This window comes from Mobula birostris, chromosome X, assembly GCF_030028105.1.
Source record: "Mobula birostris isolate sMobBir1 chromosome X, sMobBir1.hap1, whole genome shotgun sequence".
Lineage (NCBI taxonomy): Eukaryota > Metazoa > Chordata > Chondrichthyes > Myliobatiformes > Myliobatidae > Mobula > Mobula birostris.
In genome coordinates this window covers 27,927,385-27,999,473 of record NC_092402.1, presented here as the reverse complement: position 1 = coordinate 27,999,473, position 72,089 = coordinate 27,927,385, and the positions used below count along the sequence as shown (strand labels likewise).

The 72,089-nt window shown below is 42.4% G+C and overlaps 1 protein-coding gene across 1 annotated transcript; it reads left to right on the top strand.

Moving 5' to 3' along the window:
- Nucleotides 1-28,791: 28,791 nt before the first annotated feature.
- On the top strand, nt 28,792-69,064 carry hrob (homologous recombination factor with OB-fold). The gene is made up of 10 exons (XM_072249353.1): nt 28,792-28,894; nt 42,271-42,330; nt 43,563-44,828; nt 46,912-46,995; nt 49,759-49,899; nt 51,781-51,889; nt 60,099-60,184; nt 60,527-60,649; nt 65,247-65,427; nt 68,612-69,064. Exons 1-10 carry the CDS (start codon nt 28,892-28,894, stop codon nt 68,665-68,667), a joined length of 2,109 nt encoding a protein of 702 aa, XP_072105454.1. The 5' UTR covers nt 28,792-28,891; the 3' UTR covers nt 68,668-69,064.
- The last annotated feature ends 3,025 nt before the right edge of the window (nt 69,065-72,089 follow it).

The following is a 72,089-nucleotide window of genomic DNA, read 5'->3' as shown; positions in this document are numbered from 1 at the left end:
AAGGTGGAGGGTTCAGGGTGACCCAGGAGGTTAGGCTGGTTCCCCCATTTGAGGAGGCCGATGTTGATCGGTACCTTCTACATTTTGGAAAAGTTGCTGCAAGTCAGAACTGGCTGAGGGATAAGTGGGCTGTTTTGCTTCAGAGTGCACTTAAAGGAAAAGCCCAGCAAGCTTACTCGGCGTTGTCAGCAGAAGATGCCCAGAGGTATGATGTGGTGAAAGAGGTGATACTCAGGATTTATGAGTTGGTCCCGGAGGCATACCGGCAGAGGTTTCGGAATGTGAGGAAGCAGCGGGGCCGCACATATTTAGAGTTTGCCCGTGAGATGCAGATGATCTGTGAGCATTGGTGCGCCTCGAAAGGGGTCAATGGGGATTATGACAGACTGCTACAGCTAATACTGATTGAGCAGTTTAAAAGTTGTGTCCCTGAAGGTATGAGGCCCTATCTAGATGAGAAAGAGGCAGAAACCTTAGCCGCAACTGCTAAGTTAGCGGATGAATATGCGTTAACACACAAAGCGAAGTTTACCCCGAGTAAAAGCTACCAGAAGGGTAGTCAAGAGGGCGGAGAGAGTCCGCCAGAAAAGTCAGAAAGTAAGCCGGGGACTAGTGAGAAGGATAAGGAAGACCGGGAGCAGTTTGGTAGGAAGTCTCCTGGGGTCATATGCTATAATTGTGGGAAAGCTGGTCACTTTGCGTCCAGGTGCTTTGCCCCAAAGAAGGAGATGGGGAAAGGAAAAACGACGGTTCCGCCTGGCTGTATTGAGCTGGCAAACAAACTGCTAGGGGAGAAGAGGTCTGATAAAGTTCAGGAAGGGCGCAAGAAGTTTATCTCGGCCAGATTAGTGTCGGTGAAGGAGGGGTTAAACCCGGTTCCAGTACGGATCTGGAGAGACACTGGGGCTTGTCAGTCATTGATCTTAAAGAGTGTGTTAGACTTTAGTTCAGAGACCCAGACTGGGGAGGCCAGTGTGATAAAAGGCATTGGGAAAGGGACTGAAGCAGTACCTTTGCACCAGATACACCTAAAAAGCGACTTGGTCTCCGGACCGGTCACGATCGGGGTGAGGCCCGAATTACCAATGGAAGACATGGAGGTCTTACTCAGTAACGACCTTGCAGGTGGAGATGTGTACCCAGCAGTAAAGCTGATGAGCAAGCCTGCCAGGACTGAGGACCCGCCCATGGACTCACAGGTTTATCCCGTTTGCGCAGTGACTCAGCGCATGTCCAGAAAGGCTGCCAAAGCGAATGTAGATTTAGCTGAGATGTTTTTACCAGCCTTGTACCAGGAGGGGTTAGAAAGTGAGAAGAAGGAGCATAGTGGAGTGGAAGGAAGTGAGGGAGTTGAGGTAGATTTATCATTAGCGAGGAAGGAATTTATACAGGCACAGGAACGAGACAAGGAGCTGATGGTTTTGACTGAGACAGCTCTCTCCAAAGCAGAAATAAAAAGGGAACCCGTGGGCTATTATGTGAAGGAGGGAGTACTAAGGAGGAAATGGAGACCAAGTACCGTGCCTGCAGATGAGGAGTGGGGGGTGGTACACCAGGTGGTAGTGCCGAAAATTTATGGGGATGAGATTTTTAACCTGGTCCACAAGATACCCCTCGGTGGACATTTTGGGGTGAGGAAGACAGTCGATAGAATTATGAAAGAGTTTTACTGGCCGCACAGGAGGAAGGATATTATTGAATATTGTAGACGTGAGCTAACACAGTTACAGGCTATTGATATGTTAACAGCTTGCCACGATAAGCGAGCAGACCTAGTCGGTGTTATCACGAAAATTAATGATTGTCATCTTCAGAAGTTATGACTCTGCCATAGTTGGATGTGTCAGCAAGGGAGATGAGGCTGAGTACAGGGCTACGGTAGGAAACTTTGTCACATGGTGTGAGCAGAATTATCTGCAGCTTAATGTGAAAAAGACCAAGGAGCTGGTGGTAGACCTGAGGAGAGCTAAGGTACCGGTGACCCCTCTTTCCATCCAGGGGGTCAGTGTGGACATGGTGGAGGATTACGAATATCTGAGGCTGTCTACAAGAAGGGTCAGAGCCGTCTCTATTTCCTGAGCAGACTGGGGTCTTTTATCATCTGCTGGACGATGCTGAGGATGATCTACGAGTCTGTGGTGGCCAGTGCTATCATGTTTGCTGTTGTGTGCTGGGGCAGCAGGCTGAGGGTAGCAGACACCAACAGAATCAACAAACTCATTCGTAAGGCCAGTGATGTTGTGGAGATGGAACTGGACTCTCTCACGGTGGTGTCTGAAAAGAGGATGCTGTCTAAGTTGCATGCCATCTTGGTCAATGTCTCCCATCCACTACATAATGTACTGGGTGGGCACAGGAGTACATTCAGCCAGAGACTCATTCCACCGAGATGCAACACAGAGCGTCATAGGAAGTCATTCCTGCCTGTGGCCATCAAACTTTACAACTCCTCCCTTGGAGGGTCAGACACCCTGAGCCAATAGGCTGGTCCTGGATTTATTTCATAATTTACTGGCATAATTTACATATTACTATTTAACTATTTATGGTTCTATTACTATTTATTATTTATGGAGCAACTGTAATGAAAACCAATTTCCCCCGAGATCAATAAAGTATACACGTCTATCAGGTCACCTCTCATCCTCCGTCGCTCCAAGAAGAAAAGGCTGAGTTTGCTCAATATATTCTCATAAGGCATGCTCCCCAATCCAGGCAACATCCTTGTAAATCTCCACTACACACTTTCTATGCTTTCCACATCCTTCCTGTTGTGAGGCGACCAGAACTGAGCACAGTACTCCAAGTGGGGTCTGACCAGGGTCCTATATAGCTGCAACATTAGATAAATAGATAGATAGATAGTTATACTTTATTGATCCCGAGGGAAATTAGGTTTCGTTACAGCTGCACCAACCAAGAATAGAGCATAAATATAGCAATACAAAAACCACAAACAATCAAACAACAAAATGCAAACTGTGCCAGATGGAAATAAGTCCAGGACCAGCCTATTGGCTCAGGGTGTCTGACCCTCAACGGCAGGAGCTGCAAAGTTCGATGACCACAGGCAGGAACAACCTCCCATGACGCCCAGTGTTGTATCTCGGTGGAATATGGCCGGAGTCCAACAGCAAAAAGTTCAATATCCGGTCTACAAACACGTTCCTCGATTGTAATATGACCAGGATTGCACCATCCGTTGTTAACCAGAACAGCAAGCCCCCAACTCCTTTACGCTTACCGCTCTCAGTGCACTCAGAGCATCTTGATCTTGACCTCTCAGAGTCAACCTGCACAGCAGCTTTGAATGTCCTATGGACTCGGACCCCAAGATCAGAAACTGAAGCGGGAGGTCACGGTGTCAAAAGTGGTTTCGCGTTGGACGGAGGAAACGGATGAGGTCTTCCATGACTGCTTTGAATCGATGGACTGGTTAGTATTCAAGGACTCGGCAGCTACCCTCGATGAGTATGCCTCAGCTGTCATGGACTTTATTTGGAAATGCATGGAGGACTGTGTGTCTCACAAGACGATCCGGGTATTCCCTAACCGGAAACCTTGGATGAATTATGAGGTCAAGTCCCTTTTGAAGGCTAGAGCTGCGGCTTTAGGTCCGGGGATACCAGTCGCTACACGGAATCCAGGCGTGAACTCCGGAAAGCCATTAAGGGCGCCAAGAGGCAATACCGAGCCAAGTTGGAAGCCCAGGCTAACCAAAGGGATGCCAGTAGACTATGGCAGCATCTAAATGAGATCACTGGGCGCAAAGAAAAGGCTGGGAATATCAATAACTGTGGCGCTTCTCTTCCTGATGAACTTAATGTATTCTACGCAAGATTCGAACAGAAGGGGAGCGTCCCGCTCCCTCCGGATGAACCAGACCTGGTGGCATCGAGATTCATCGTCACCGAGGAGGACGTTAGAAGGGCCTTCCTGAAGATAAATCCAAGGAAAGCGACGGGCCCAGATGGCGTCCCAGGACGGGTTCTCCAGGCCTGTGCAAGCGAGCTAGCTGGAGTGTTTGCTGACATCTTCAACTGCTCCTTACTTCAGTCTAAGACCCCCTTGTGTTTTAAGAAGGCAACGATAATTCCAGTGCCGAAGAAGATCAAGGTGGCATGCTTGAATCACTATCGACCTGTGGCTCTGACATCAATTGCTATGAAGTGCTTCGAGCGATTGGTTATGGCACACATCAACCACAGCCTTCCGGTCAACCTCTATGCTTTGCAATTCGCCTACCGGAGCAACAGGTCAACGGCAGATGCCATCTCTCTGGCCCTACATTCCTCCTTAGAACACCTGGAGAATAAAGACGCATACGTAAGGCTCCTTTTCATTAACTACAGCTCTGCCTTTAATACCATCGTTCCAAATAAACTGATTCCTAAGCTCCGGAACCTGGGCCTTAGCACTCAGATCTGCAGCTGGATCTTCAACTTCCTCACAGACAGGACCCAGGCTGTAAAAATAGGGGACAAGCTCTCCTCTACAATCACTCTGAGCGCGGGTGCCCCACAAGGCTGTGTACTCAGCCCCCTGCGGTACTCACTGTACACCCATGATTGTGTAGCCAAGTTTCCATCAAACTCAATATATAAGTTTGCTGATGACACAACAATTGTAGGCCATATCTCGGGCAATGATGAGTTTGAGTACAGAGAGGAAATTAAGAACCTGGTGGTATGGTGCGAAGACAATAACCTATCCCTCAATGTCAGCAAGACGGAGGAATTGGTTGTTGACTTCAGAAGGAGTAGCGGACTGCACGACCCAATTTACATCGGTGGTGCGCAAGTGGAACAGGTCAAAAGCTTTAAGTTCCTCGGCGTCAATATCACAAATGACCTGACTTGGTCCAACCAAGCAGAGTCCACTGCCAAGAAAGCCCACCAGCACCTTTACTTCCTGGGAAAGCTAAAGAAATTTGGCCTGTCCCCTAAAACTCTCACTAATTTTTATAGATGCACCGTAGAAAGCATTCTTCTCGGGTGCATCACAACCTGGTATGGAAGTTGTCCTGTCCAAGACCGAAAGAAGCTGCAGAAGCTCGAGAACACAGCCCAGCACATCACACAAACCAATCTTCCATCCTTGGACTCACTTTACACCGCACGCTGTTGGAGCAGTGCTGCCAGGGTAATCAAGGACATGACCCACCCAGCCAACACACTTTTCGTCCCTCTTCCCTCCGGGAGAAGGCTCAGGAGCTTGAAGACTCGTATGGCCAAATTTGGGAACAGCTTCTTTCCAACTGTGATAAGACCGCTGAACGGATCCTGACCCGGATCTGGGCCGTACCCTCCAAATATCCGGACCTGCCTCTCGGTTTTTTTTTTGCACTAACTTACTTTCCGTTTTCTATTTTCTGTCTATGACTTATAATTTAAATTTTTGATATTTACTATTGATTTGTAATCCAGGGAGCGTGAAGCGCAGAATCAAATATCGCAGTGATAATTCTACGCTCTAGTATCAATTGTTTGGCGACAATAAAGTAAAGATCCCTTATATTCTGCCATCTCGTATTTGACCTACCAAAATGAACCATGTCACACTTCTCTAGGTTGAACTCCATCTGCCACTCCTCAGCCCAGTTTTGCATCCTATCAATGTCCCACTGTAACCTCTGACAGCCCTCCACACTATCCACAACACCCCCAAACTTTGAGTCATCAGCAAATTTACTAACCCATCCCTCCACTTCCTCATCCAGTTCATTTATAAAAATCAAGAAGAGTAGGAGTCCCAGAACAGATCCCTGAGGCACACCACTGGTCACCGACCTCCATGCAGAATATGACCCATCTACAACCACCCTTTACTTTCTGTGGGCAAGCCAGTTCTGGATCCACAGAGCAATGTCCTCTTGAATCCCATACCTCCTTACTTTCTCAATAAGCCTTGCGTGGGGTACCTTATCAAATGCCTTGCTGAAATCCATATACACTACATCTACTGCTCTACCTTCATCAGTGTGTTTAGTCACATTCTCAAAAAATTTAATCAGGCTCGTAAGACACGACCTGCTTTTGACAAAGCCATGCTGACTATTCCTACTCATATTGTGCCTTTCCAAATGTTCATAAATCCTGCCTCTCAGTATCTTCTCCATCAACATAACAACCACTGAAGCAAGAATCACTGGTCTATAATTTCCTGGGCTATCCCTACTCTCTTTCTTGAATAAGGGAACAACATCCACAACCCTCCAATCCTCCGGAACCTCTCTTGTCCCCATTGATGATGCAAAGATCGTTGCCAGAGGCTCAGCGATCTCCTCCCTCACCTCCCACAGTAGCCTGGGGTACATCTCGTCCGGTCCTGGAGACTTATCCAACTTGATGCTTTCCAAAAGCTCCAGCACATCCTCTTTCTTAATACCTACATGTACATGCTCAAACTTTTCAGTCCGATGTAAGTCATCCCTACAATCACCAAGATCCTTTTCCGTAGTGAACACTGAAGCAAAGTATTCATTAAGTACCTCTGCTATCTCCTCCGGTTCCATGCACAATTTTCCACTGTCACACTTGATTGGTCCTATTCTCTCATGTCTTATGCTCTTGCTCTTCACATACTTGTAGGGTTTTCCTTAATCCTGTCCACCAAGGCCTTCTCATGCCCCCTTCTGGCTCTCCTAATTTCATTCTTAAACTCCTTCCTGCTAGCCTTATAATCTTCTAAATTTCTATCATTACCTAGTTTTTTGAACCTTTTGTAAGCTTTTCTTTTCTTCTTCAATCGATTTACAACATCTTTTGTACACCATGGTTCTTGTACCATACCATCCTTTCCCTGTCTCATTGGAATGAACCTATGCAGAACTCCACGCAAATATCCCCTGAACATTTGCCACATTTCTGCTGTACATTTCTCTGAGAACATCTGTTTCCAATTTATGCTTCCAAGTTCCTGCCTGATGGCCTCATATTTCCCCTTACTCCAATTAAATGCTTTCCTAACTTGTCTGTTCCTTTCCCTCTCCAATGCTATGGTAAAGGAGATAGAATTGTGATCACTATCTCCAAAATGCTCTTCCACTGAGAGACCTGACACCTGACCAGGTTCATTTCCCAATACCAGATCAAGTACAGCCTCTCCTCTTGTAGGCTTATCTACATATTGTGTCAAGAAACCTTCTCGAACACACCTAAAAAACTCCACCCCATCTAAACCCCTCGCTCTAGGGACATGCCAATCGATATTTGGGAAATTAACATCTCCCACAACGACAACCCTGTTATTATTACACCTTTCCAGAATCTGTCTCCCTATCTGCTCCTTGATGTCCCTGTTACTATTGTGTGGTCTATAAAAAACATCCAGTAGAGTTATTGAGCCCTTCCTGTTCCTAACTTTCACCCACAGGGACTCCATAGACAATCCCTCCATGTCTTCCTCCTTTTCTGCAGCCATGACACTATCTCTGATCAACAGTGCCACACCCCACCTCTTTTGCCTCCCTCCTGTAATTCTGAAACACCTAAAGCCTGGCACTCAAAATAACCATTCCTGCCCATGAGCCATCCAAGTCTCTGTAATGACCACAACATCATAGCACCAAGTACTGATCCACACTCTAAGCTAATCCATTTTGTTCATAATACTCCTTGCATTAAAGTAGACACATATCAAACCATCAGTCTGAGTGTATCCCTTGTCTTTCACCTGCCTATCCTCCCTCTCGCACTGTCTCCAAGCTTTCTCTATTTGTGAGCCAACCGCCTCTTCCTCTGTCTCTTCATTTCAGTTCCCACCCCTCAGCAATTCTAGTTTAAACTCCCCCCAATAGCCTTTGTAAACCTCCCCGCCAGGATATTGGTCCCCCTCGGATTCAAGTGCAACCCGTCCCTTTTGTACAGGTCACTCTTGCCCCAAAAGAGGTCCCAATGATCCAGAAATCTGAATCCCTGCCCTCTGCTCCAATCTCTCAGCCACACATTCATCCTCCCCCTCATTCTATTCCTATACTCACTGTCGCGTGGCACAGGCAGTAATCCTGAGATTACTACCTTTGAAGTCCTGCTTCTCAACTTCCTTCCTAATTCCCTGTAGTCTGATTTCAGGACCTTCTCCCTTTTCCTACCTATGTCGTTGGTACCAATATGTACCATGACCTCTGGCTGTTCTCCTTCCCACTTCAAGATATCATGGATGTGATCGGAAACATCCAGGACCCTGGCACCTGGGAGGCAAACTACCATTTGTGTTTCTTTCCTGCATCCACAGAATCGCCTGTCTGACCCCCTAACTATCACTGCTGCCTTCCTCTTTCTTTCACTACCCTTCTGAGCTACAGGGCCGGACTCTGTGCCAGAGCCATGACCACTGTTTCTTCCCCCAGGTAGGTCGTTCCCCCAACAGTACTCAAACAGGAGTACTTATTGTTAAGGGGGACAGCCACAGGGGTACTCTCTAGCATCTGACACTTGCCCTTCCCCTCCTGACTGTTACGCACTTATCTGTCTCCTGAGGCCCTGGTGTGACTACCTGCCTATAGCTCCTCTCTATCACCTCCTCACTCTCCCTGACCAGATGAAGGTCAGGGAGCTGCATCTCCAGTTCCCTAACCCAGTCCCTCAGGAGCTGCAGCTCAATGCACCTGGTGCAGATGTGGGCATCCGGGAGGTTTGGAGTCTCCAGGACTTCTCACATCTGACCCTGAGCACAGAACACCAGCCTCACACACGTACTTCCTGTCTGTATTCTACACAGATAACCTACCTGGCCTCGACCCATTAACACAGATGCCCCATTGAGCCAAAGCCTTCCTATTCTGTCTCCATCTACTCCGTCACCTGCTCCCCTAACACCCACCCTATAAAGCTGTCTTCTTTTAAACTCTCCTCACTGCTCTAACTGGCTGACATCCACATGCTTGTGCAGTCGTGCCCCAATCAAACCGCTGAAGAAATAACTGTCTCCCTTTAAACTCTTCTCACCTTTAAACGTTTCTCGCTGTTCTAACTGGCTGACGTCCACACGCTTGCGCAGTCGTGCCCCGATCAAACCGCAGAAGAAGTAGTGTCATAGGTAAAATTAAATATGACGTTGGAGCTGTACTTATCTTAACAGTGATAAGTATAAAGCAAGTAGAGCAGGGGTCTGAGCGCACAGCCTTATGGTGCACCTGTGCTGCTGGTGTTTGTGGAGATGTTCTTGCCAATCTAAAATGATTAGGGTCTACAAGTGAGGAAATCGAGGATTTGTTTGCATGAGGAGATATTGTGTCCAAGGTCTTGGAACTTATTGATAAGTTTTGAGGGGATGATAGAATTGAATGTGGAGTTGTAATCAATGAAGAGCATCCTGATATGTACATCTTCAATGAAGACATTCGGATGCTTATTCTGTCCTGTATCCAGCATATAAAAGAAGGGATGGCAATGCCTCTAATTTCTTAGAAATTAGAGCCAGGTGCATCAAAATGGAAATATGCAAACAATGTTTCTATCTGTTTCATAATTACCAAATCTGATTTCAATTAATTTTTTCCATTTCCATGATTTTAACAAATGTTCTATGGAAATATTTTGATAAGGTACCCCATGCAGGGCTTACTGAGAAAGTAAGGAGGCATGGGATCCAATGGGACCTTGCTTTGTGGATCCAGGATTGACTTGCTCACAGAAGGCAAAGAGTGGTTGTAGATGGGTCATATTCTGCATGGGGGGGGGGGTGACGAGTGGTGTGCCTCAGGGATCTGTTCTAGGATCCCTTCTCTTTGTGATTTTTATAAATGACCTGGATGAGGAAATGGTGGAATGGGTTTGTAAATTGCTGATGACACAAATGTTGGGGGTGTTGTGGATAGTGTGGAGGGCTGTCAGAGGTTACAGCGGGACATCAGTAAGATGCAAAACTGGGCGGAGAAGTGGCAGGTGAGGTTCAACCCAGATAAGTGTGAGGTGGTTCATTTTGGTAGGTCAAATATGATGGCAGAATATAGTATTAATGGTAAGACTCTTGGCAGTGTGGAGGATCAGAGGGATCTTGGGGTCTGAGTCCATAGGACACTCAAAGCTGCTATGCAGGTTGACTCTGGTTAAGAAGGCATATGGTGTATTAGCCTTCATCAACCATGAGATTGAGTTTAAGAGCCGAGAGGTAATGTTACAGCTATATAGGACCCTGGTCAGACCCCACTTGGAGTACTGTGCTCAGTTCTGGCCATATCACTACAGGAAGGATGTGGAAACTATAGAAAGGGTGCAGAAGAGATTTACAAGGATGTTGCCTGGATTGGGGAGCATGCCTTATGAGAATAGGTTGAGTGAACTTGGCCTTTTCTCCTTGGAGCGACAGAGGATGAGAGGTGACCTGACAGAGGTGTATAAGATGATGAGAGGCATTGATCATGTGGATAGTCAGAGGCTTTTTTCCCAGGGCTGAAATGGCTAACGTGAGAGGGCATAGTTTTAAGGTGCTTGGAAGTAGGTACAGAGGAGATGTCAGGGGTAAGTTTTTTTACACAGAGAGTGGTGAGTGCGTGGAATGGGCTGCCAGCAACGGTGGTGGAGACAGATACAATAGGGTCTTTTAAGAGACTCCTGGATAGGTACATGGAGTTTAGAAAAATAGAGGGCTATGGGTAACCCTAGGTAGTTTCTAAAGTAAGTACATGTTCGGCACAGCATTAGGGCCAAAAGGCCTGTATTGTGCTGTAGGTTTTCTATGTTTCTTGGAACACTCAACATTACTAGTAATTTTAAGTCTTAAAATGGAAATCATATCAGTACGTAGGTGGTAATTAATTGGAATAACTCAGATTTTGCCTTAGTAGCTTTCATTCATGTCCAGTTAATCTTTAGCAGCAACACACATCAAAGTTGCTAGTGAACGCAGCAGGCCAGGCAGCATCTTTAGGAAGAGGTACAGTCGACGTTTCGGGCTGAGACCCTTCATCAGGACTAACTAAAAGAAGAGCTAGTAAGAGATTTGAAAGTGGGAGGGGGAGGCGGAGATCCAAAATGATAGGAGAAGACAGGAGGGGGAGGGATGGAGCCAAGAGCTGGACAGGTGATTGGCAAAAGGGATATGAGAGGATCATGGGACAGGAGGCCTAGGGAGAAAGAAAAGGGGGAGGGGGGAAGCCCAGAGGATGGGCAAGGGGTATAGTGAGAGGGACAGAGGGAGAAAAAGGAGAGAGTGAACAAGAATGTGTGTATATAAATAAATAAATAAATAACGGATGGGGTACGAGGGGGAGGTGGGGCATTAGCAGAAGTTTGAGAAGTCAATGTTCATGCCATCAGGTTGGAATATAAGGTGTTGTTCCTCCAACCTGAGTGTGGCTTCATCTTTACAGTAGAGGAGGCCATGGATAGACATATCAGAATGGGAATGGGATGTGGAATTAAAATGTGTGGCCACTGGGAGATCCTGCTTTCTCTGGCGGACAGAGCTAAACTTTAGCAGGTTTTAATTACTAGAGTATATCCAATACTGGTTCAAAACAGGTAAACACTTTGAAACAATAGAGAGCAGTTATTTATAGCTGGGTGCTTCTAAGTGGCTGTGAGAACCTATGAGTCATTTGAAGTGAGCAGAAGCAATTTGCGATCACCATTCAAATGACCCTACAGTGTTTAATACAGCGAAAGGCATGAGGGGGGAGTGGGAGTGCTATTCAATTAGATAGTATACCAAGCTTTCAATAATGAATGAACTACATTATTTTATGAATCTGCGAGGTTAAATATGCACAATAGAATCGGGGGAGGGGGCGGGGGATGGAATTTATGTCACAGTGATAACCACATCCTAAGTGTTATTGAAAGGAAAGTTAGTACTTTTTGACACGAGTAAGATGAATAGATGAATGAGCAGAATAAGCAGTAGGACTGCAGCCCAAGTTTTAATAATTGATTAGTTCATTATGAAAAATAAAAGGAAACCTTAGTGAGATTAATAATTAATATAATCAAAAGGTTAAGTTTGATGTTCTTGGCCAGAGGAAAGGGAAAAAACAGACAGTTGAGCCATGGGTAAGGGAGGTCCAAATAAGAAATGTGTGTCTACACAATGTATTTTGCAAATTAGAAGAGATTGTGAGATTAGGGGAAATGGGATGTAAAAATAATGGATTAAGTATAATCACATCATTATCTTTGGTGATTTCTGCACTATAGCACACATGGAAGCTGTTTAGTCTCTTCTCTTGATTGGTAAACAAAGTTAATCAGACACAGACATGATTCCCAATAGACCAAAAGCAACTCTGCAACAGAGTTGAAAGAGGAAATATTTCTATTCAGAATCACTCTTGGTAAAGTGATTGTCACTGGCAGGACAACAGCATGATCAAAAGAGCTGAAATAAAGAATGCTGTTTAAAAATATGAAGACTTCTTATTCAGAACCAGATACATCGAAATGGAAATCAAAAGACTGAAGTGTTGGAAATCTGAAATAAGAACAGAAACTGCTGAAAGCACTTGGCAATCAGGCAGCATCTGTGGAAAGGAAAGTAGAGTTGACAATTTACATAAATGGTTAACATCAAAATAGATTTTAAAAAGTGTCATCTGATATGCAAATCCAGTGTCTTGAAAAAGTATTCACCCCCACAACAATTTTTACATTTTACTCTCACTTTCTAAATTTGAAGTACATGGAAGTAGGATTTTGAGTTAATCTACAAAACATTGTGTACCATGTCAAATGAAAAGAAAAATTCCAAAACTTGTCAACAATTTACCAAAAATTGAAAACCAAACTTGTGAGGCTGAAAAAGTATTCATCCCTTAGTAATTACTACACTAACTTTCCTTGGGTTCGATGCTGTATATTACCTTACCAACTCACCCAATTTGTTAATGTAGAAAATTGGAGGATCACCTGTTGTTAATGAATTCATAAGGATAAATAACCCCCCCACCCCCTGCTCTCAGTAAGTTCCAAAGATATGGTAGATTTTCAACAGACCAAACTGAAATAAATACAAAAGAACATTCAACGCAAATCAGGGAAATGATAATAGAGAAGCACAAATGTGGGGAAAGATACAAGACCACCTCCAAGGTGCCGAACATACCTCACAGTTTAGTGTCACACTGCCAAGGTCAGGCCACCCTTCTAAACTTAGTCACCAGAGAAGAATGGCACTTGTAAGAGAGGCTACTGAGATCCCAACAGTCACTCTGAGTGAGCTGCAGAAGTCAGTAGCTCCACAGTCTCTAAGGCCTTGCAGAAAAAGGGTATTTATAGAAAAGTGGCAAGAAAGAAGCCCTGGCTACAAAAAAGCATATCCTTGCCTGTAAAGACTTTGCAAAGCATCACTTAAAGGATACTATAAAGATGTAGAAGAAGGTCTTGTGGTCAGATGAAACCTAAAGTGGAACATTTTGGCCTCAACACTAAGTGGTTTGTGTGACGTAAATCTAATACTGCACATCACTCCCCAGATAACATCAGATGAACTGGACCTGGTGGCACCGAGATTCATCGTCACCGAGGAGGACGTTAGAAGGGCCTTCCTGAAGATAAATCCAAGGAAGGCGACGGGCTCAGATGGCGTCCCAGGACGGGTTCTCCAGGCCTGTGCAAGCGAGCTAGCTGGAGTGTTTGCTAACATCTTCAACTGCTCCTTGCTTCAGTCAAAGATTCTCTCGTGCTTTAAGAAGGCAACGATAAACCCAGTGCCGAAGATGAGCAAAGTGGCATGCCTGAATGACTATCGACCTGTGGCTCTGACATCAATTGCTATGAAGTGCTTCGAGAGATTGGTTATGGTACACATCAACCATAGCCTACCGGTCAACCTCGACGCTTTGCAATTCGCCTACCAGAGCAACAGGTCAACGGCAGATGCCATCTCTCTGGCCCTACATTCCTCCTTAGAACACCAAGAGAACAAAGACGCATACGTAAGGCTCCTTTTCATTGACTACAGCTCTGCCTTTAATACCATCATTCCAAATAAACTGATTCCTAAACTCCGGAACCTGGGCCTTAGCACTCAGATCTGCAGCTGGATCTTCAACTTCCTCACAGACAGGACCCAGGCTGTAAAAATAGAGGACAAGCTCTCCTCTACAATGACTCTGAGCACCGGTGCCCCACAAGGCTGTGTACTCAGCCCCCTGCTGTACTCACTGTACACCCATGATTGTGTAGCCAAGTTTCCATCAAACTCAATATATAAGTTTGCTGATGACACAACAATTGTAGGCCGTATCTCGGGTAATGATGAGTTTGAGTACAGAGAGGAAATTAAGAACCTGGTGCATGGTGCGAAGACAATAACCTATTGTCACAGGTCAATAGTCATTCAGGCATGCCACCTTGCTCTTCTTCGGCACTGGGATTATCGTTGCCTTCTTAAAACACGAGGGGATCTTAGACTGAAGCAAGGAGCGGTTGAAGATGTCAGCAAACACTCCAGCTAGCTCGCTTGCACAGGCCTGGAGAACCCGTCCTGGGACGCCATCTGGGCCCGTCGCCTTCCTTGGATTTATCTTCAGGAAGGCCCTTCTAACGTCCTCCTCGATGACAATGAATCTCGATGCTACCAGGTCCAGTTCATCCAGAAGGAGCGGGACACTCCTCTTCTGTTCGAATCTTGCGTAGAATGCGTTAAGTTCATCAGGAAGAGAAGCGCCACAGTTATTGATATTCCCAGCCTTTTCTTTGTGCTCAATGATCTCATTTAGACCCTGCCATAGTCTACTGGCATCCCTCTAGTTAGCCTGGGCTTCCAACTTGGCTCAATATTGCCTCTTGGCACCCTTAATGGCTTTCCGGAGTTCACGCCTGGATTCCGTGTAGCGACTGGTATCCCCGGACCTAAAAGCCGCAGCTCTAGCCTTTAAAAGGACTTGACCTCATAATTCATCCAAGGTTTCCGGTTAGGGAATACCCGGATTGTCTTGCAAGACACACAGTCCTCTGTGCATTTCCAAATAAAGTCCGTGACAGCTGAGGCATACTCATCGAGGACAGCTGAGGCATACTCATCGAGGTTAGCTGCCGAATCCTTGAATACTAACCAGTCCACCGATTCAAAGCAGTCACGGAGGACCTCATCCGTTTCCTCCTTCCAACGCGACACCACTTTTGACACCGTGACCTCCCGCTTCAGTTTCTGTTTGTAAGCCGGGAGGAGGAGTATGGCCTGATGGTCCGATTTTCCGAAGTGAGGTCGTGGGACGGAACAGTAGGCATCCTTGACTGTTTTGTAGCAGTGGTCAAGTATATTCGTGCCTCTAGTAGGGCAGGAGACACGTTGGTATAACTTTGGCAGCGCCTTTCTGAGGTTGGCCTGGTTAAAGTCCCTGGCTGTAATGAGCAAAGCCTCCGGATACCTGGTCTCAAGTTCACTGATGTTGGCATACAGTATGTTCAGAGCACACTCCACGTCCGCCTGAGGGGGAATGTAGACCACTGTCAGTATGACCGAGGTGAATTCCCATGGCAGATAGTAGGGACGACATTTCACCAACAGGTGTTCCAGGTCCGGGCTGCAGGAGCTTGTCAGTGCCACTGTGTCCGAGCACCACGCAGTGTTGATCAGTAGGCAGACACCACCTCCCCTCGTCTTGCCCGAAGACGCCATACAGTCCATCCGATGGATCAAAAATCCCTCCGGTCAGATGGCACAGTCAGGGGTGGCAGGAGAGAGCCAGGTCTCGGTGAAACAGATTACACAGCAGTTCTGCATCTCCCTGCAGTAGTGAGTCTCCCTTTAAGATCATCCACCTTGTTCTCAATGGCTTGCACATTAGCTAGTAGGATGGTGGGCATAGGGACTCTGAAGCCCCTCAGCTTCAATTTGACCAGCAGCCCAGCTCTTTTCCCACACTTCCTCGGTAAATAGTTCATCTTTCCAGGTTTCCATTGATGCAGTCTGTTGTTGTCAGCTCTTTGAGGTTGGTGGACGCATCCCGCGGGGATCAATTGGTGGTTCGCGTCGTCGGATGCTCCAGGTTGGGCCGAGTAACGGGGCAGGAGCCGCTGCCACTTCCAGTTGCCGGGGGCCCAGGCTGTCGATTGAGTCGGGCCCCAAAGCTGACACTTAATCCCGAATTGCCGGGCTCCTGGCTGAAACAAGTCCTTAAGCCGAGTCATGGTTGCGGAGGCCTCCGCTCCAGTCGAGCCTCGGGCTCAATTTCCAAGGTCGGCGGTGGAGGCCTCACTTCCGGCAGCTGTGGATGGCCACCAACGGGGCTTTACAGTGGTCGCTCCAGGGGAGCGTCTGGGGCACCTTGAAGTCTCCGCCATCACTTCTGTGTGGTTGTCTGCTCCGGAGAGGTGCTGGTCGGAATGGGCCGTGTCTCCAAGCGCTCCGGCACGGTAGCAGACCGCGGGTCTCCGGGAATGTCGTGCACCTCGTTGGTTGGGTCCAGATGTGGTCCGGAGTTTAAGAAGCAATTCTGGCGTGGTGGTCTCCAGCTGGGTCAGTAGCTTCGCCAGGGTGTTGTTGCTCTTGATCTTGCTAGATTGGAGGTTTAGAAGGGTTTCTCGGGTATAGGATAGTGGAGAGGGCAGTTTGCTCGGGAGAGCACGCGCAAAGTTGCCAGTTACTGGTGCCATCTTTCTTCCTTTCTTTTTTTTTTATTATCACTGACATGCAGTATGTTATGAAATTTGTTGTTTTGCAGCAGCAGTACAGTGCAAAAAGGGTAGTATGATAGTCATGGGAGATTTCAACATGCAGCTCGACTGGGAAAATCAGGTTGGAAAGGAATCTCAAGAGAGTGCATTTGTTGAATGCCTACGAGATGGCTTTTTAGAGCAGTTTGTCGTTGAGCCTGCTAGGGGATCAGCTATACTGGATTGGGTGTTATGAATTGGAGGTGATTAGGGATATTAAGGTAAAAGACCCCTTAGGAGGCAGTAATCACAATATGACTGAGTTCAACTTGAAATTTGATAGGGAGAAAGTAACGTCTGACATAGCAGTATTTCAGTGGAGTAAAGGAAATTACAGTGCTATGAGAGGGGAGTTGACCAAAGTATTTTGGAAGGAGATGCTGGCAGGGATGACAGCAGAGCAGCAATGGCGTGAGTTTCTGGGAAAAATGAGGAAGGTACAGGATAGATGTATTCCAAAAGCGAAGAAATACTCAAATGGCAAAATAGTACAATCGTAGCTGACAAAGCTAACGTAAAAGCAAAAGAGAGGGCATACAACAAAGCAAATTTAGTGGGAAGATAGAGGATTGGGAAGCTTTAAGAAACCGACAGAGGGCAACTAATAGAGTCATTAAAAGTGAAAAGATGAAATATGAAAGCAAGCTAACAAACAATACCAAAGATTATAATAAAAGCTTTTTCAAGTATGTCAAAAAATAGAGAGATAGTAGTGGATATAGGACCACTAGAAAATGAGGCCAGAGAAATAATAATGAGGGATAAGGAGATGGCAGATGAACTAAATGAGTACTTTGCATTATTCTTCACTGTGGAAGACACTAGCAGTGCGTCAGATGTTGAAGGGTGAGGGAAGAGAAGTGACTGTAGTTATTATTACAAGGGAGAAGGTGCTCAAAAAGCGAACAGACCTAAGGGTACATAAGTCACCAAATCAGATGAACTGCACCTGAGGGTTGTGAAAGAGGTAGTGGTAGAGACTGTGGAGGCATTATTGATGATCTTTCAAAAACTCATTCGACTCTGGCATGGTACCAGAGGACTGGAAAATTGCAAAGGTCACTCCACTCGTTAAGAAAGGAGGAAGGCAGCAGAAAGGAAATTATAGACCAGTTAGCTTGACCTCAGTGGTTGGGAAGATGTTGGATTCACTCAATAGACAATAGGTGCAGGAGTAGGCCATTCAGCCCTTCAAGCCAGCACCGCCATTCACTGTGATCATGGCTGATCATCTACTATCTGTATCCAGTTCCTGCCTTATCCCCATAACCTTTGATTCCGCTATCTTTAAGAGCTCTATCCATCTCTTTTTTGAAAGCATCCAGAGACTTGGCCTCCACAGCCTTCTGGGGCAGAGCATTCCATATATCCACCACTCTCTGTGTGAAAAAGTTTTTCCTCAACTCCATTCTAAATGGCCTACCCCTTATTCTTAAACTGTGGCCCCTGGTTCTGGACTCACCCATCAGCGGGAACATGCTTCCTGCCTGCAGCGTGTCCAATCCCTTAATAATCTTATATGTTTCAATAAGATCCCCTCTCAGCCTTCTAAATTCCAGAGTATACAAGCCCAGTTGCTCCAATCTTTCGACATATGACAGTCCCGCCATCCCAGGAACTAACTTTGTGAACCTACGCTGCACTCCCTCAATAGCAAGAATGTTCTTCCTCAAATTTGGAGACCAAAACTGCACACGGTACTCCAGGTGTGGTCTCACCAGGGCCCTGTACAGCTGCAGAAGGACTTCTTTGCTTTTACACTCAATTCCCCTTGTTATGAAGGCCAGCATGCCATTAGCTTTCTTCACTGCCTGCTGAACTTGCATGCTTGCTTTCAGTGACTGATGTACAAGAACACCTAGATCTCGTTGTGCTTCCCCTTTTCCTAACTTGACTCCATTTAGATAATAATCTGCCTTCCCGTTCTCACTACCAAAGTGGATAACCTCACATTTATCCACATTAAACTGCATCTGCCATGCATCTGCCCACTCACCCAGCCTGTCCAAGTCACCCTGCATTCTCATAACATCCTCCTCACATTTCACACTGCCACCCAGCTTTGTGTCATCGGCAAATTTGCTAATGTTACTTTTAATTCCCTCATCTAAATCATTAATATATATTGTAAACAGCTGCGGTCCCTGCACTGAACCCTGCGGTACCCACTGGTCACCGCCTGCCATTCCGAAAGGGACCCGTTAATCGCTACTCTTTGTTTTCTGTCAGCCAGCCAATTTTCAATCCATGTCAGTACTCTTCCCCCAATACCATGTGCCCTAATTTTGCCCACTAATCTCCTATGTGGGACTTTATCAAAGGCTTTCTGAAAGTCCAGGTACACTACATCCACTGGCTCTCCCTTGTCCATTTTCATAGTCACATCCTCAAAAAATTCCAGAAGATTAATCAAGCACGATTTTTCCTTCGTAAATCCATGCTGACTCGGACCGATCCTGTTACTACTATCCAGATGTGTCGTAATTTCATCTTTTATAATTGACTCCAGCATCTTTCCCACCACCGATGTCAGGCTAACCGGTCTATAATTCCCTGTTTTTTCTCTTCCTCCCTTCTTGAAGAGAGGGACAACATTAGCCGCCCTCCAATCCACAGGAACTGATCCTGAATCTATAGAACATGGGAAAATGATTACCAATGCGTCCACGATTTCTAAAGCCACCTCCTTAAGTACCCTGGGATGCAGACCATCAGGTCCCGGGGACGTATCAGCCTTCAGACCCAACAGCCTATCCAACACTATTTCCTGCCTAATATAAATTTCCTTCATTTCATCCATTACCCTAGGTCCTTTGGCCACTATTATATTTGGGAGATTGTTTGTGTCTTCCCTAGTGAAGACAGATCCAAAGTACCTGTTCAACTCGTCTGCCATTTCCTTGTTCCCCATAATAAATTCACCAGCTTCTGTCTTCAAGGGCCCAATTTTGGTCTTAACTATTTTTTTTCCTTTTCACATACCTAAAGAAGCTTTTACTATCCTCCTTTATATTCTTAGCTAGTTTACCTTCGTACCTCATTTTTTCTCCGCGTATTGCCTTTTTAGTTACCTTCTGTTGCTCTTTAAAAGTTTCCCAATCCTCCGGCTTCCCACTCATCTTTGCTATGTTATACTTCTTCTCTTTTATTTTTATACTGTCCATTACTTCCCTTGTCAGCCACGCCCTCCCCTTACTCCCCTTAGGATCTTTCTTCCTCTTTGGAATGAACTGATCCTGCACCTTCCGCATTATTCCCAGAAACACTTGCCATTGCTTTTCCACTGTCATCCCTGCTAGGGTATTGTTCCATTGAACTTTGGCCAGCTCCTCCCTCATAGCACCATAGTTCCCTTTGTTCAACTGTAATACTGACTCTTCCGAGTTTCCCTTCTCCCTCTCAAATTGTAGATTAAAACTTGTCATATTATGGTCACAACCTCCTAATGGCTCCTTTACCTCGAGGTCCCTGATCAAATCCGGTTCATTGCACAACACTAGATCTAGAATTGCGTTCTCTCTGGTAGGCTCCAGTACAAGCTGTTCTAAGAATCCATCTCGGAGGGACTCCACAAACTCACTTTCTTGGGGTCCAGTACCAACCTGATTCCTCCAGTCTACCTGCATGTTGAAGTCCCCCACAACAACTGGAGCATTACCCTTGCAACATGCCAATTTTAACTCTTCAGGTTAAGGATGAGGTTATGGAGGACTCAGTGACACAGGTCAAGATAGGACAAAGTCTGCATGGTTTCCTTCAGGGCAAATTTTGCCTGACAAACCTGTTGGAATTCTTTGAGTAGATTACAAGTAGGATAGATAAAGGGGATGCAGTGGATGTTGTGTATTTGGACTTTCAGAAGGCCTTTGACAAGGTGCCATCATACATGAGGCTGCTGACCAAGTTAAGAGCCCATGGTATTATAGGAAATTATTGGCATGGTTAGAGCATTGACTGATTGGTAGGAGGCAGCAAGTGGGAATCAAATGATCCTTTTCAGGTTGGCCGCCAGTGACTAGTGGTGTTCCACAGGGGTTAATGATGGGACCACTTCTTTTTATTCTGTATATCAATGATTTAGATGATGGAATAGATGGCTTTGTTGCCAAGTTTGGAGATGATATGAAGATTGGTGGAGGGGCAAGGAGTGTTGAGGAAACAGGGAGGCTGCAGAAGGACTTAGACAGATTAGGAGAATGGGCAAGAAAGTGGCAAATGAAATATAATGTTGGAAAATGGATGGTCGTGCACATTGGTAGTAGATATAAATGTGCGGACTATTTTCTAAATGGGGAGAAGTTACAAAAATCTGAGATGCAAAGGAACTTGGGAGTCCTTATACAGAACACCCTAAAGGTTGAGCCGGAGGTGATGAAGAATAATGCCATGTTAGCATTCATTTCAAGATGTCTAGAATGCAAGAACAGGGATGTGATACTGAGGCTTTATAAGGCACTGGTGAGTCCTCACCTTAAATATTGCGAACAGTTTTGGGCTCCTCATCTAAGAAAAGATGTGCTGGCATTGGAGAGGGCCCAGAGGAGGTTCACAAGGATGATTCCAGGAATGAAAGGGTTATCATACGAGGGCGTTTGATGGCTCTGGGTCTGTACTCACTGGAATTTAGAACGATGAGGGGGGATCTCATTTAAACCTTTCGGGTGTTGAAAGGCCTAGACAGAGTAATGTGGAAAGGATGTTTCCATGGTGGGGGAGTCCAGGACAAGGGGGAACAGCCTCAGGATAAAAGGGTGTCCATTTAAAACAGAGATGTGGAGAAATTTCTTTAGCCAGAAGTGGTGAATTTATGGAATTTATTGCCACAGGCAGCTGTGGAGGCCAGGTCGTTGGGTGTCTTTAAGGCAGAGCTAGATAAGTTCTTGATTGGACACGACTTTAAAGGTTACAGGGAGAAGGCCAGGGAGTGGGACTGAGGAGGTGAAAAGGATCAGCCTTGATTGAATGGCAGAGCAGACTTGATGGGCCAAATAGCCTAATTCTGCTTCTATGTCTTCTGGTCTTAATACATTAAAATTACTGCAAGTTACAATGAGATATATAAAAAATAAATGAAGTGCAAAAAGAGAGCAAAATAGTGAGATGGTGTTAATGGGTTCATAGACCATTCAGAAACCTAATGGCAGAGGGGAAGAAGCTGGTCCTAAAATGCTGAGTATGCACATTCAGGCTCTTGTACCTTGTCCCTGATGGAAGTAATGAGAAGAGGGCCTGTCCTCAATGGTGAGGGTTCCCAATAATGGATACTGCCTTCTTGAGACATCGCCCTTTGAAGATTTCCTCAATGGTGGGGAGGCTAGTACCCATGATAGAGCTGGCTCTGCAATCCTCTGCAGTCTCTTCTGATCCTGTGCATTGGAGCCTCCATACCAGGCAGTGATGCAAACAAACAGAATGTGTGAACATCTGCTAGAGTCTTTGATGACATACCAATTCTCCTCAAACTGCTAATGAAATAGAGCCTCTGGCAGGATTGCATCAATATGTTGCACCCAGAATAAATTCTCTGAGATGTTCATGCCCAGGAGCTTGAAGTTACTCACCCCTTCCACTGCTGACTTTCCCTTCTTGAACTTGCACACACTTTTCACAACTACGTTTCTCCCAGGATTACCACAGACTAAAAAGAAAGTGAAGAAAGATGATGGACAGAAAACACTAATCAGCAAATTCTATCCACCAAAGGTTTTACAGAAACATTTCTCTTTGCTCACCTCAACAAGAATCAAGAAATGAAGTGATTCTACTTCAGTAAAGATAATATCTTCACTGAAACATTCCAACAGTCTCAACCACAAAGAAACAATAGTGTAAGTTTTGCTAGTGGCTATGAAATTATAAGCTTCTGTAGATTTTTTCAAAACCTCCCAGTTTTCAGGACTGTTTTCTACTACAAATGATAAGGTTTAATCTAAATTTCGTTTGGTGGAGATCAGGAAATAACAAGAGAAGTACTGGTTCCCCAATAGCATAGGCTGCCTTTAAATACAATGACAATATATCCCCTTCCTGAAGCTGCTCACCCTTTCCACTACTGACTTCCCCTTCCTGGTCCACAATCAATCAATTGGTCTTACTGATGTTCAGTGCAAAGTTGTTATTGCAACATGACTCAACCAACTGATCTACACTCAGTGGCCACTGAGTATATATTCATAGTCGTCTGCTAATGTAGCCCATCCAGTTTAATGTTCAACATGTTGTGCATTCAGAGATGCTCTTCTGCACACAACTGTTGTAATGCATGGTTATTTGAGTTACTGCCATCTTCCTGTCAGCTTGAAACGGTCTGGCCATTCTCCTCTGACCCCTCTCATTTGCAAGGCATTTTCACCCACAGAACTGTTACTCACTGGGTGTGTTTTGTTTTTCTCACCATTCTCTGTAAACTCTAGACTGTTGTGCATTGAATCCCAGATCAGCAATTTTTGGGATACTCAAACCGCCCCGTCTGGCACCAACAACCATTTCATGGTCAAAGTCACTTAGATCACATTTCTTCCCCATTTTGATGTTTGTTCTGAACAACAACTGAACCTCGACCATATTTACATGCTTTTATGCATTGAGTTGCGGTCACATGATTGGTTGATTAGTTATTTGTATGAATGGGCAGTTGTACAGTGGTCGCTGAGTGTATCTCACTCCTGTATGCCTCCCTGACACCATTTGAGATACTGCCAACAATAGTTGTTTCATCAGCAAATTTGTAGGTGACATCTGAGCTCTACCTATCTATATAGTTATAAACGTGGAGAGAGTAGAGCAGTGAGCTAAGCACTCATTCTTGTGGTGCGCCAGTGTTGATTGTCAGTGAATCAGTGAGGACGATCCATACTGACTGTGGTTTACTGATAAGGAAGTCAAAGATCCAGTTGCAGAGGGAGATGCAGAGGCCCAGGTTTTGAAGCTTGTTGATTATTACTGCAGGAATGATGGTGTTGAACATTGAGCTGCAGTCAATAAACAGCAGCCTGACATTGATATTGCTGTTATCCAGACGATCCAAGGCTAAGCAGAGAGCCAGTGAGATTGCACCTGCTGTAGACCTGTATAATGAACTCAATGACTGAACCTCCACTGTCTTCCAGTGTAGAGAATTCCAAAGATTCTAAAACAGGGAGTCACAGTTTCAAAATATGGGGTAAGCTATTTATGAGGAATTTCCTCATGGAAAGGGTGATGAATCAGGGAGAGTATCATCTCTGCATCCAGCCTATTAATTCTAGTGATATCTCTCATCATTCTAAATTTGACAGAATATCAGCCTGGTCCAGTCCATTTATTCCTGGTGGCAATCAAACATCCTTGGAACCAGTCAAGTGAATCTTTGCTGTGTTGCTTCGCTGGCAAGTGCATCTTTTCTTTATGCAAGTTAACCAAAACTATACACAGTCCTTCAGATGTGATCTCACCAAGGCCCTACATAATTGCAGAAATAGATCTTTACGTTTGTAGTTAAATTCTTCCAAAAAGCCATTTCCCTTTCTATTGCTGCAACTGCAAGCTGGTTTTCCGTGACTTGTGTACAAGGATGCCCAAGTCCTTTTGGCATCAACAGTATATATTTTTCCACCAGTGAAAAAATAATTTCCTATTTTGCAAATGAAGAATGCAGCAAAATAAATAAATCCACATTATATTGCATCTGCTCCTGCTCATTCACTAAGCCAATCAATTCACTAATTGATTGCTGTCATAGGGTGGTGGCTGGGAAACGGACCCAAGTACAAGACACTGACACTGAAGTATTAGGGACAGGACTAGGATACAGGGCGAGGGCTAGGACATCGACACGAAAACCGGGAACCCAGAACAGGACTGGACAAGAGAGCTAGAAGCCCGAGCTTGGACTCCGAGCCAGAGACTGGACAGGAACCCAGAACCTGGGTCTTGCCTCTGGCTCGGACCCCAGAACTAGACAAGGATGTGACTTGGCTGGCAGGCAGGACGAGGCTGGAGACCAGAGACTTGAGGCAAGGCTGGAGCCCAGAGACTTGATTCTAGAGACTTGGGGCGAGGCTTGAGACTAGAAACTTGAGGCGAGGCTTGGGGTCTTGAAGCTCCTCCTGGGCAGGGCGCGGATCACCTGGTCAGGGCACGGTACTCCACCCGACGGAGGCAAGGCACAGGAAAGGACAGAACCAACTGCAGGGTAATGGCAAGACAGCCTGGCTTACCCGACGGAGGCAAGGGACAGGAAGGGACAGAACCAACCGTAGGGTGCGGAAGTTATTAACACAAATGATGTATTTCACTATGTCTTGATGTACACACGATAAATAAATTTGAATCTTGAATCTTGAAGTGGTTCTGCCATATGACCCAAGGATAGGGTGAGATGTTTCGAAACTGATGGACATGTGATAATACCTCCTAGAGGTGGCAATTTTGCTTTATTTATGAGTTAGTTCAACATTCTCATTACTCTCTACATAAAGACTCTGGAAACATAAGCCACATGATCTATCATCCTTCAGCAGAATGGATACTGTATACAGTGGATTCCGGTTAATTGGGCCACATCATTTTGGTCCAATTAAGTGACTACTCCAATTAGCCGAAGTTTCATGGAAGTTGTTTAAAAGGAATAAAAAAAGACAAATTACCATTTAACTGAGTAACAAATTATGTATTCAAATGGAATAACAGAACAAATTAGAACTATCAATTCCACTGTAGTACTGTGTATTAGTTTCTGATAGTTATCGACAAACAAACTGGTGCCCGGGCAGGGGTAGCATCTCTGATGAAAATGCCTGTCGTGTCCATTCTGGGGAAGCCCACTCACCTTTGGTCCCCACTAGATGCATAGCTTTGACCTGCGCCTCCAAGTAGCTGTTTACACACAACAGTGGTCACACCCTGCTACACCATTTCAACAGGTGGGCTAAACCAGGTGAGGAGAGCTGGCAGCCTCATACCCCGGTAAAATAGGGACATGCCTTTCCTAGTATGTGAAGTCAGCTCCAGCGGACTGGTCAGATGAGATCAACAGTGAGATTCAGTTGCCGATGGACTCGCCATCGATCAAGAAGGCAGTTCTGCAATGCTTCGTGCAGAACAATGGGCATGATAAGTCACAGAAGATGTCATGGTTATCCACAGAATCCAAGGAAGACCTCAGTTTGTGACAACGACTTGTACTACTGGACCCAGACTTACAAGGTCAAGAAAGTGGAACTGTCCCAGTGCAACAGCTTTTTCACTTTAAAAACTTTCCTCCATAGGTTTCATTGTCATCGTTGGATACAACGCACAACCATCATGCTGCCCTGTTCTTTTGATTGACTGTAAATGAACAAAATAGCGCAGACACCTCGTGCAGGTAATGGACTGCCATCATACTATGTTTTCGATGATTGCATCCTCCAAATCTTCATTTTCATTGTAACATTCAAGATGATTGTCAATACCTTCAAATCCTTCATACTTCCTAACTTATAGAAGTAGTGAAATCATTTCATTCTCACTCCCAGCCACTTCTAGCATCTCCAGGCCTTAAATGCTTGAAACCGCAGTGAAGAAAACAATTCTGAATTGTCTTATTGCTTATTTAATTTCCCTTTCAGGGTAGAGCTTTTGAACTATCTGAATGGCCTGGCACTTTTGCGGTGTGAAATGAAATCTCAAAGGTGCAGAATGGTTGCGGCATTTTGTATACAGGTCAAATCAAGGTGCCGGGGCCCGAGCCCGGGCCCAAGAGCAGGGAACAAGTCAGTGTTGAGCTGCTGGACTGGACTTAGAGGCAATTCAAAGCAGCAGAACCTAGGCAAGGCACAGTCGAAGCAGCAGGGCCTGGGACCGTGAGCCCGGAATGAGTGGAGATTTTACCGATTTAAGCGCCGGGCTGAATTGGAAAGGTCGGGTAAGGGTTGGATCAAGGCGGTGAGTCCCAGGCCCAAGAACGTATTGAAGCGGTAGGGCCTGGGTCTGAGAGCAAGGATCAATCCACTATTTGGCCGATTTAAGTGTCAGGCCAGATTGAAAAGGTCAGATCTATCGAGATCAGAGACAAGGAATGGTTTGGTGTTCAACTCACTGCTCCATGAGACTTACTTGTCTGTGTACTGAACTGAAGCTATAACCTGCAACTAATGGGCACTGGACCAGCTACAGTGATAACTGTCTTTGTGGCTGTGGACTCACTTTCATGAACTTAGTTCTGAATGTTATTTGCTTACTTTTATTGTTTGCACAATTTGATTTTTTTTCTGCACATTGGGTGTTTGATGCTCTTTTTAATGGGCTCTTTGGGATTCTTTGTTTTTGTGACTGCCTGTAAGGAGATGAATCTCAAGGTTGTGTATAGTATATATACTTTTACACATTTAACTGTGTTGGAGGCACAAAAATAAATACAACTATTGTTAAGATGTTTTATCATAAAAAATCCCAAAAAGACTTGATAAGATCTGACGTAGATCAACAACCGTATTCTTATTAACTTTTCTAACTACTGTTATGTTTTAAAGGAGCTACAAAAATAATAATGAGGAATAATTCTGCAAAGGAAAATTTAAAAATATAAAGCCCAAGAAAGTTTGGAACCACCCCTTGTGGATGACCCTCTAATATAAGAGAGCAGATTCACTGAATAGAACTAGAACACCAGTTTGGCAAAGCTCACTCTAAGCCAGACTAAATGCAATAATAACTACCAAATCTATCTGCATAACACATATTGGTTCAGTGTGCAATTTGATGTGCACTTGCCATTACAATTACACCAGCTAGCACATTGTGAAGCATGCTAGCAAGCGCTACAATGTCCTTACATGGTACGCATAAGGAGAGTATTGAGATTATGGTGCAAACCTTATTTGATACCAGTGTTATAAAAGTAGAACTCAACAGCTGTGTTATCATACTGAATTCAGATGATCCAGCATTTAGATAATATCACTTGTTCTATTGGTAGAACAATTATCTGCATGTTAATTGCTTATTGAATTTGTACCAAATGCTGGTATTTTCAGACCTTGTTGCTATTTGTGAAGTCAATAACATGCGACATAAAATAATTCTATCTTCATTCTAAAGCATAGACTAACAGCACAAATGCTGTTAACATTTCTCTCAGAAGAACTGCATACAAAAAAGTGAAGAGCATGAGCAACCTGCTAAGAGAGAAGATGGAGAGAAAATACTTACCAGCAAATTCTATCCACCCAGAGCTTTACAGAGGCATTTGTACTATGCTCACCTGAATAAGTATCAAGAAGTGAAGTGATTCTACTTCCATAAAGATAATGTCTTCACTGAGACATTCTAAAAGCCTCAACCACAAAGCAACAATTGCATACGTTTTGCCAGTGGCTATGAAATTTTAAACTTCTGTAGATTTTTTCAACACCTCCCAGTTTGTGGGCCTGTTTTTTTTTTAACCACAGATTCTCATCTGCAGTAGAAAACAGAGCCCATGCAAACTGAGAGGTGTTGAAATAATCTAAATCTCTTTTGGCAGAGATCAGGAGGCACCAAGAGAAATACTGGCATCCCTGTAGCTTCGGGTTCCTAATGACAGTACATCTTGAGCAGCACATAAATTCCAAAATGCTCTATAATCAAAAGGGATACCACACTGAGAATGCAACCTATAGTTTATGGTCTTATGATGGCCATTGCTTAGTACACTTAATAGTGCCAGATCGTGATATTCTGGGCCAGCGTCTTGTACTAACCATGCTTAAGTCTTTAAAACATACCACAGGGCAATTACACATCAACAAGATCTATATTGCTTCTTTATTATGCAGCTCAAGTACATAAGATAAATATGGTCACAAATGCCAGGTTATCTTTTCCAGTAGCCTCCAATTTAGTTCCTATAACTTCTGAGAGAAGTTTAATTTAAATAACCAACAGATAATATGCAGTGAAAGGTGGAAAGAGCAAATAAAATATCTCAAAGGACTTAAGATGCACTTCTGTGCTACTAAGCTGCCGTTTTGAATGAATGAGTAGAAAAGTCTTTCATTATCCCCATTTACTATGAACTTGATTCTTTTCCTCGTTTGCTACAACTTGCAGAAAGGAAGGGAACCTTCACCCATCCTGCTGCTTCATGGTTGTTAGGATAGGCGAGCCTGGTTGCTATGAAGAGCTCCAATCGCGGTGGGATTATGGGTTTGGATGACGTCACCGCGGCGGCAACTTTCAACGGTAAGGTTGCCGGAAGCGGTTGTTTGGCGGATGGCCTAGGCCTGGGCCTGAGAATTCGTGTTACTCTTGTTGTAGTTGCTTTTGTGCGTCGTGAAGAGCCAGAGACAAACATGGTAAGAAATAGTTTGTCTCGCGTAGGATGGGGCGGCGGTAGGAATGTAGATGTGGGGTTTTTGCAGTCGGTCCCGCAAATCTCAAATCGGGTGTTCCGGCGAGAGAGGTAAAAGGAATTGGAATTTGTTTATTATTGACACATGTACTGCGAAACAGTGGTTTCTCAGCAGTTCGTGCCCCTAGGCTGTGTTATTAATAAATAACCTCCAGTAAAGGAAAATAGTATTTCAGGAACTAAGGGAAGAGTTTTGAAAAAATGTTCGACTTTATTTCTGTGTAGAGGGGCTGTAGTAGTGGTAAGGAAACAACTAGTCTCAAAGTTCTGTAGAATAAGAAGCACATCAGGAGACAAAAAAAAAAGACTGCAGATGATGGAATCCGGAGCAACAAAGTCTGCTGGATCATGTAGCATCTGTAGGAGAGTAAAGATTTGTTGGCATTTTATGAGAAAGCGTGCGTCAGTTCATTGGGTGGTGTCTGTTGGTTGTTGAGCACAAACTTGACAGTCATCTAATTTTAGTTGTGTAATTGAAAAGGTTGCAAGTGGCCAATGGAACCATATAATTAAGATTTGATCCTTTGGTTCATTGGCAGACTAACATCCACCTACTGCCCTCTACTGTGCCGATTGTCTTGTTTATTATTTATTGTAATGCCTGCACTGTTTTGTGCACTTTATGCAGTCCTGGGTAAGTCGAAATGACAATAAAAAGTGACTTGACTTGACTGAACTGAAATCTGCTTTTGGTTGAAGGCTTTATTACTCACTGCACGTGTAGATAACACCTGTGACTTAATGGGGTCACAGGTCTTTGTGAAACTCTATAGAATGGTTGTAGTTAATAATTTTATGTACAATATGGCAAATTACATTGATCTAAGATGAACCTGCCCACCAATTTCTTTCTATACTATATGGCATTTTGTCAAAAGAAACTTGAAAGTTAAGATTTACAACTGAGCTACCTTTATATTGCAGTCTAAGAACTTACTCAGTTCAGTGAGGTTATTGAAATGTGTTTTTATCTCTGGAAGTTCTGTTGAGAGTCTTAAAAGACATTAGGCTTTCTGATCAAGCAACACACGTCAAAGTTGCTGGTGAACGCAGCAGGCCGGGCAGCATCTCTAGGAAGAGGCACAGTCGACATTTTGGGCCAAGACCCTTCGTCAAGATTCAGGATTCAAAAAACTTTATTGTCATTCTAACCGTACATCAGCTCTGCAGGGCAGAATGAGACAGCGTTTCTCAGGAGCAGTGCAATCATAACATAACAAACACAACACTAAATAATAAACATAACAATAAATAGTAAAACACAACAGCCACATGTCAATTAAAATCAAGTTATAACTGTCCAAAGCCCCTTAGTCCTATTCCAGGACGAGGGAGATGTCCTCCTTTTTTAAAGAAAGGGGCTTCCCTTCCTCCACCATCAACTCTGCTCTCAAACGCATCTACCCCATTTCACGCACATCTGCTCTCACTCCATCCTCCCGCCACCCCACTAGGAATAGGGTTCCCCTTGTCCTCACCTACCACCCCACCAGCCTCCGGGTCCAACATATTATTCTCTGTAACTTCCGCCACCTCCAACGGGATCCCACCACTAAGCACATCTTTCCCTCCCACTCTCTCTCTGCCTTCCGCAGGGATCACTCCCTACACGACTCCCTTGTCCATTCGTCCCCCCCAACCCTCCCCACTGATCTCCCTCCTGACACTTATCCTTGTAAGCAGAACAAGTGCTACACATGCCCTTACACTTCCTCCCTTATCACCATTCAGGGCCCCAGACAGTCCTTCCAGGTGAGGTGACACTTCACCTGTGAGTCGGCTGGGGTGATATACTGCGTCTGGTGCTCCCGATGCAGCCTTCTATATATTGGCGAGACCCGACGCAGACTGGAAGATCGTTTCGCTGAACACCTACGCTCTGTCCGCCAGAGAAATCAGGATCTCCCAGTGGCCACACATTTTAATTCCACATCCCATTCCCATTCTGACATGTCTATCCATGGCCTCCTCTACTGTAAAGATGAAGCCACACTCAGGTTGGAGGAACGACACCTTGTATTACATCTGGGTAGCCTCCAACCTGATGGCATGAATATTGACTTCTCTAACTTCTGCTAATGCCCCACCTCCCCATCGTACCCCATCCGTTATTTATTTATATACACACTTTCTTTCTCTCTCTCTCTCCTTTTTCTCCTTTTGTCCCTCTGACTATACCCCTTGCCCATCCAATTTTTTTTTTCCCCCCCTCCCCCTTTTCTTTCTCCCTAGGCCTCCTGTCCCATGATCTTCTCATATCCCCTTTGCCAATCACCTGTCCAGCTCCTGGCTCCATCCCTGCCCCTCCTGTCTTCTCCTATCATTTTGGACCTCCCCCTCCCCCTCCCACTTTCAAGTCTCTTACTCACTCTTCCTTCAGTTAGTCCTGACAAAGGATCTCAGCCCGAAATGTTGACTGTACCTCTTCCTAGAGATTCTGCCTGGCCTGCTGCGTTCACCAGCAACTTTGATGTGTGTTGTATAAAAACCAAAGAGAGGGCATGTAATAGAGCATGAATCAGTGTGAAGTTAGAGGATTGGGAATCTTTTTAAAAAAAACAACAGAAGGCAACTAAAAATATAAAGAAGGAAAAGATGGAATACGAAGGTAAGCTAGCCAATAATATTAAATACTAAAAGTTTCTTCTGATAAATGAAGTGTAAAAGAGAGGTGAGAGTAGATATCGGACTGCTGTAAAGTGATGCTGGAGAAGTAGTAATGGGGGACAAGGAACTGGTGGGCAAACTGATTAAATATTTTGCATTAATCTTCACTGTGGAAGACACTAACAGTATGCCAGAAGTTCAAAAGTGTCAGGCAGCAGAAATGAGTGAAGTTGCCATTACTTGGGAGAATTCAATCACAAAGGAGAAAATCTGTAGATGCTGGAAATCCAGGCAACACACACAAAATGCTGGAGGAATTCAGCAGGCCAGGCAGCATCTAGGAAAAGAGTACAGTCAACATTTCAGGTCGAAACCATTCGGCAGGACTGGAGGGAAAAAAGCTGAGGAGTAGATTTAAAAGGTGGGGGGAGGAGGAGAGAGAAACACCAGGTGATAGGTGAAACCTGAAGGGGGAGGGGATGAAGTAAAGAGCTGGGATGTAAATTGGTGAAAAAGACAAAAGGTCATGGAAGGAAGAAAAGGGGGGAGGAGCACCAGAGGGAGGCTATGTGTGGGCATGGAGAGAGAGGGAAAAGGGGATGGGAAATGGTGAAGGAGAGGGGTGAAAGTGCAAGAAGTCAATGTTCATACCATCGGGTTGGAGGCTAGCCAGATGGAATATAAGGTGTTGTTTCTCCAACTAAAGTGTGGCCTCATCACGACAGTGGAGGAGGCCATGGATGAACATATCGGAATTGGAATAGGAATGGGAAGTGGAATTAAATTGGGTGGCCACTGGGTGATCCCACTTTTTCTTGTGGATGGAGCGTAGATGCTGTTTAGGGCCCTGAATGGTAGTGAGGGACGGGGTGTAGGTGCAGGTGTAGCACTTGTTCTGCTTGCGAGGATAAGTGCCAGGAGAGAGATCAGTGGGGAGGGACGAATGGACAAGGGAGTTGCATAGGGAGCGATCACTGCGGAAAGCAGAAAGGGGGGGCAGGGAAAGATGTGCTTTGTGATGGGATTCTGGTGAAGATGGTGGAAGTTTTGGAGGATTATGTGCTGGACACAGAGGCTGGTGGGGTGGTATGTGAGGACAAGAGGAACCCTATCCCTGGTAGAGTAGCAGGAGGATGGGGTAAGAGCAGGCATGCGTGAAATTGAAGAAATGTGGTTGAGGGCAACGTTGATGGTGGAGGAAGAGAAGCCCCTTTCTTTGAAAAAGCGTAAGAAAAATGGAACGGTCACCAGTGTAGGTTTGGAACACAGACTGTTCCACGTAGCCAACAAACAGGCAGGCATAACTGGGACCCATGCGAGTACCCATGGCAACCCCTTTTGTTTGAAGGAAGTGGAAGGACCCAAAGGAGAAATTATTGAGAGTGAGGACAAGTTCTGCTAGGTGGAGATTGGTGGTGGAGGGGAACTGATTAGGTCTGGTGTCCAGAAAAAAAACGGAGAACTTTGAGGCCTTTCTGGTGGGGGATGGAGGTGTATCGAGACTGGACATCCATAGTGAAAATAAGGTGATGGGGGCCAGGAACCTGAAATCATTGAAAAGATCCAGAGTGTGTGGAGTGTCATGGATGTAGGGAGGAAGGGACTGAACTAGGGGGGATAAAACAAGAGTCAAGGTATGCAGATGTGAGTTCAAGCTGAAACAATGGGTCTACCTGGACAAGCGAGTTTGCGGATATTGTTTAGGAGGTCGAAACGGGAGGTGAGGGAACTATGAAGTTAGTGGCAGTGGATGGGAGATCCCCAGAGTTAATAAGCTTGGTAAAACCTTATTACTTGGGAGAAGGTGTTTGGGAAACTGAAATGTTTGAAGATAGATAAGTCACCTGGACCAGATGGACTACACCCCAGGGTTCTGAAAGAGGTGACTGAAGAGATTATGGAGGCATTAGTAATGATCTTTCAAGAATCAATGGATTCTGGCATGATTCAGGAGGACTGGAAAATTGCAAATGTCACTCCACTCTTCAAGAAGGGAGAGAGGCAGAAGAAAGGAAATTATAGGCCAGTTAGTCTGACCTCAGAGGTTGGGAAGATGTTGGAGTCGATCATTAAGGATGTGGTTTTGGGTACTTGGAGGCGCATGACAAAATAGACCAAACTCAGCATGGTTTCCTTCAGGGAAAATCTTGCCTGACAAATCTGCTGGGATCCTTCGAAGAAATAACAAGCAGGATAGACAAAGGAGAATCAATGGATGTTGTATTCTTGGATTTTCAGAAGGCCTTTGACAAGGTGCCGCACATGAGGCTGCTTAACAAGATAAGAGCCCATGGTATTACGGGAAAGATACTAGCATGGATAAAGCACTAGCTGATTGGGAGCCTTTTCTGGTTGGTTGCTGGTGACCAGTGTTCCATAGGGGTCTGTGTTGTGGCTGCTTCTTTATACGTTATATCTCAATGATTTGGATGATGGAATTGAAGGCTTTGTGACCAAGTTTGCGGACGATAGAAAGATAGGTGGAGGGGCAGATAGTGTTGAGGAAGCAGAGAGGTTGCAGAGTAACTTAGACAGAAGACCATAAGGATAACTTAGACATAAGACCATAAGATATAGGAGTAGAATTAGGTAAATCGGCCCATCGAGTCTTCTCCACCACCTGATCATATTTTTCCCCTCAGCCCCTATCTCCTGCCTTCTCCCCGTATCTCTTCAAGCCCTGACCAATTGTGAATCTGTCAACATCTGCTTTAAATATACATAAAGACTTGGCCTCTACAACTACCTGTGGCAAAGAATGCCACAGATTCACCACTCTCTTGCTAAAGAAATTCCTTCCCATCTCAGTTCTAAAAGGACAGCCCTCTATTCTGAGGCTGTCCTCTGGTCTTAGAGTCTTCCATCATTAGAAACATCCTCTCCACATCCACTCTCAAGGCCTTTCACCATTCGATAGGTTTCAATTAGGTCACCCCCCCATTCTTCTAAACTTCAGTGAATACAGGCCCAGAACCATCAAGCGCTCAGCCATGATGAAGTGGTGGAACCTAATTCTGCTACTTTATCTTATGATCTGAAATGTGAACAGCAAAAACATTTGTGCATGACCTTGGTCTGTTACCAAGCTCCACTCACCTAACTTCATTACACAACAAATTGGAGGAAATTAAGTGGCAAAGGCTTGGAGTACATGTTCACAGATGCTTAAAAGCAGCCAGAGAGTTCATTAAGATGGTGAAAGAGGGTGCTTTCATTTTTTTTGTTTAGCTGTGGCTTATATTAAACACACTACTTAAGGCCACAGCTTGAGAAAAGTGTATAGTTCTGTACCACATCACAGGAAAGATGCAAATGTACTGCTCAGGATTTTACTGTGAATGGCTATTGGAGCTGCCAAAACATTAAAACTGAAATCGGAGGCATGCAAGTTAAGAAATGTTCCTCAGAGAGGCCAATAAATGAATTGTATATATTTGAAGTAATTGACAAAAGGAATAGAGTAGATACAAAGGCAGAGTTTTGCTCCAGTTAGTATAAGTGGTCTGGAACTTGTTGAAAATGATTTTTTTTAAAAAAAAAAAGAATCTCTTATCACATTGAAAAGATCCATGGATGTATACGTGAAGAGCAGTGACGTGCAGAATACAGGCCAAGTACTAGAAGATGAGATTAGGTTGGGTTGCTCCTTTTCAAACATTACAGTCACATGGGCCAGATGACCTATATCTGTGCTCCATAATATTCTGGAGCAGGTTAATCATAAGTATCAAATTATTGTTATATCTCTGTTCTAGTTACAGTATACTAGTAGGATAGTTTTGATCATAGCCACCTCCATAATACAAAATCTCCATAGTGCAGTATTCAATTAATGTTATTATTAAATGAGATGTCTCAATACTAAAATCATCATGAGAAACATTGCTAAATTATATCTATGGCTTGATTTCTAATGTTCAATTGCACACCACAGTGACCTCTAAGGTCTCTTGTATTGTAGATTATTTGATTATGAACTACAATTAATGTCATTGTTAAACTGTGATTAATTTTTACTCCATTATTTTCGGATGTGCCCACATTTATAACCCATTTTGAACTGTCAGCGAGAAGGTAGTGGTGAGCAACTGGCTTGATGAAAGTATCTCCATTATCTTATTAAGTAGGGAGTTTCAGACTTAAACCTGGCACTGATGAAAAATTGGTCATGAGTTACTGGTAAACTTGCCCCATCAAAATCCAAATTGAGTATGAGTAGGTGAAAATTAAAAACAATGTAGATGCTTGAAATCTGAAGTAAAAATTGGGAATGCTCAGCTGGTCAGATGACATTAACATTCTCAGATTAACATTGATTTATACACCAACTCTGTCCTTGAGCACATCAACAAGTGTGTAGATAGAGTGACATCACAAAAACAAATAAAAATTTTCCCCAATCAGAAACCATGGATGAAGAGAAGTTCGCCTCCTGCTCAAAACCAGAGATTCAGCCTTCAGGTCTAGAGACCGGGAGGCTTACAGCTCAGCCAGGGCCAACCTGAGGAGGGGAATCTCTTAGGCTAAACACATATACAAACAGAGAATCAAGGAGCATTTCAACTCCTCGGACCCCCGGCACATGTGGTATGGCATACAGGTCATTACAGACTTCAAACCACCTAGTACTGTGCCCCCTTCCAGCTCTGCTTCCCTCCCTGATGAGCTCAATTACTTATACACTCGCTTTGACTGAGAGAACAAGGAGGTCATCCTCAAAGCGAATCTCCCACCTGGTGAACTGTCTCTCTCACTTTCCACCTCCAATGTGTGCGCCACCCTGAGCAGGCTGAATGTATGGAAGGCAGCTGGTCCAGATGGAATACCTGGCCGTGTGCTCAGAGTCTGTGCAGGGCAGTTGGCCGGGGTCTTCACGGACATTTTTAATATGTCCCTGGCCGGGCAGTTGTCCCCACAAGCTTCAAGATCGCCACCATCATGTCAGTGCCGAAGCATTCCACTGCCATGGGCCTGAATGACAGTTGCACTCACCCCCATCATTGCAAAGTGCTTTGAGAGACTGGTTTTATCACATCTGACATCCTGTCTGCCCACTATCCTGGACCTCCATCAATTTGCCTATCGCACCAACAGGTTAACAGAGGAGGCCATCTCCACGGCACTTCGCTCTGCCCTGACCCACCCGGACAGCCCCAACTCTTACGTCAGAATGCTGTTCATTGACTTTAGTTAATCTGGCATGCAATTGTGGTTGTTGTGTACATCCCTCCCTCTGCCAACCCGACGTCGGCGTGTAACATCATTTACACCGTCATAGCCAGATTACAAACCCAGCACCCGAGTGCCCTCATTACCATCTCGGGTGACTTCAACCATGTTACCATGGCTAGAACACTGCCCAGCTTCACACAGTATGTGAGCTGTACAACCAGAGGGGAGGGGACTCTGGATTTGATCTACGCTAACGTTAAGGATGCAGATAGCTCCTCTCCCCTCCCCCCACTGGGAAGGTCAGATCACAACCTGGTGCATCTAAAATCCTGCTACGTGCCTCTGGTGAAGAGTAAACCTGCAACCTCGAGGACAGTGAGGAAATGGTCAGAGGAGGCTTACGAGGCGCTCCAGGGTTGTTTTGAGGTGACAGACTGGCAGGCACTCTGTGAGCCACATGGAGAGGATATTGATGGGCTCACAGAGCGCATCACTGATTACATTAACTTCTGTGTGGACTGCAATGTTCCGACAAGAACTGTCCTTTGTTATTCAAATAACAAGCCATGGGTGACAAAGGACGTTAAGGACATCCTGAACGCTAAAAAGAGGGCGTTTAGAGATGAAAATAGGGAGGAGCTGAGGGCAATACAGAGGGACCTGAAAGCCAGGATCAGGGAGGCTAAAGACAGGTACAGGAGGAAACTTGAGTGGAAACTCCAGCAGAACAACATGAGAGAGGTCTGGAGTGGGATGAGGACCATCACTGGGTTCTGGCAAACTAGCAACAGAGGAGCTGAAGGCAGTGTGGACAGGGCCAATGAACTTAACCCGTTCTTTAACAGATTTGACATTGTGGCCCTGCCCATCCCCTACATGAGCCATCTGTTGTCGGCCCCCAACCAACACATATTCCACTCTCCCCTCCTACCCCTCCTCACAGTCCCCCACCCTGCTCTCACGACTATACCCCTTCCCCACACGAAACCACCACGGTGGGCTTCACAGCTGAACAGGTGAAAAGACAGCTGAAACGTCTCAACCCAAGCAAGGCTGCAGGACCGGATGGTGTCAGTACCAGGGTGCTCAAAGCCTGTGCCCCTCAGCTATGTGGAGTACTTCGCCATGTATTCAACCTGAGCCTGAGGCTCCGGAGGGTTCCTGTACTGTGGAAGATGTCCTGCCTCGTCCCTGTGCCGAAGACGCCGTGCCCCAGCAGCCTCAATGACTACAGACTGGTGGCACTGACCTCCCACATCATGAAGACCCTGGAGAGACTTGTTCTGGAGCTGCTCCGGCCTGTGGTCAGGCCACACTTAGATCCCCTCCAGTTCACCTACCAGCCCCGACTAGGAGTTGAGGGTGCCATCGTCTACCTGCTGAACCGTGTCTACGCCCACCTGGACAAGCCGGCGAACACTGTGAGGGTCATGTTTTTTGACTTCTCCAGTGCGTTCAATACCATCCGCCCTGTTCTGCTGGGGGAGAAGCTGACAGCGATGCAGGTGGATGCTTCCCTGGTGTCATGGATTCTTGATTACCTGACTGGCAGACCACAGTACATGTGCTTGCAACACTGTGTGTCCGACAGAGTGATCAGCTGCACTGGGGCTCCACAGGGGACTGTCTTGTCTCCCTTTCTCTTCACCATTTACACCTTGGACTTCAACTACTGCACAGAGTCTTGTCATCTTCAGAAGTTATGACTCTGCCATAGCTGGATGCATCAGCAGGGGAGATGAGGCTGAGTACAGGGCTACGGTAGGAAACTTTGTCACATGGTGTGAGCAGAATTATCTGCAGCTTAATGTGAAAAGGACTAAGGAGCTGGTGGTAGACCTGAGGAGAGCTAAGGTACCGGTGACCCCTGTTTCCATCCAGGGGGTCAGTGTGGACATGGTGGAGGATTACAAATACCTAGGGATACGAATTGACAATAAACGAGACTGGTCAAAGAACACTGAGGCTGTCTACAAGAAGGGTCAGAGCTGTCTCTATTTCCTGAGGAGACTGAGGTCCTTTAACATCTGCTGGACGATGCTGAGGATGTTCTACGAGTCTGTGGTGGCCAGTGCTATCATGTTTGCTGTTGTGTGCTGGGACAGCAGGCTGAGGGTAGCAGACACCAACAGAATCAACAAAATCATTCGTAAGACCAGTGATGTTGTGGGGATGGAACTGGACTCTCTCACGGTGGTGTCTGAAAAGAGGATGCTGTCTAAGTTGCATGCCATCTTGGTCAATGTCTCCCATCCACTACATAATGTACTGGGTGGGCACAGGAGTACATTCAGCCAGAGACTCATTCCACCGAGATGCAGCACAGAGCGTCATAGGAAGTCATTCCTGCCTGTGGCCATCGAACTTTACAACTCCTCCCTTGGAGGGTCAGACACCCTGAGCCAATAGGCTGGTCCTGGAGTTATTTCATAATTTACTGGTGTAATTTACATATTACTATTTATTATTTATAGTGCAACTGTAATGAAAACCAATTTCCCCCGGGATCGATAAAGTATGACTATGACTACTATTGACTTTAGTTCGGCATTCAATACTGTGATCCCCTCCAAGCTGATCGCCAAACTTCGCCAGCTTGGTATCAGCTTATCCCTCTGCAATTGGACCCTGGACTTTGACTAACAGACCCCAATCAGTTAAGTTAGACAACCTCTCCTCCTCCACTCTCACCCTGAGCACCGGCATGCCTCAAGGCTGTGTGCTGAGCCCTCTTCTGTACTCCCTTTTCACCTATAACTGTGTTCCTGTACATGGTTCTAACTCCATAATCAAGTTCGCAGACGACACCATGGTAGTTGGCCTGATCAGAGGGGATTACGAGACTGCCTACAGGGACGAGGTCCAGCACCTGGCTGCGTGGTGTGCCGACAACAACTTGGCCCTTAACACCCAGAAGACCAAGGTGATCATTGTGGTCTTCAGGCATGCTAGGAGCCACACTCACGTCCCCATCTACATCAACGGAGCTGTAGCGGAGCGTGCATCAAGCTTCAAATTCCTTGGTGTCCACATTTCCGAGGATCTCACCTGGTCCCTGAACTCCTCCACCCTGATCAAAAAGGCGCAACAGCGCCTTTATTTCCTGCAGAGCATCAAGAAAGCTCACCTATGTCCCAAGATACTGACAGACTTTTACCACTGTACCATTGAGAGCATAGTCACCAACTGCATCTCAGTGTGGTATGGCAATTGTCTCATATCGGATGGTAAAGCACTCCAGCATGTGGTGAAAACTGCCCAGTGGATTATCGGCACCCAATTGCCCACCATTGAGGAGGCTGAGGTCCTTTAACATCTGCCGGACGATGCTGAGGATGTTCTATCAGTCTGTGGTGGCCAGTGCGATCATGTTTTCTGTTGTGTGCTGGGCCAGCAGGCTGAGGGTAGCAGACACCAACAGAATCAACAAACTCATTCATAAGGCCAGTGATGTTGTGGGGATGAAACTGGACTCTCTGACGGTGGTGTCTGAAAAGAGGATGCTGTCCAAGTTGTATGCCATCTTGGACAGTGTCTCCCATCCACTACATAATGTACTGGTTGGGCACAGGAGTGCATTCAGCCAGAGACTCATTCCACCGAGATGCAACACAGAGCGTCATAGGAAGTCATTCCTGCCTGTGGCCATCAAACTTTACAACTTCTTCCTTGGAGGGTTAGACACCCTGAGCCAATAGGCTGGTCCTGGGCTTATTTCCTGGCATGATTTACATATTACTCTTTAACTATTTATGGTTTTATTACTATTTAATTATTTATGGTGCAACTGTAACGAAAACCACTTTCCCCCGGGATCAATAAAGTATGACTATGAGAACATCTACCATAAACGCTACCTGTGCAGAGTGAAAAGCATTATCAAGGATGCATCTCACCCTAACCATGGACTTTTTACTCTCCTCCCATCTGGTAGGCGCTACAGGAGCCTCCACTCCCGCACCAGCAGGCACAGGAAGAGCTTCTTCCCTGAGGCTGTGACCCTGCTGAACCTCACATCACAGCGCTAAGCAGTATTGCACCCATATTATGCTGTCTCAGTGCTTTTATATTTGTGTGCTGTAGCACTGACTTTTTATTCACAGTTATTTTGTAAATAACATTATTTTTTGCATTTCTGGTTAGATGCTAACTGCATTTCATTGGCTTGGTATCTGTACTTGGCGCAATGACAATAAAGTTGAATCTAATCTAAATCTAATATCTGTGGAAAAGAAACATTTAACACAGTTTTAAGTCAGCAACCCATCAACTGCTAAATCTTTCCTATGTTTTCTGTATTTGTATCTCTGAGCAAGTTGTTATTCAGGGATGTTGCTTGGTGTCACTGTTAATGATACCTTCCTGTACCTTGCTGCAATGCTTAAGGGTACACTTAGTGCTCAGTGGACATAGTGTCCTTTGAACATGGCAAACCTGGGTAGTTTTCCACATTGTCAGATTGATGCCTGTGTTGTACAGTAACTACTAGAGCTTAACTAGAAGCGCAGCTAATTCTGGAACTGTGGTCTTAAGTATATTGTCAAGGCTCATAGCCTTTGCTTGCAGCCATTTCTTTGTATCACATGCAATAAATTGAATTGGTTGAAGATCTGTGATGAAGTCTCAGGAGAAAGTAGAGATAAATTTTTTTTTGGTACTATTACGTATGAGGTTGCAAATTCTTCAACCTTGTTTTTAGCACTTACTGGCTTGACATAGCTATTGCTGCCTGTTTTCATGGTGCAGGATATTTTAATTTGAACTTTTTTTGATGCTCTTCTGGTGTTGATCCCATTACAACCTAGCTTAGAAAATAATGACTAGAAAGAGCTCTCCACCACTGTGATAAACATCAAGCATCTAGGCCTCAGCCATAGAGGAATGCTGAAAATATTCAACAGGTCAGACATAATTTGAAGAGAGAATTTGAGGTGTTTCAGGTTGATGATCACTCTATTCATCAATTCTGACGGAAGATTTATCATTTATAATTGATAATCTGTTTGTCTCTCCATGGGTCTTGCCTGGCATGAGAATTTCCAGCATCCTTTTCTTATTACAGATTCTCAACATCTGTAGTTCTGTTTTATTCCCCCCCAGCAGACTTCATATGGGGAAATATATACGTTAATCATTATCAGAGGCTGTTGGTTGTCATCCTGCTAATACTTTTGGTAATAAAATTAATAAAAACTATCTTGGATGGAAAATATAGTGAAACCTCTAATTTCACAAGCATAGTTACCATAAAAAATGCATCTCTGCCTTTATTGTAACATTATTTAGATTATTTTGTGCATGTTACTAATGTTTTTCTGTCAATAAACACCTCTAAAGTCTTCATATTAAGTCATGCATTATTTAAATGAAAAATATTTTATATATGAAGCATGTAATCTGTTTAAAATTATTGTGAATGTGCAAAATTATTATTTTTGCACTAGTAGTAATAAAGGATTGTACAGAATCTAGACTGCATTATAATCATGGCGTTTCACGTTCATGGACTTGCCTGAATTTCCTTCCTTACCCTCCTTGAAGGCTTGTAGTTTCCAGAAGCTGTTTACTGTTGGAGAAGAGTTTGGTGACGACGATGATGATGTAAGTGATGTTTTATACAATATGCAGCTTCAAATTCATTTTGACAGTGCAGCTCCTGTGGAAGATTAGAAATTTTTATTTAACCTGCCATCTTCTATTGTGCCATCTTACTGCTTGCTGTTTCAGGTTAAATTTGGTGCAAGCACAGCAGACCCACTGAATAAATGGGAACCATTGACTGCTGGGAGAAAGTTAATTAGAGCTTATTATTTATTTGCATTATTGCCATTGGTTTTTATGTTAGTATATTAAATGTAAAATAAAATATGAGTGCAGCAGGCTGTCTGCTGTAACTATCCCTTGTGTTCAGTTCCAAAGATTGAACTAACTGGGTTCTCAGAACAATGTAAGATCTGCTTCAGTAATAATTGTGCACCTCATAGGAAATGAGATTGAACTTCATGGGAAGTAAAGGATCTGGGGCTGCAACTACATAAGTCATTCAAAGTATTGACATATTAATACAATCACTTAAAAAAGCTGAACAAAGCGTTGCATTTTGGAAGGAAAGAACTGAAAGGCTGAGATGTGTTAAATTTGTACGAAGCCATACTTGGGCTGGACATGTTGAAGCTCTTAAAGCCTTCGAGGTTATGAAAGAGCTTCAAACAGGACCCATAGACAAAATATTTTTGATTTGGTCTTAGAATTTAGATGTTGACAACATGAAATATAAAATGTTTAGTAACATCAATATGTAATATCTTGTTAATACTTAAAGGTATGATATTACAAATGGTAATAATACCTTGACGGTGAAAAGTCTGTATTCTTATTGTTCACTAAGTTAATTTTTGAAAAAAGATAAAATGTGATTGACACCTTCTTCGCATTATTTCCCTCTTTTTGGTTGAAAAGTCCATCAAACTATTCTAACTCAAAAAAGAATTGAGTAAGGGCATCCCTGAACCTGATAGGTTTCTCATTTTTTGTTTCAGCCTGGTATACCTTGCCAGTTTGGGTTGATTCTCTGTGTATCCTAAATAGTTCGGATTGGTTTTTGAATCTTAAACTTTTGTTTTAAATAAATATTTTGACAATGAATTTTTTATATGAATGCTCATTAATAACTAAATTTAAATTGTATGTCTATACAGATGGTTACATTTTGGCATATTTTATGTTTAAAATAGATATAATTTTAACAAGTATAAAAAGTTTCTCGTACTTTGAAAACACAACTATTCATTTTCCAGTGTTGTGCAACTAATTTTCTAATCTGCTGTGAGCAGGATTTATTATCGGCGGCATTGGATGCTGAAAGCGCAGCCATCAGCTCATCTGGAATGACCCCCAGTGTTGAACTAAGGCCTATTTCTTCAACCCTTAGGACACCAGTTAGTTCATATTACGAACCTGTAAAATTGGCATGCAGCTCTGCAGGTCAGAAATATTTTCAATCAAAACCTGATTCTGATGATGAAACTCCTGCAAAGAAAACGTTGACAGGATCTTCTGATGTTTCTTTGAGATCACCGCAGTGGCCAAACAAACAGCATTTAACCTCTAACTACAAGTTTGTTAGCAATGCTTGGCAGAACATCACTATAAAATCAATCACGGATGTCGACAAAGAAGATGATCTGTTCTGGTCTGGTTCTGAAAAGCTGAATAAGACTGAAAATATACTCAATTCCACAATGGGAAAGGGCAGGACTTCAGCTTTTTATGAAGAGAGTCTTTCAACCTCTGGAAATGTTTCTTCTCAAATGTATTCAACAGGTGATCTCCCACCAGGCAAATTTCCATGTTTGCCAAGAGCCGATAATGTTACAAGTGGCATTTATAAGGATGGTCAGGTGAAGTCTGTAATGAATAATTTTGAGGATGCAAGTAAAGCTTACAAGCATCTTAATCGATCATCACATAAATTCAACCAGTGTCCAATTAATTTAAGTAATGTTCAGATTGATGCTGTCACAGTGGGAGGAACCAAGAATTCGTCTGGTCACATTACTGATAACTGTTGCACAGATGAAATGTCTAAGACTGTGTCTGAGATTAAGTTATGTAGTCCTATTCCCTCAAGCATGGTCACAGCAACAGAAGAATTATTAACACCAGTACCACAAAATTCTTTAGGAAAACGTATAATAGATAATACTATTAGGCCATATAAAACTGTCTCCCCAAGTTCGAAATTTGCACAACACCATAAAATGGGCTCTACTGATTTAAAAAACTGTCCAAACTCCACACCATTTAGACCAAGAATTCCTCTTAATAGCTTAACCCCCATGTTTTCAGATGGAGGCCTCAGAAGACCCATTATGTCCACAGGTCAATCTCGAGCACTGATGTGTACTATAGAAAGCCCTTCAGTTTCTGGAGGAGCTCCGTGTTCACCAGCAACAAATCCAAGTTGTGTAGGAACTCCTGTAACCAATCGCCTAATTCAACTGGTATCGGCTGCTAATCAGACACCAGAAATTCTAAAGGTCGACAGACCTCGGGCAAAACGACGCTTCCCTGGACCTGCAGGAATTCTTCCACAACAGGTATGACGACTGACACCATTTTAAGTTGGTTCTCAATTCTCTCATTTTTAATAGCTAGTCAGTGCGAATTGAAACTCTTCTGTTGTAACTGAACTGTTCTGTTCCATGAATAAGAAGAAAATAAGAAAACCTCTAAGGAAAGCCTGTTTTTTCTTTTTTCCTCCAGCTAATATTTCTTGATCTTGTGTTGCTTAATCAGGTTCAGGCTGGTACAGTACTAAATTCAGTCTCTTAAGTTTAGTTGTGGAAGTAGTGTAATATTTCAAATTCTTTTTGAATGATCGGTGTATTAAAGAAAAGGTTCAAATTAGAATGTTATAAATACAGAAGATGAACATTTCAAAAGACAGTAATAGTTTCAAAGTGAGAAAAGTCCCAGTTTCCTGAAGACATGCTCTCAAGAATTCTGATGGAGGTTGGAGAAGGCATATCAGAACTCTTGACCACAATTAAGCTCTTATAAACTGGAGGAATGCCAAAGTAGATTGCCACTTAAACATGCAGTATAAATGCTCAAACAAGACAAATGTGGACTGGATGCCCTGATATAAAAGATGGGTAAATTTCTTAAAAACTATAACATGTTGTCTTCTATTATTTTTTAACAGAATAGGGATGATATAGCCCTTTAGTTGTGGGGTTTGCCAGACCATTTCAGTGCACTGTGAATCACGCACAGATGAGATCAGGTTAGAGCAGCAAATTTCCTGAAGGAAGTTGGTGAATTTGTTTTTTTTTACAATTCTGTAAATGTATATTCACTGTTGCTATTGAGTCCTGATGAAGGGTCCCTGCCTGAAACATTGACTAATACACTTTTCCTGGCCTGATTTCCTCCGGCATTTTGTACGTGTTGTGGTGAACTGACATTAATGTTCATTTCATCTTTCAGTGAGTTTAAATTCTCTAGTTGTTGTAAGGATTTGAACGTGTCTGAATATTTAATCATCCTCTAATCTGTTAATCCATAAATTTAACCATTGTGCTACTGTATGATAATAGTTTCATTTGCAAGAGCAATTTATTATCCATGAATTTTCAGTTCTGCTTGTCTGCAGATCTTTTACAGAGCATATCAACGGTAGGAGTGATTAAAAGACAGAATTTTGTTGGTTTGGTGTTTGGATTTGTTTAAAATTTCATTTTTTTTAAAAACAAGTAAATGTGCATATAGTAACTGTAAATTTGGGGGAAATAATAGATTGTATTAATATATTAAAATGAAGTTCAAGAAGCTATATATGGTATTGGGGAAAGTGGCAGCATCTTCATGAGAGCGGTATAACAGAAAACGGATGACTGCTTAAGTGAATGCAAGAAGTTTTAAAATAAGATGGATGTATATTTGAACAAAAGGGAAAGGCAGGAGAATGTTGACAGTAATTTTGCAATATCTTGGACATCATAATGCGATGCAAAAAGAATAAAAAGTGCAAAGCCTCCCATCAGGATTATTACTATGTGGAAAATCCTGATGGTGCATGCCGAGATTTCAAGTAATGCTTTGCAGATTGCTTTAGAGAGGTAGAATGATTGTAATTTCATGATTTGTAAAGGCTTTATTTTGACAGCACTTTAAAAACAATTTGGAAATGTCATTGATGTTTGCTTTATTTTCTAAAGCAATTAATGAACAAAATTAAATATTCATAGAGCTATATCCCAAGGACTGCTAAAGTGCACCTATTATAAAATGAATAGCCAGCTGGTGGCGCAGTGACCAAGGTTCCTGAGTTCGAATCCAGTTGAACTTTTCATCCGTGCCCAGTTGAGTATCGAACCAGCAACTCGACCTCATAAAAAGTACTAATGGTGTCGAGGTCTTCATTGATGACGATGGACGAACCTTAACCTTATAAAATGAGTACAACATCTTCTAATGTGAGGAAATGTCTTAAATTTCCTCTGATAAATGTGTGAACATAATTTGTTGGAATAAATAGACATGAATTCAAAGAGTAAACTTTAACATGCTAAACCAGCATTTGCAGAGCCCAGCAGCTTGTATGGTACTTGTGTTTTGTAAATTGCATATTGATGTTCTAACTCTAAATGTTTACTGCCAATCCTGCTTGTCTTCCAGCATTATGGTAAAAACCTGGATGAAGTCTTGATTTCAGTCCCACAGACACCAATATATTGTGCAGTGCCTAAACTATGCCCTCAGGTAAATTAGCAGATTTTCTATAAAGAAAAGTTGGATCTTAACATGTACAAATTAGTCCTGAACTTTGAGCTCTTTGGGAATGTGGAAAACTAGAATAGGATTATCCAAATCTTTCACTTAGGACAAGTTAAAGATTTATGATGCAAGGGCTCCCAACCTTTTTTATGCCATGGACCAATACCATTAAGCACAGAGCTCAATACCCCTGAATGACTTCTACTTGATGAAAGGCAAGTTTACCTTCTAGTTGCGCAATCAAGTTAATATACTATCGCTGTTAGATGGAAAAAAATCACAAATTATTGACTAATTATTAACTGTTGACTAACTGACAGAGTCCATGATCTTAAGGAATGGCAGTGAACACTCAAAGGACTATGCAATTTGCCCTGCTTTTTATGTTCTTAAAAGTCAGTACTAAAATTTTCGCTATTTTCATTTCAATTAATGACATAAATTACAACAAAATCCCCAGATTTGCAAAACATCCCAAAGTAGAACAAGGAATGTAGTAAGCAAGTAGATTTGTTATTTACATTTCTTGAAAGATTGAACCTAGTTTCTTGTGGAGAATTAAAAAATAGTTGGTTAACAAAGGAGGAGTGTAAACTAAAGGGAACAAAAAGAAAAGGTACAGCAGTGCTACAGGTATCTTTAGAGATTATCCATAACATTACTAGAGTTAATGTACAAAACAAGGCAAGTTTATATTAAGGTGTTACTCTGATATTATTTGGAGTACTGATCATAGTCATGGTGACTGAGTTTCAAAAAATATGTTCCAGTAGAACATATAATGGGGTGCAAAAGTGAAGATCAAAAGATTCTTGTTATTGAAATTCTTATTTAAATTCTATAAAAGATTAAGAGTGTTATAATTATTTTGCTATTTTAGCTACTATAGTGAAGAGCTCAATGGTAGGCAGACACAAAATTAGAAATTCATAAGTATGAAGTTGATCCTCAGATAAAATCTCTAAATAAAATTAAAAGTTATGTAAGAACTCCTAATTAACATAATAAATGAAAGTCATGAAAAAATTGGCGAAAAATTTGAAAGATGTGATGAGAAAGTGGCTGTTGAGTCAAGATTTATCTGTCAATAAGAAGGGAAAAACTGAAAGGCATCCCATAATGTCTTAGGCACAATGAATTATTTCTAAAATGTAGTCACTTTGAGCACATACTAAAGGGAATATGTGGACACCCAATTTCTCTTCTTCCCCCACCCCCCTTCCATCAGGCAGAAGATTTTAAAGCCTGAAAGCACATTACTACCAGGATCAAGAACAGCTTCCATCCCCACGGACCTCGTACAATAAGATGGACTCTTGACCTTGCAATCTGTCTCATTGTGGTCTTGCACCTTATTGTCTGTCTGCATTGTACTTTCTTTGTAACTGTAACAATCAGTATTGTGATCTTGTGATTCCTGTGATCTTTTATTGCTTTTCCCTTCCCTTGAACAGATACATTACAGGTGAATTGATATTCAGGAGATTTCAAAATGAGTTTGAGCTTGAGCTATCAAGAAAGCTGGTTACCATGTGCAAGCTGTGATATAAATCAAGTTCCATCAATGTCTTATCACCTCAGAGCACACCTTGGTAGATTTTGTATATTGATTTTTTTTTTTGGCAATATTAGGCTGTCACTCTTGAAGCATTCTGCTTACAGAGCTTGCATTGGTATAAGCAAGCTATAATGGCAAATAGTTTAAAACATCAAATGGCCAATCAAACTAGAAATGGCTGCAGCTACATGTTCTGCAATAAGCAGTTTCAGTACTTGGCTAGTTCAAGTAAATACCTGCAAATTGCTTGGGCGAATCTCATGTCATTGGCACTAAAAGTTGTTGACCATAGCATGATTCACACAGATTCAATGAACTGAGAGCACTCAAAGCTGCAGTATGTGGAAGTTTGCCTTTCTCTTTCTTGCTGAAAATTATTCACAGGAAAGAGTTGCCTGCTCTACTGGCAATAATTTGATTGTATTTTTTTAAGGAAGTGTCAGTTTCACTGAGTGACTGTATTCATTATTGATTTATTTTCCTTTATCTCTTTTTCTTAACTACGTCCTTCCCTTAAGGTATATAGAAACATAGAAAATAGGTGCAGGAGTAGGCCATTCGGCCCTTCGAGCCTGCACCGCCATTTATTATGATCATGGCTGATCATCCAACTCAGAACACCGCCCCAGCCTTCCCTCCATACCCCCTGACCCCCGTAGCCACAAGGGCCATATCTAACTCCCTCTTAAATATAGCCAATGAACTGGCCTCAACTGTTTCCTGTGGCAGAGAATTCCACAGATTCACCACTCTCTGTGTGAAGAAGTTTTTCCTAATCTCAGTCCTAAAAGGCTTCCCCTCTATCCTCAAACTGTGACCCCTCGTTCTGGACTTCCCCAACATCGGGAACAATCTTCCTGCATCTAGCCTGTCCAATCCCTTTAGGATCTTATACGTTTCAATCAGATCCCCCCTCAATCTTCTAAATTCCAACGAGTACAAGCCCAGTTCATCCATTCTTTCTTCATATGAAAGTCCTGCCATCCCAGGAATCAATCAATATATCCTACAGGCTCAGGAACTATGATTTTTTTTCCTGTAATGTGAAAAATTGATGATTAATCAAGGGAGTACAAAGAGCACAAGTAGGGATTGGAATAATGTGATTCTTCTGGAATATAGATTAATAACACTGAAGACAGAAAATGATGTTTACTGTTGTATAATTTTTTTTATAATTGACATTTAAGGAAGATCTAAGTTCTCAACATTCCATTGAAGATGACTTTGGGAGAGGCCCATGGGCTGCCATGAAAGAAGAATTAAGATTGGATGAAGGAGACACTAACTGTTTCCTTCGAAACTATAGCATTGTCATGGTTCTGCGAAAGGTAGGTTTTATAGTAGTAGTAACAATGATGGACTTTACTGATCCTAATACACAAGTACAGTTTAATTGCAACCTAAGGATAAAGAATGCTCACCACAACATCTTAGAGTAGGAGGGAAGGGAGTCGATGGACAGGAGGGAAAACACTGTGCTGTAGTTGCAGAAAACTAAAGTTAGGGGTTGAAATTATTGCATAGAAGTATGCTTTATCTATATTTGGAGAGAAGTGTGATGCTAATGAAAAATTGAAAGTTGCCAAAAGAAAAGCTGATAACATTAGAATAACCTTGCTTTAATTAGTAATTATTATGGTTCGTTCCTTTTTAAGATGCAAGTTTAAAAAAATGGTTTATAAGCAAATAGACAAAACATCATGGCTACATTGACCTATGAGAGATGAGTCAGTGCTTTTAATGTAATCTTTGTAGCTGAAGGCTAACAGAGAGATAAAGTTAGAGGGACGGTGGAATGGGAAGATCACAAACAAAGCACCCCTAATCCCAACAGCCATGCATCTTTGAGCAAGGCATTGCACCCAAAAGGTGTGGGGGGAGATTGAGTCTGAGCTGCTGCTGCCCCTCAATGACCACCAGCTGGAGCATTAGGTTTATGTATCAACCAGCTAGCCACAACTATCAAACAGCTGACTAAATTAAAGCCAAAAACCTAGCTGGGCCTTTGCCAGATTGATTAAAATGAGCTTCAGCATCAGAAATAAAAGTTCATATAAGCTGTCATGTTATTCATTTAGTATAGGTAACCAAATTTCTATCGTAGGAATTCCTTCTCAACTTGCACATTATTTCAAGTTCAAAGTACATTTATTATCAAAGCATGTGTGCATTATACAATCCTGAGATTCATTTTCCCACAGAAAGCCATGAAACAAAGCCATGGCACCTGTTCAATGAAAAACATAAAACACCCGCGCGCAAAAAAAATAGCGCAAACAGCAAAAAAAAAAGCAAAAAAAAATACAGAATATAAAATACAAAATCAAGAGTCCAGTCATACATTTCAGTTCAATCTAGCGCTGTGTCGTTCATTATTTGCAGGCTGCCTCAATCAAAAATAGCCAAAATAGCAACAAAATAAAGACGCCAGAAGTCAGAAACACATTATAATGTGAACTACAGAATCCAATTCAGAAGCTCGTCAATTAAACCTTGCCCAAGTCCCAGGACCCCAGCACAATCCTTCAGCAGCGTCGAGTGAGAGGGAGGGAGAGACAATTTCAACGCCGGGACCTTCCTCCAGGACCAGTGAGAGAGAGGGAGACCCATCACACTTCCTCTAGTAGCAGTGAGTGAGAGGCTAGTAGACGGCGCTGAACACCCGCTCACCTTTCATGCTCGCCTCGATGATTTCAATCTTCCTAGATGCTTCAATCAGTGAGAAATGGAGTCGATCTTGATCTTGTCTCCAGGCTTCTTAACCTCTAGGCTGCACATTTTGCTCAAAACCTCACCGAACACCCTCGGAGACAGCAAAGCGTCAGATCGTTCAATTGGTCCAAAAACACACCATCAAAATGTAAATCACAGGTTCTGATAGTAGCGCAACCACATTTGAAAACAAAACAAAATGTAAAAGAAGTAGTTTCGTGAACCATCTGGAGGATGTTGAGTTGTTCACTGGTGCTATCTTCTTCCAGATAAGATTTTATTATGCAGGTTTAGCCTTAAAGCTGCATAATAAAAAGCAGATTATCTGTTACTTGTCTTTTTTTTTGCATATTGTGTACTGTACTTGCGTTATATATTGCTTTGACACTGAAAAGTACTTCATTTGCTGTAAAGTAGTTCAGAGTGTGTTTTAATCAAACAACATGATCTAACGCATTTCTAAAATAGTTTTAAGTGAATCATAACTGTTTCTATAGGCGGCCTTAAAACAGCTCCCTAAAGGCAAGGTTCCTAACATGGCTGTGCTTGTAAAGTCATTGACACGAACAAACACGGATGCCAGTGCCGTTTTTAAAGATCCATCAGGTAGGGTTATCCTTCTGATGTTTCATTTTGGATTTAATAATTGAAACTGCGAAAACAACTTGACTTGGTACAGAGGTATCACTTTGGGATCTGTCCAGATCCTTAAAAAATCTAAGTCTTCCAAAAGCAAATGTTTATTCCGAAAGTTATGGCATTAGTGTAGCCTATATAGATTTTGCTCCCCATTATTCCACTTCCTCTTGATTACTTGGTATAGGTGATCCTACACAGGCTAAGTACTCACTCCTATACTTGTCATGTTGGCACCGTGTGTTAAGATAATTGATAATTATTATTTTGTTGATAAAGCTTCCTTTGGTTTTTGTTCAGACTCTCCAAATCAGATTTATTATCACAAAATTTGTTACTTATTTTAACTGCTTTAGTCTGGCTAGTCTTTCTTTTAAATTTAATGTTGCCTAAAAAGAACAAGGAATTATTGGGTGACCTTGGGGAAGTCTGGTATTATTCTTACTGATCCATCTTTTAAAAGGGCAACAGTTTAATTCGTTTTTGAATTGGTCACTGTAAACAAGATTTGAATAATGTCTTTCCCTGTTAAGGGAAAAAAAACTTGACAGTTTGTCCCAAAATGTTGCTCACCCTCTTTGTTTCCCTTTTGCATTTCCTGTCTCATCGGAATGTGTTAGTTTTTGGCTAATTTTATTTTGCATACTCTCTCAAACTCTTTGTCTTTGCTGAACGTGGTGAAAATATTGACAAACAAGATCTCATAGGCATATACCTTTTTCTCATCTTCACTATGCCTTGCCAAAGTAGTAGTAAATAATTTGTGAAGGATATGCACATTATGGAACTGTAGTGAGCATCATACTCGTACTACAAACATACAATTCCAGTGGGAAGCATGGAGTAAAAATTGCTTGTTACAATTCTTTACAGCAGTTGTAACATACTTGCCTTTCCCACAGTAAATGGGTACTGTTCTGTGGGTAATGTAGACAGTCAAAACTTGCACTTTCTGAAACTAAATGAGTAGCTATTAATGAACTCCGAGCCATCAGGGAACTTGCAAATAATCCCTTCTAAATCACAAAACAGGTCAATCTAATTCTGACAGTTGCTCCTTGTCTAAAACTTTGGGATTATTCTTATCTACCTATGTTGCCATCTTTAGGAATCTTGGATTAGTACACCAAGCTCTCTCTGTTTCTTAATACTACGGACCCTCCTCTCATTGTATAGGCCTACCCTTCTAGCTCTCGATCTGGATTGTCTTGCACTTGTCAAGATTAAATTCCATTTACCATTGCTCTACGGATCTTACCAATTGATTAATAATTTTTTCTAGCCTACATATTTCCTCATTATCACTAACACGATCAGATTTCATTTCAACTGCTAATCTGCTAATCATACTTACTGTATGAATGTTCAGATCAGTAATGTACATAACAAACAGCAAGGATCCCAGGGCTGATCCCTATGATATACCACTGGTCACGGACTTTCACCATTACCCTCTGTTTCCTATTAAAAGCCCATTTTGGGTCCAATTTGCCCACTTGCCAATGATTCTGTGGACTCTAACCTTTGGAGCTTGTTTGCAATGTAGGACCTCATCAAAGACCTTACTGATCCAAGTGGACTACATCAACTGTATGATCCTCATTAATATGCAGTGGATTCTGGTTAATTAGGCTGACAGCTAATCGGGGTAGCTGTTTATTTGGGTCAACTCTTAAAGAACAAAAAATAATCGAAAAAATAGCTGGGATTCTCTTCATTTATTTGGGACACAATGCTGCTTAATTGGGACAGGAGACAGTTGCCGAACAGTTTCTATCTAGCGTTAGTCGTTTTCACTTGAATGACCGTTAGACATTGCATTGTACTTAGAGTGAACAGTTTTTAAATGGCGTCAGTTGCGTGTGTTTGGGTTCAAAAAGCAGTGATTTTTGTCACGGATAGTTCACAAGAAATAAGCAGTAAGACAACTCAGAACTGTTTTGCTCATTGTGGTTGCAAGCATTCAGATGCCAGAAATGGCTGGGAATGAAAATGGAACTATTTCTCTACTTCCAAGTTAAGAACTACAAAGAGTTTGAAGGTATGGACAATCATCCTGAATGTTACAATGAAAATGAAGATTTGGAAGATGTAATCATTGAAAACATTGTTTGAAGGCAGTCCGCCCTCTGCACTAGGTGTCTGCGCTGATTGTTTATTTACAGTCAATCAAAAGAACAATGAGTACATTAGATGAATTCCTCTGTCGATAACTATTAGGAACTAATACAGTTTCATAGTACTGTAGTAGTGTTGGTAGTGTTTTCATTTGTTCTGTGTTTAATTTAAATATATAATTTGTTACTCAGTTAAATGGTAGTTTTCCTTTTAATATCTTTTTAAATATTTCCGTGAAACCTCAGCTAATGGGGCAGCTGCTTAATTGGGCCAAATTGTACTGGTTCCAAAGTGTCCCAATTAACTGGAATCCACTATTTTGAACCTAGAATATTGAATAGTACAGGCCCTACCGCCTATGATGTTGTGCTGACCTTTTAACCTACTCCAAGATTAATCTAACCCTTCCGTCCCACAGAGCCCTCTAGTTTCCTTTCATTCATGGACCTGTTTAAGAGTCTCTTAAATATACGTAATATATCTGTCTCTTCCACCACCTCTGGTAGTGTGTTCTATGCACCCACCACTCTCTGTATATTTAAAAAAAAAATTACCTCCGACATGTCCATACTTTCTTCTAGTCATCCACTCATGTTTGCCATTGCCACCCTGAGAAAATAATGATCTTGTACACTTTATTCAAGTCAACTCTCATTCTCTTTCACACTAAAGAGAAAAGCCTTAGCTTGCTCAACCTTTCTTCATAAGGCATGTTCTCAAGTCCAGACACTATCTCCTCTCTAAACCTCCACATCCTTCCTTTAATGAAGTGACCAGAACTGAACACAATACTCCAAGTGTGGTCTAACCAGAGTTTTATAGAACTGGAACATTATCCCGCAGCTCTTGAACTCAATCCCCTGACTAATAAAGGCTAACACATCATACACCACCTTAACCACCTTGTCACCCTGCATGGAAACTTTGAGGAATCTATGGATGCAGACCCCAAGATCCCTCTGTTCCTCCACACTGCTAAGATTCCTGTCCTTAACCTTGTATTCTGCCTTCAAGTTTGACCTTCCAAGATATATCATTTCAGTTTTTGAGATTGGACTCCATCTACCACTTCACAGCCCAATTTTGCATCCTGTCAATGTATGTAACCTACGACAACCTTCTACACCCTTCTACACTTCCCACAACACCACCAACCTTTCTGTCATCTGCAAACTTACTGCCACCCTTGCATTTCCTTATCTAAGTCATTATCTAATCACAGAGCAGTGGTCCCAGTACACTTCCCTGTGGAACACTTGCTAGTTAAGTACATCCAGGCAGAATAAGCTCCATCTACAGTCACCCTATGTCTTCTGTGGGCAAGCTAATTCTAAATCCACAGAGCCAAGTTTCCCTGGATCTCATGCCTCCTGACTTTCTGAATCAGCCTACCATGGGGAACCTTGTTGAACACCTTAGTAAAATCCACATACACCACATCCACTGCTCTACCTTCGTCAATTTACCTCAAAAGTCAATCAGACTCTTGGAGCGTGACATGCTCCTCACAAAGCTGTGCTATCACTAATCAGATTTTGCTTCTCCAATTGTGCATAAATTCTTTCTCTAAGAATCCTCTCCAGTAGTTTGCCCACCACTGATGTAAGACTCATTGGTCTATAATACCCAGGATTATCCCTATTACCTTTGAACAAAGGAATAACATTTGCCTTTCTCCAAGCTGCTTGTACTACTCCTTGTGAGGAGACAGAGATCATTGCCAACGGCATAGCAGTCTCTTCCTTCACTTACTGTAGTAATATGGGGTATATCCTGAATGGTCCTGGGGACTTAGCTGTCCTAATGCTTTTCAAAAGTTCCAACACTACCTCTTTCATAATCTTGACACAGCCCTGTTCTTTGTTGACCTTGTATTCATCAAGGTCCCTCTCAGTGGTGAATAATGAAGCAAAGTATTCATTAAGGGCCTCCCCTACCTCTTCCAACTCTAGGTACGTTTCCTTTTTTTATTCCCAATTGGTCCTACATTCACTCTAGTTATCCTCCTATTTTTCATGTGTGTGTAGTACACCTTAGGTTTTCCCTAATACTACTTGCCAAGGCCTTCTCAAATCCCCTCCTAGCTCTCCTAAGTCCCTTCTTAAGCTCCTTCATGGCTACCTTATAAGTCTCGAAACCTGTCTGATGTATGCTTCCTTCTTCCTCTTGGCTACATGCTCCACCTGTTGTCAACCATGGTTCTGTCACCCTACCTCAATGGGACAAACCTATCCAGAACCCTATGCAACTGTTCCCTAAACAACCTCCATGTTTCCGTTGTACACTTCCCTTGGAACATCTGTTCCCAAATTAAGCTCCCATTTCTGACCTAATAACAGCTCAGTTTAAGTTCTGACCTAATAGCTGCATAATTGGCCCTCCCTCAATTAAATACTTTCCCATTTTGTCTGCTCCTAACCTTGTCTGATGTTACAGAAACATAGAAAACCTACAGCACAATACAGGCCCTTCAGCCCACAAAGCTGTGCCAAACATGTCCTTACCTGAGAAATTATCTGGGGTTACCCATAGCACCCTATTTTTCTGAGCTCCATATACCTGTCCAGGAGTGTCCTAAAAGGCCCTATCGTATCCGCCTCCACCACCGTCACTGGCAGCCCATTCCATGCACTCAACACTCTCTACATTTAAAAAAAAACAACAACTTAGCCCTGACATCTCCTCTGTACCTACTTCCAAGCATCTTAAAACTGTGCCCTCTCGTGCTAGCCATTTCAGCCCTGGGAAAAAGCCTCTGACTATCCACACGATCAATGCCACTCATCATCTTGTACACCTATGCTAAAGATCAGAGAGTTGTGGTCACTGTCTCTGAAATGCTCACCCACAGAGTTAGCTATCACCTGACCAGGTTAATTTCCTCATACTATATCCAGTATGGCCTTGACGCTAGTCGGTTTGTCCAGATATTGTGCCAGGAAACCTTTCTGGGCACACCTAACAAATTCTGCTGTATTTAAACTTGCACTAATAAGGTACCAATTGATATTAGGGGAAGTTGAAGTCACCTTTGACAACAACCCTATTATTTTGACACCTTTCCAAAATCTGTCTACTAATTTGTTCCTTAATGTTCCTGTTGGGATTTTGGCAGGGGAGGGGGTGCGTGGAGGATCCCTCCACAGCGTCCTCCCTTTCTGCATCTGTGATACTATCCCTGATTAGCAATGTCACTTCCCCCACCTCTTTTACCTCCCTCTCTCCCTATCTCTTTTGAAATGTCTAAATGCTGGAACTTCCAGTAGCCATTCATGCCTTTGTGACAGCTAAGCTTCTGTAATGGCCACAACACTGTAGTCCCATGTACATACTTCAATGTACGATGCCTCAGACAGGTGGCATCCATCATTAAGGATCCCCATCACCAAGGACATGCCCTCTTCACACTGTTACCGTCAGGAAGGAGGCACACTCAGCGATTCCCCTCTGTCATCTGATTCCTAACTGGACATTGGACCCATGAACACTACCTCATTACTTTTGTTTTTTTTTGCATTATTTATTTTAACTTAAGTATTTAATAGACGTATTCTGATACAAGCTCTAAGTTCGTCACCCTTGGTCCGGATACTACTTGCATTAAAAGTAAACACATTTCAGCACATTCAACTGACTGCATTTATGCCCTATCCACTGCTTACCCTTCCTCACAGTCTCACTACACATTGCATCTACCTTTACACCAACTGTCCCATCATCTGATCTTTCACTCTGGTTCCCATCCCCCTGCCAACCTAGGTTTAATCCTCCCCAACAGTTCTAGCAAACCTCTCCACAAGGACATTGGTCCCTCTTATATTCAAATATAACATGTCCCTTTTGTACAGGTTACACCTTCCTCAGATCCCAATGATCCACAAATCTGAAATACTGCCCCCCTACCCCAATTCTTCAGCCACACTTTCATCTGACATATCAAACTATTCTTACCCTCAATGGTGTGGGGCACAGGCAGCAATCATGAGATTACTATTCTTGAGGTCCTACTTTTTAGCTTCAATTCTAACTCCCTATATTCGCTCTTCTGAACCTTATCCCTTTTCCTAGTTCTGATGTTCGTACCAATACGTACACAACTTCTGTGCTCTCCTATCTCTTTAAGAATCCTGTGGGCTTAATCTGTGATGCCCCTGACCCTGACACCTAGGAGGCAACATACCATTCAGGAGTCCCTTTCACATCTACTGTGTGTTCCCCTAACTATTGATTCCTATATCGCCACCACTCTCCTCCTCTTCCTCCACTCCCCTTCCCTTCTGAGCCACAGAGCCAGGCTCGGTGGCAGAGACCTGATCGCAGCAGCTTTCCCCTGATAGGTTGTGCTACAACTCCCAACAGTTTCCAAAGTGGTATGTATACTTGTTACCTCTGAAAAAGTTAGTGTAATTGCTCAGATGGGATTTTCCCTTGATGAAACCATGCTGGCTATTTTTGATTAGTACCTGTCTTGCTTCAGCTTCTCCTCTTCTCCATCCCTGACCCCGATTACTTCCCTACCCAGCCTGACTTACCTTTGTTATCATTTGGTAAAGGTACCCCATTTGCTGTCTTCACCTGTGACCGAGGATTAAAAATCACTTTAATTGACCGAGCAATCTCCTAACTTGTCTCCTATAGCAGCCTGGGCTACAGCTTACTTATCAACCTTTCACCCACCAAGGCATGCAATACTCATTTTTAATAATATGTTCCAGAATCTCCTTGAATTCTCAAGTTGCAATGTTTTTGGTGAATATACATGAAAAATATTTCTTTATGGCCTCAGTCAAATCCTCTGGCTCCAAATGAAATGTCAAAAAAAAGCTTCAGATGTTGGAAGTCTAAACTAGAAAACAGAAAATGTTGGAAAAACCCAGTAGATCGGGCAGCTTCAATGGAGAGAGAAACAGTTACAACTCCACACAACTGACTGTTTCTCTTTACTCAGATACTGCCCAACCTGCTGAATCTTTCCAGCAATTCCTACTTTTCATTCATGACGGTAATCTGTGCATTCTCATGAAAATGGTATCTCTGCCATGGTGTCAAAATTATCACCTGTGATCAGAGCATATTTATGTCTTGTGTATGTTCTTCAGTCTTTCCAAAATGTATGTGAAACCGTATGTGAATTGTTCATCTGTTTTGTCTGACAGATAAAATCGAACAGGTAAGATTGGTTGCAATCACTGAAATTAACATGGTTCTATCTATCAGTTAGTTATCTTTATCTGCTTAAAATGTCTCTTTGGTAACCTTAAGCCTTTCTAATCTCTTATCTAAAAGCACTTGTGGTTTGCTTAATTGCAACATTTGGCAACTCAGATGGATCCAATATTTATCATTGTTCTGTTTGCTTAGTAAGTTAAGATCTTGGTATCTGACATTTGTCACTGTCTGAAGGCCTACAAACTCTAATTTTTTAAAGAAGTTACTTCTCTCCCTTTGAAACCAATTAAAGTTTTATTGAAAAGGGGTGTTTCATCTGAGAGGCTCACATTATGTGATTTGCCAATTTTTCCTTGATTAAAAGCATTAATGTCAAGTTTTCTAATGTTTAATAATTACAGCCTGTATCTTTATAAAGCTCTGCAGTTATTATTTTGATCCTAATACAGTGTACTCCCGTGTGTTGCAGAGGGGTTGTTGTTGTTAAAAAGCTATCGGTATCATAATGTCCTTTTCAAAATAGAATATACAATTTGCCAGTATTCAAAATTCAGCATTAGGATAACCACTCAAGACTCGAAACCAATTTGATCTCCATTCAATTTCTTAGAAGCCAGATTGTTATAGTTGTATTAAATTAATTATCTTTGAAGTTCCTTGAGTGATGCTTGGGATGCTATCTTTTTCTTCTGTACCCTTCATTCATAAATGTATTTCCCCCTATAGACATCCCTGTCTTTAATGGGGCTATTTAAAAGAATGCTTGCTTTCTACAATAAGCAATATTTAGAAAGCTTCTGTGCAAATGAAGCATTGTTAATAGTATACTTGCAACATGTTAGTGCTGGAATTTGATTCGCTTGAAGCTTAATTCTTTATTACTGTTGTACAGGTGAGATGCAAGGTACCATTCACAGACAACTTCTGATTGATCAACCAAATGATTTAAAAGTTGGAACAGTGCTCCTCTTGAAGCAGGTTGTTAGCTTGATACTTAAACATTGCAGTTTTTTTTGGTTATTAACTTTACTTCATGTAACGTCAATTGAATGTGGTTGGCTTTTGTGTAGAGGGTAATAGCATACACACCCAAGTAAAATTTTCACTTTTGTATGCTTTCGGCAGTCAACGGTAATATTTAATGTTACATCTGTGGCAGGTGTAATTCTTAAAATGTTTTATGATTTTTTTTAAGCATTTTGCGAATTTGATGACATGTCTATCAAAAGATTATAAATCTTGCTAGGTTATTTTCAATCTGTAATCCAAAAATAATCGTGAAGTTGTCCTTTTCCAACAGTATTTTATTTCTATCTGTAGGTTGGTGTATTTTCTCCATCAGTTCGAAATCATTATTTGAATATAACACCAAGTAATGTGATTAAGGTATATCCACAAGGTTCTACTGTATGCATACATAGCCAAATCGCCCAGAGTTCCCAGGTAAGAATGGCATATGTAAAAGGTGTCATACTGCTCCTAAAACTGGTTCTGCATTGATAGGAGTACTAAGTAGGCAAATGCTTTCTTATCTCTCAAACTTCTCTTAGGAAACTCCTTCCCCTTTGTATCTTCCCTTCATCTAAAAGCTCTCCTTTCCTTTTCTGTCCAGCTTTAGTCATGTCCAGTACTTTGACCCAGCAATTAAGAAGTCAATAAATCAGAAATGTACGCTATTGCCTTGCCTGCTCCCAGTTGTGTTAAGTTCTCTGTAGAGGCAAACTCTGCAATTGTTCACTCTACAAGTTAGTGATTATACAAACAGCAAAGTCTTCCAAGATGACAATTTAAAACAAATTTACATACAATTATTTGTGTACATATTGAAATGAACACATTATAAAATGACAGAACCAATTATCTTTTTAGAAATAAAGTAAATTTGATGGAAGTAGAGAGAGTTTTTTAAATGCCTTTTTAAATCAATTAAAACATCTGAAACTATCCTGCTTTAGCATTTCATACTTGCTCTCTTGAATCACCTCTGCGTATTTTAGAAACCAATGAATAACGTACATGCACAGTGGGATTGTTTATCTTGGCTAACATCTGAATTTATTTTATACTTCCATTGAGTGCATTTCAATAAACAGAACTATAAAAGTTGCATCACAGTATGAGTCTATTCAGTCTATGATCATGTGCTGCTATTACCTCTTCAAAGCCATTTTATCAAACTTCCTTGACTTTAATGATGTTTCGACCCTTTCTTTTCAATTATATCTAATTAAAATGTCTGGCAAAGCAAATCCATTTCCTCATGAGCTTTTGCAGTGAAGCAGTTCCTCCAGCTTTTCTTTCATTTTTCTACTTTTAATCATCAGTCTGTGACATTTACTAATTCAACAACCAAGAGAAATAACCTATTAATTATTCTCTCACTCAGTTTTGAATACTTCATCTTGGCCTTCATTTCGGCCTTCATTTCAAGTTTTCAGCTGCCTTTTCCAAAAACTCCCTTCTAGAAAGTGCCATAGGGCTATTAAATCAAAGCAACCAACTTAATCAAAGAGACCTCCCACTCCTGACCTTATCCTTTCTTCCCCCTCTAATTTGGCAGAAGATACAGAAGCCTGAAAGCACATTCCACCAGGCTCAAGGATGGCTTCTATCCCACTGTTCAGATCATTGAATGGTTCGCTAGAACGATGAGATGGATTCTTGACCTTGCACTTTACCTCACTATGACCTTGCACCTTATTGCAACCTGCACCACACTTTCTCTGTAGCAGTTGCACTTTATTCTGCATTCTATTATTGTTTTATCTTGTACTACCTTAGTGCACTGTTATTATGATTTAGAAACATAGAAAATAGGTGCAGGAGTAGGCCATTCGGCCCTTCGAGCCTGCACCGCCATTTATTATGATCATGGCTGATCATCCAACTCAGAACCCCGCCCGCCCCAGCCTTCCCTCCATAGTGGCTTTTGGGACAGGCTGGTGAAGGAGGCCATTGAAATGAAACGAGAAGAAAAGAACTTTTAACAAAGACAAAGGTCTCACTCTAAGTAAGAACTGGAATTTGATTGTAAACAAGGTGCGAGAGCAGATGAGGACTAACCAATCAGGAGAGATGGATGATGGGTATAGATACCACCAGAATAGACATGCCTGATGAAGATGGCAGAGTTTAACACTGAAGCATCGGTTAAAATCAATACCTGTATCCAGCTGGAGGCACGAGAAGAGTTTATTCGTCATATAAGCCAGGAAAGCACTAAATCCTTTTCAAGTACAAAGAAGATTCACAAGCTAATTCTTTCATTAAGAGAGTTATCCTACCATGAGGTGCTAACAATTTTGGGTCTGTATTCCTTGCAGTTTAGAAGAATGAGGGTGATATTGTTCAAGCTTAGAAAATTCCAAGGGGGCTTGGTTGAGTAGATGGTGGGATGTATTCACTAGTGGGAGAGTCGAACAAGGGGACGTAATGACGAAGGGCCAATCATTTAAAATTAAGATATCTAGCAATTAATTCTCACATAGTCTGGCAAATCTCTGGAAGTCTCTGCCCCAATGGATAATAGAAACTGGATCATTAGAAGTGTTTAACATGGAGTTGGATAAATATTTGATAGCTCAAGGAATAGAGGCTTATGGAGGAAATGCACAGAAAAGGAGCTGAGGCCAGCTTAGACTTGCCATGATATTAAATGCAAACATCCCACCTCTCCCAGAAGGTCCGGGAGTCTCCCGCATATTGATAGTGGCTCCCTAACGCCCGGAAATTATAGACAATATCCCAGAAATCGATTTTTTTTTGAGAAGGCGAGGGAGAGCAAGCATCCTGATTGGTCTCTCGTCGTGCTAAGAGTGGTCCCCAACCACCAGGCCGCGAGGAAACAATATGATTTGGTGATATGAGTCAGCTGCACCTTTCCTCATTCCCTGTCACGCCCACTGTTGAACTTGAACGCACGCGAGGTCATTACCCACGCGTCATCCATGTCAGCGCGGGAAGAAGATCAACTCCTCGAGCTTGCAAATGACAGCGGGCTGAAAAGTATGTTTGACATAACGTCTCTGCCGGCATTCTGGATCAAAGTCAAGGCTGAATATCCTGAGATAGCCACGGAAGCACTGAAAACATTGCTTCCATTTCCAACATATCTCTGCAAAGAACAGGAATTCTGCAGATGCTGGAAATTCAAGCAACACACATCAAAGTTGCTGGTGAACGCAGCAGGCCAGGCAGCATCTCTAGGAAGAGGTACAGTCAACGTTTCAGGCCGAGACCCTTCGTCAGGACTAACTGAAGGAAGAGTGAGTAAGAGATTTGAAAGTGGGAGGGGGAGGGATAGAGCCAAGAGCTGGACAGGTGATTGACAAAAGGGGATATGAGAGGATCATGGGACAGGAGGTCCGGGGAGAAAGACAAGGGGGGGGGGAAACCCAGAGGATGGGCAAGGGGTATAGTCAGAGGGACAGAGGGAGAAAAAGCAGAGTGAGAGACAGAATGTGTGCGCAGGGAGAAAGACAAGGGGGGTGGGGGGGAATCCCAGAGGATGGGCAAGGGGTATAGTCAGAGGGACAGAGGGAGAAAAAGGAGAGTGAGAGAAAGAATGTGTGCCCAGGGAGAAAGACGGGGGGGGGGGGCCAGAGGGTGGGCCTCCAACCCGATGGCATGAACATTGACTTTTCTAACTTCCGCTAATGCCCCACCTCCCCCTCGTACCCCATCTGTTACTTATTTTTATACACACATTCTTTTTCTCACTCTCCTTTTTCTCCCTCTGTCCCTCTGACTATACCCCTTGCCCATCCTCTGGGTTTCCCCCCCAACCCCCTTGTCTTTCTCCCTGGGCCTCCTGTCCCATGATCCTCTCATATCCCTTTTGCCAATCACCTGTCCAGCTCTTGGCTCCATCCCTCCCCCTCCTGTCTTCTCCTATCATTTTGGATCTCCCCCTCCCCCTCCCACTTTCAAATCTGTTACTAACTCTTCCTTCAGTTGGTCCTGACGAAGGGTCTCAGCCTGAAACATCGACTGTACCTCTTCCTAGAGATGCTGCTTGGCCTGCTGCATTCACCGGCAACTTTGATATCTCTGCAAAGCAGGGTTTTCTGCAATGAATGCAACGAGAACAAAATTGCAGAATAGGTTGGACATAAGGAACCCCCTTCGAGTATCGCTGTCTCCCATCACCCCTTGATGGCACCGTCTTGTTGCAAGAAAACAAGCCCAGGGCTCCCACTGATTCAGCGATATTGGTGTGTTGCAATGATTTTATATGTTCATACGAGGAAAATATGCGCTGTGTGTTTAATATCCAAACGTTACTTAAAATGTTATGCTATTGATTTATAATTGACTTATCACTATATTCATGCGAGGAAAATATGCACTGTGTGTTTAATATTAAATTCGTTAGATAATCCCTTTTAGAAATGAAATTGAGTGTATTAGCTACTTATAAGTGACTTATAGTTGACTCATCACCTATATTCTGGTCGTGATTAACACCCCCCAACCCGCCCCCCCCCCACAGTCGGCCGGTCTGCGGTGCAAAAAAGTAGACCTATCAGTTTTCTCTGTGGGTGGGCTTTACAGTCAACCTCAAAAATAATGACAATGTTGCTCGCTGCACTGTTTGCAACAGTGACTTTTCTATTGCCCATGGTGGGTTAAAATGTAAAAGACATGTTGAGGTGAGATTAACAGGTGTCATTCATTCATTAGCATAGCTAACGTTATTTAAGCTAGCTGCCCAGGAGCTACGCTATTGATGTCCACGTGATGAGGCCTAACTCCCTGTAGACTTGCTTAAAGTTGTAATAGAATAAACATGATAATATGATATAATATTAATGTTACATTTGCTGCATATACCCAACTTGGTTTACAGATTAGACAAAATCACTAAACAAAGTTTTACATACACCCTTGGAGGTCGACCGGTGGCAGGGGGGGGGAGTGCTACCTCCCTGAAATGAGTTTTTGCAGGGTGGGATATCTGTTAAATGGTCGAATAGACTTGAAAGGTCTAATGACCTAGTTCTGCTATTTTCTTGTGTTCATCCAAGTTATTTTTTTCCAGAACAACTTTGGGCTTCAATCCACTGTTGACTTATTAGAATCAAAATGTAGTGATTCTGTCACCACAGACAAAATCTCCTGCTCCGCCACTATATCTTCCAGTACAAGAAATGAAGGCTCAGAGATACCTGAATGGAAAAGCACGCCGTTACAGGGACAATGTGATGAAGAATGGGAAGCAGGTAGATCAGATATTCAAAAAAAAATTGTTCAAGCTAATTCAATATTTAAGTCATTTGCATTTGGGGAACAAAAATTTAATGTAAGTTCAGGATGAATTTTTAAGCTGTGTATTGTCCTACATATATCTTAACTAAGTGGAAACTCCATGCTGAACATCCTAAAATCCAATTGATATCTTAATAACTTGCATTTATGAAAAATCTTCTCTGTAATATTTTACATTTAGTTAGTCTTTTGAGATAAATTGAATAAGGAAAGTTACTAATGTAAACATCTGGACCATGGGAGGAGACATCTGAAGTTCTTTACTGCTGAATTACATTTGATGTCTATTCCTGAACCTATTTTTCTTAAGAACAAACCAGTTAATTTGCACAAAGAGGAACAGATTTGGGAGGTGGAAGCACAAATACAATGTAACATATTTTCTGGTTAATCAATTTTTAAATCCCATGTAATTTATTTTTATTTTTTCAGCTTCTGAATGCCTTCAGGGAAATTTGAAAACATTCTTTAATTGTTTAGGCTGGCAACCCCCGTAGACGTTACGTGCTAAGCATTACATCCCTACTCTTTCTTTTATGGGTTTTAATTAATGGAGAAACTCATTTCCTGCTGTCAGTAACAAATAGATCTGGTGTGGTTCTCTGTTTGGAATGACATCTAGTATATCAAACTTAAGAAAAATAACTAAGGAAGTTAGATGGTGGTTGGGTGGATGAAGTTCAAAGTAGAGAAATGTGAAGTAGTGTAATTGAGAAAAATATAGGGAATATTTGTATGTTTTGAGATATTTATAGATGCAAATATATTTAAGTATATCAGTTGTTGAAGTGCAAATATAAATATATCTTTTGGGTATTTGGGGTTTAGTAGCCATTGTATAAAAGGGGAAAATTTGTGTATGTGGGGTATTGATCAGGCAACATTACAAGAAATTGATGAATTCTGGAGGCAAGAAGCTGAAAGAAATAATCATTTCAGTGGAATATTTTAGAATGATGCTGAAGTAAAATGTTTTCATTTTGAAGAAGAGGTAAAATTGGATCTAAATTAACAGAAACAAAGTAGAGATCTACTTCAGTTTTAAAATTAGAGAAAATTTTGATAAGGTTAGCAATTGAATGTGTTTATTGGGTAACTTATCTATACCATTGGAATATACGTTGAACTTTATCCATGCAAAAGATTAGTTTCAAGAAAAAGTCTAAGGGATAAAATGGTATACTTGTGTATTGTGATCTCAATCTAGCGATCTAAAATTTTTATTGGAGCTTTGAAATTTGCAACTCCATCAAGTTCTGTGCAGATTAGTCTTTATAATATTATAAAGTATGCAAATAACAGCTCAATCACTCCCAAGTTTTCCCACCTTTGAATATCTTTGCATCCTGATGAAATCTTTTATCCTTGTGTGAGCTAATGTTTTTTTTATTTTAATTTCTGTCCTTTTTCCCTGCAATTCAGTGGACTTAAAATTGAGTGCATGTGATCCAGCGCATGTTTTATCATCATCTATCGGGCCTGAAAAAATACCATTAAGTTTTACTCAATCTCATATTCCTCTCCCAAAATTGCCAAATAATCTAGAATTAGAGAGTAAATACAGTTCCTGTCTTATTTTCCATACTGTCAGTTCTCTACCTGGTATGTTCTCTCCACTTTACATATTGTCCATCATCAATTCTTTACTACTTTGTGGCCATGCCTCCAGAAATCCATGCATTTGCATATTCCTCTTTAAAACCTCAAAATTCACATCATAGAACAACCTTTTGGTTATTGCTTCTAGGATTTTACCAAGCCTCATTGAGGATGCTTTGCCTTAGTAATGGTAAAGAAATGTGAGTTGACATCTAAAGTTGCAATTAGGATTGTGACTTGTTTGATTGGAGTGTTGTTATGTGTATTTGTATCTGTATCAATGGTTCAAACTATGGATGCCGTGGGAGAAAGAAACATCAACAAATCAAAAACATAAGATTCTGCAGATGCTGGAAATTCTGACAAACACATTAAAAATTGCTGGAGGAACTCAGCAGGTCAGGCAGCATCGGTGGAAAGGAATAAACTGTCTAGGTTTCAGGCCAAGACTCTTCTTCAGGACTGGAAAAGAAGAGGGGAAAATGCCAGAATAAGAAGGTGGAGGAAGGGGAAGGTGTACAAACCAGAAGGTGGATAGATGAGGCCAGGTGGGTGGAGGAGAGGGGAATGAAGTGAAAAGCTGAGAAGTAATAGGTGGAAAAACAGAAGCAGGAGGCATCTGATAGGAGAGGAAAGTGGGCCATCTGAGAAAGGGACGGAGGGTGGACACCATGGGGAGGTGACAGGCAAGTGAAGTGAAGAGAAGAGGTAAGGGGGAGCCAGAGAAGTTGGAGAAATCAATGTTCATGCCATCAGGTTAGAGGCTACACAGACAGAACATGAGGTGTTGCTCCTTCAACTTGAGAGTGGCCTCATCGTGGCAGTAGAGGAGAACATGGGCCAACATCTCAGAATGGGAGTGGGGATTGGAATTAAAACAGTTGGCACCAGGAAATCCTGCTTATTGTAGATGGAGCGAAGGTGCTCAACAAAGCGTTACCCCAATCTATATCAAGTCTCACTCATGTAGAGAAGGCTGCATCAGGAGCGCCATATACAGTAGGCAACCCCAACAGATTTGCAGGTGAAGTGTTGCTTCACCTGGAAGGGCTATTTGAAGATGAGGGAGAAGGTGGATAGTCCAGTATGCCACTTCTGCTTGCAGGAATAAGTACCAGGAGAGAGATTAGTTGGGGAGGGTTAACTGGGCAAGGGAATCACGGAGAGTAATTCCTGTGGCGGGGGTGGGGTGCGCGGAGTGGTAACGATGGGTTCAGTAGCAGGATCCTGTTGACAGTGTTCAACTAGTTTTTCCTCATGTTGATTAAGAATAAATATTACTCAGACAAAATTAAATTTAGAGGTTACTAATTGAGAAATTTACAAAAGCCATGCGACATTAAATACTTGCATTAATGTGCCAAATAGTTTAGTTTGCTTTGTCAAAAATGTCTTTGATTAATCTAATGTTCTTTGTAAATCAACTGCAGAAATTAAAGGATAATAAATTTCAATATTTCCTGTGAGTGGGAGATTTAAACTCTAAATTACCATACTTGCCCAGTTACCTACAACTTAATTTTTGCTTTTTCTTTGCAGATGATCTTGACTTCCTGATGGCTGAACTGCCAGAGGAATACTTCACTGCCCTTTGAACTTCCTGTTAAGTGTCGGATTTAATCCTGGAAAGATGCTTACTTATCTCTTACTAAACTGTTAATTGTGAGTTAAAATATCGACTGAGTTTTGGATGATCATAAAATCATCAGGATTTGCTTCTGACAGGACTTGAAATTATGGTTATTAAGAAGGCATTCCCCCTCCTAAATGCGAACCTGCCTCTACAGAGCCATTTTCAGATGTACCAAAGCAGTCTTTGTACGTTACTGTAAAAATATTCTTGGTCCATTTTAAATGAACTGAAATGTTAATTTACTGGTAATTGTTAATGTTTTGATGTTTTTCATTAAATCTTGCTGTATATTGCTGATTTTTGGAAATTACTGAAATATGAACTTTGTATTATTGTTAACTTGTCAAAGAATGGAGACTTCATAAGCTTGTATCAAGAGAAAGTTCTGAATCACAGAAGAAAATTGATCTTGCAAAACAGTTAAGTACCTCTCCCTGCAGTCTCCCATTTCTAGAATGTTCAGTGTCCATGAGGAATATTCCAATATACTCATTTCATTTTGCTTTCATTCACCTTGAGACCCTTCTGCTTTGGCAGACAGAAGCTTTTCTAATTGAAGCATTCTTTGCAAATTTCCATTGAAGGCATTTTCATTCCTCTGTGCATAGGTTGCTCTGTGCATATAAGATCATCTAGCGATAATCAGAACTTTAAACTTTAATTTACGTTAGTTTCTGCAATCTACTTGTGATATTCAAATTGTTTCCAGATCATGAAAACACATTGGGTAATTTGTGTTAAGGAGCTTTGCGCAAGTGCGGAAGTATTTATACTGCTTTACAAACCAATTTTAAAGGCAACAGCACTGGCTAGTGGTCAAAGTGTGCATTATTCCAGCTTCCAGCATTTTTGCCTTTCAACGTCAATGCTGAACCCAGGGTCATTCTTGTTTTTTAAACACAAGAGGTTCTTCCGATGCAGAAAATTCAGAGCAGCAGACCTAATGCTGGAGAAACTAAGTATTTTATGTGTGTCACTCTTTGTTTTTGTTGTGTCAAACATAGCCAGGCACTAAATTGAAATAGGAAACAGTTCTAAAACTTTAGCTTGTAAATTTAACATTTGAGAATGTGCAGTTTGTGGATGCCAAAAAAAGGAAAGACTGGTATCCATAAAGTGTACATAAAGGCCTCTATAGTGTACATAAAATCTCTACCATTTAAGTAGTTTTCAACCTTTAAAACCATCCAAACATACATTTTTTTTTTTTCTGTACAGTACCTTATGGACTGGGCTCTTGTCTCTCCCGGATAAACTGGTGCAGAATGCTTGCCATATTATTTTCAAAATAGCTTTCATATTTCTGCTGTAGTTTATTTCACCTTCCTTTAATCTCAATTCACTATAGCTTAACAATACTGCTTGTTTCTGGGCTGCAGAAGTGTTTTGCCTTTCTCAACCACATAATTGGGAGAAGGAAAACTAAAGCTACAAGTTTCTTTGGATGTTTCAGGAAATGGTTAGCAAGGCCATTGTTAAAAGTTTGGACTATTACCCATAACAAAAACATTATATAATATTTTTCTGAAATTCTGATTGCTGATTCCTCATTTGTATTGTGGGATCACTCTTTCAACAATGATTTACTGTATTTATTTCCTTCTCTACTAATTGTCAAATACCTATGAAACAATTCCAGATTTGAATCAACTTTAAAGAGTGTGATTTTGCTTTACTAAATTAGTATATTAATTGAGCATCCATGCAGACGGGTTGCTTTGGGAGTGATCTGTCTCTTCTATTTCCAGATTCTTTTACTTGGTTTTATGAATATCAGCTGCAGTAACTCATCCCAGTGATTGGAAAATGGCAGAGGTCAATTATCTAAGGGCAACAACATATCACCACACTCTCAGGAGCTACACCATGACGATGGAAATTTTCACCATTGTCACCTTCAGATTAATTAGGGAGTTGAGTGTAATTGACCTTTTCTTCGAATTGTGCAGAGTCCTTGGGATTGCAAAATTTACCAGTGCATAGACCCAATTGAACATTAAATAAAATGGAAGCAAGAGTAGGTCATTTGGTTCCTCATAACGCTCTAGGGTTCAATAAGATTGAAGATGACACTAGATGAGATGAAGGCAGAGCAGCAATTTGGAAAGTGCAGATGGATACATCCCAAAGATGAAGTATTCTAGATGCAACCATGGCTGACAAGGGCAGTCAAAGACACAGAAAAGGAAAAGAGAGGGCATACAATGTGGCAAAAATTAGTCTGAACTTAGGGGGTTGGGAAGCATTTTAAAACCAACAATACGCAACTAAAAAGCTATAAGGAGAGAAAAGAAAAAATATGAAAGTAAGCTAACTTACCAAAAGCTTTTCAGATATATAAACAGTAAAAGAGAGGCAAGAGTGGAAATCGGACCACTGGAAAATGGCGCTGGAGAGGTAGTAATGGGGGACAAAGACCTGGCGGATAAACTGAATAAGTATTTTGTGTCAGTCTTCACTGTGAAAGACACAAGCAGTAGTCAGAAATTCAGTAGTGTTAAGAGGCAGCAGCAAGTGCAGTTGCTATTCCTAAGGAGAAGTTCTGAAGGTAGGTAAGTCTCCCAGACCAGATGGGCTACACCCAAGAGTTCTGAAAGAGGTAGCTGAAGAAATTGTTCCTGAGGACTAGAAAATTGCAAATGTCACTCCACTCTTTAAGAAGGGGGGGAAACAGAAGAAAGGAAATTATAGACCAGTTAGCCTGAGTTCAGTAGTTGGCAAGATCTTGGAGTCCATTATTCAGGATGAGGTTTTAGGGTACTTGGAGGCACATGATAAAATAGGCCAAAGTTAGGAAAGTTTCCTTAAAGGGAAAACTTGCCTGCCAAATCTGTTGGAGTTCTTTGAGGAAATAACAGGCAAGATAGACAAAGGAGAGTCGGTGTATGTTGTTTACTTGGATTTTCAGAAGGCCTTTGACAAGGTGTTGCACATGAGGCTGCTTAACAAGATAAGAGCCCATTGTATTACAGGAACGATACTAGCACGGATAGAAGGTTGGCTGACTGGCAAAAGCAAAGAGTGGGAATCATAGGACCCTTTTCTGATTGACTGCCAGTAACTAGTGGTGTTTGCTGGGGTAGGTATTGGCACCGCTTCTTTTCTCATAGCTTAATGATTTGAATGACAGAATTAATGGCTTTCTGGCCAAGTTTGCGGAAGATGGGTGAAGGGGCAAGTAGTGTTGAGGAAGCAGGGAGTCTGCAGAAGGACTTAAATAGATGGGCAAAGAAGTGGCAGGTGGAATATAGTGTATATATTCTTGCAGAGTGTAGAGTATCTTGCAGGTGAGTCAGTGGAAAGGAAGGTAAATGCAATGTTAGCATTCATTTTGAGAGCACTAGAATATAAAAGCAAGAGTGTAATGCTAAGGCTTTATAAGGC

Bases quoted from the DNA above. Each gene is read 5' to 3' on its own strand.
- hrob (XM_072249353.1), top strand. The intron at 46,996-49,758 runs GTAAATTAGCAG...TTGACATTTAAG, and splicing joins TGCCTAAACTATGCCCTCAG to GAAGATCTAAGTTCTCAACA. The intron at 51,890-60,098 runs GTAGGGTTATCC...ACTGTTGTACAG, and splicing joins CGTTTTTAAAGATCCATCAG to GTGAGATGCAAGGTACCATT.